This window comes from Salvia miltiorrhiza, chromosome 6, assembly GCF_028751815.1.
Source record: "Salvia miltiorrhiza cultivar Shanhuang (shh) chromosome 6, IMPLAD_Smil_shh, whole genome shotgun sequence".
Classification (NCBI taxonomy): Eukaryota; Viridiplantae; Streptophyta; class Magnoliopsida; order Lamiales; family Lamiaceae; genus Salvia; species Salvia miltiorrhiza.
In genome coordinates, this window is record NC_080392.1 from 25,750,019 (window position 1) to 25,816,372 (window position 66,354).

The following is a 66,354-nucleotide window of genomic DNA, read 5'->3' on the forward strand; positions in this document are numbered from 1 at the left end:
AACAGAGCTATGCTCGCAGCTCAGCTCTGGCGACAGTGCTATGCTAAAAATGCCATTCTTAGCCCAAAAATCTCCAAAATTGCATTCTTCCATCTATAAAACCTAAATCTCCTGCAAAGCATAAAACAACACATAAAACGTACCAATTTCCAGAAGATTATCTTAAGATTAAGCTCATACAAACCCCAAAATTTAGCACAATTAAGCATAAATCAACCCCCCCACACTTAGCCTTTTTTGCTTGTCCTCAAGCAAAATCCATATGAATCCTAGGAAGAGATTGATTTCAACAATGCTAATTTCCATCCAAACATTCACAAAGTCAATTCAAAATTTTACAATCAACACACATATCTCGGTCATGCAAGTAACTCAAAGTTTAAGAAGCGACAAAATAGTAATGTAAGCAATTCGATCAGACCCAATTCTCCGCTAGAAGTGAATTCCCTAATGTGATCGCCTTTATAATCGATATCACCAATTTCACACTTTGTGTGCTTAAAGTTTCAACAGTTGAGCCATAGTTCGTGAAATAAAAACCATTTGAATGTAATCCAAAGTCTTTTCACGTGGTTTCCCATGCTCATAGTTAGACTAGAGGAGCAGAGACTCAGAGCTGTCACGTTTCAGAACAGGCCAGATGTTTCAGAGCTGGCAAAATTAGAGCTGATTTCCAGCATTTTTCACAGATAAGATACGATCGTAGGCAATCACAATGACAACACTCCTTCTAGCATCTACCGGACAAATCACGTTTTACTTACTTACAATCGTGTTGCAACAAAACTTATAATTCTTTGCATAATCAAGAGACACATCTGCTCTGTCGAGCGTCTCTGCTCTGCTCTGCTCTGCAGCGCGGGCTTCCAGCTCTGGCACGGGATTTTAGCTCTGGCGCGGGCCTTCAGCTCTGGCTAGCTCTGGCGACAGAGCTATGATCGCAGCTCAGCTCTGGCGACAGAGCTATGCTCGCAGCTGGCGACAGAGCTATGCTAAAAATGATATTCTTAGCCCAAAAATCTCCAAAATTGCATTCTTCCATCTATAAAACCTAAATCTCCTGCAAAGCATAAAACAACACATAAATCGCACCAATTTCCAGAAGATTATCTTAAGATTAAGCTCATACAAACCCCAAAATTTAGCACAATTAAGCATAAATCACGCGACTTTTGCACGCAAGTGCAAACCATCCCATTGCTGAATCTAACGGAGGACCAATTGAAGCTCAAGTGTTTCCCGTATGCTCTTAAGAATAGGGCGAGGACGTGGATGCTAATTCTGCCGCCCAACTCCATCACCACTTGGGGAGAAGCTTGTGAGAAGTTCATGCTAAAGTATTATTCGAGCCACAAGACACAGGAGCTCAGAACGCAAATGATGGACTTCCCCCAAGGATCGGACGAGCCTTTACATGAAGCTTGGGAAAGATTTCAAGAACTCCTCCGCCATTGCCCGCAACATCAATTTACCAATGTCATGTTGATGCAATTTTTCTACGATGGGTTAGTACAAACGGCCCAATTCATGGTGGACAGCACTGCAGGATGGAACATAGCTCGGAAGATTGCAACAGAGTTAAAGGAGATATTCAAGACCTTAGCCGAGAGCTCCCAGCAGAAATCAGTCCGTGGAAAGAGACTTGTGGCCAACGCTGTGATGCACCAGTATGAGCTGCAGAAGCAAATAGCCGATATTATGAGAGATGTGCAGCAGATGAAGATGGGAAGAATGGAGCCACCTCGGCCCCAAGAGCCTTATGTCGAGAGTTGTGGGATATGCGGCGAGTTCGGACATGGAGTAAGTGAATGCCACCAGATGGGTGAGTTCACACCCGAGGGACAGGCCGAGGTGTATGCTGCACAGGGGTACCAGGGATGACCGCCTTATGAGCAATGCCATCTATACAATTAAGGGCAGCAGAGCTTGGGTTGGAGTAACTCAGCTCCTGGCTAAGGGGCAGGATTAAATAAAAATAGCCAATTCCGCCAACCCACGCAGCAGATGGGCTATCAAAGTAAACAACCGTTTTACCCACCACAACCGCAATATCCTCCTCAGCAGTACCGGCAGCAATACCCGCAGCAGTACTCTATGCCGCAAGGAAACTTTCAGCCGCAACACTTCCAGAATGCGCAGCAGATGCCACCGTCGAAACCGTCGCTGGAGGAGACTTTGCAGTCTTTCGTGGAGGTCAGCAAGCAGAACATGGAGGTGACCAAGCAGAATATGGAATCTCAGTCCGCAACCATAAAAAGACTTGAGACCACCGTGGGGCAACTGTCGGGCACTTTGAACCTGTTGCAGCAGCAGCAGCAGCTCGAAAAACTTTATGGCCAGCCCTTGCAGACTCACCAAGCTCAAGCTATCATTGTTCTCCGCAGTGGTAAGATGGTGGATAATAAAGTGAATGTACCAGAGCAGACTACGGTACCAGAGCAGACATGGATGCTAGAGCTGATAAAGGCACCAGAGAAGACGATACCAGAGCAGATGTGGATGCCAGAGACTAGGGTGCCAGAGCAGATGAAGGTACCAGAGCAGACCAGAGTACCAGAGCAGACATGGACACCAGAGCAGACCAGGGTACTAGAGCAGATGAAGGTACCAGAGCAGACCAGGGTACCAGAGTAGACAAGAACGCCAGAGCTGATCAGACCGCCAGCTCTGACAATGCCATCAGCGCTGCTAAGGTCGCCAGCTCTGCCCAGATCACCAGCTCTACCAAGATCGCCAGCTCTGTCAAGATCGCTAGCTCTGACGAGTTTAGCCTTGCCAAATTCAGCTCTGCAGAATCCAGCTAGGCCAAATCCAGCTCTGCAGAATTCAGCCTTGCAGAACCCAGTCCTGAAAAGGTCAGTCCTGCAGAATCCAGTTCTACAAAATCCAGTGCTGCCGAGCTTAGCTCTGGCGAGCCCCTGCGAAGAAGAGAAGGCAGAGCAGCGGCAGCCGCAAAAATAAGGAGACAAGGAGAAGGAGGTGAAACTTCACAAGTCTACTACACCTTATCGACCACCGATCCCTTTTCCGAGCACATTGAGGAACGAAAAGCTGGATAAACAGTTTGCCGACTTCTACAACATTCTTGCTAAGGTCAATGTGAACTTGCCTCTTCTTGATGTGATCAGAAATGTCCCTGCTTATGTAAAGTTATTCAAGGAGTTGGCATCCAACAAAAGAAAGTTCGGCGACAATGAGAAGGTTCTGGTCTCAGAAATTGCAAAGTCTATCATACAGCAGCCTTTGCCACCAAAGCAGCGCCATCCAGGTAGTTTTGTTATTAATATTGCTTTGGGAAATGGTAAGGAAGCTACGGGTATGCTAGATCTTGGTGCGGGAATTAACTTGATGCCTTACTCTATTGTTCAACAATTAGAGTTAGGTAATTTGAAAGCTACCCGAATGTGTTTGCAACTTGCCGATAGGTCTGTTAGATATCCTCGTGGGATAGTAGAGGATGTGTTGGTGAGTATTGGGGGATTGATTATTCCCGTTGATTTTGTAGTGTTGGAGGTTGGGGAGGTTCACGAGAGTGGCAGAGATTACACTCTGTTGTTAGGAAGACCCTTTATGGCAACCACTAACACATTGATTGATGTTAAGGAATGAAATATTAAGATGACTGTGTTAGGGGATTCCGTGTCTTTCTCTGTGTATGGTAGTCGTGCAATGCCTTCTGCAAATTTTATTAACGAATGCTCATTTATAGATCCTATTGATGGCTTGGTCGAGACGGTATTTATGCAGGAGCAGGAGTGTGTGGAAATTTTTGCAGGATCAGCCTATATAGAGGAGTTAGCTCGAGAAGCCGACGTGATGGAATGGGGTACGCTGCCTCTAGATGAACCTGTGGGGTCCAAGAGACCCAAGTTAGAGCTGAAGGAACCCTCTGAAAATATCAAGCACGTGTTCTTAGAAGAGAAAAAGGAGAAGCCGATGTTCAGATCGGTAGAGCTATCTCGGGAGCAAGAAGGTGTGTTGCTAAAGGATGTGTTTGACCCTGGTGCAGTCGAGCTGTACATTGAGAATGCTATGGAGAATATCAGAGTAGACGGTCATAGCATGAAATCCTACTATGGGCACTTGAGTACTCCGATGGTGGTAGAGTCTCAAGCTCTGCACGATCCTGACTGATGATCAGAGCTGAAGTCGGGCTGGCGACTTTAAAACTAGCGCTTGGTGGGAGGCAACCCACTGTTGGTTTTGTTTTAGTTTTTATTTTTCTTGTTCTTTGCTTTCCGTTTTTTGTGTTTTCCTTGTCTTTGGTTGCTTGTGCGGTTGCTTTGATTCTGTGTGTTGATGTTTTTGTTTCCAGTGCTGCAATTCTACTCTGACTTTGCCGCCAGCGCTGAAGAATGCCAGTGCTAAAAAGTCTAGTTCCAGACCTGCAATTCCACTCTGAAAAGGACCAGCGCTGACATTTCTACCCTGCCAAAGACCGCAAACTCTTTTTTTCGCCGCCTCTCACAATCTTATGCTTTTCATCACCTATGATCAGGGACGTCTTCTAACTCTCTTTATTTTGTGCCCTGAGGACATGGCTTTCTTTAAGTGTGGGGAGGTGTCTTGTTTTGTTGCATGCTTTCAATTGGGCGATTGGTCCCTTTATGCGATTGATCCATAAGCTCAAAACCGACTTGCTGAATGAGGAGATTGCTCTTATCAATTTCAAGAAGGAAATGATTGATCCAGACGAAGGTCTTCCCAAAATCAAGAAGGATCACAATGACTTGTGTAACCTCTTTCTTGAAACAGAGATCAAAACGAAGACGCAACTTCATGAGTTTAAAACTCGGGTTGACAAATTGGAACTCGAATTTTTGCAGACGTTCATGCCTTCAACTGAAGTCAGACTGCTTGTTGCAGAAACAATGCACCCTGTCCTGACTCGCCTTGCAGCAGTTGAACAGCAACTTCAACGTCCTCAAGAGTCCCCTCACTCTGCCCTTCTTCAGAAGATGTTTAATGATCTTCAAGAGTTGAAAAGCCGACTCCCTCCCGATGATGCCAAAAAGGGGGAAGAGGATATGAAGAAGCAGCGCGACCGAAGGGAAGAGGATTGGATTCCTCCATCCTTGAAGAAGGACTTTGACTTTGCCAAGGCTGATGATCTGATCTCAAAGTTTGCTCCTACTACTGCCTCAGTTGATCTAAACAGAAAAAGTGCCAGAGAAAGCTCCTCAAACAAGCCAACGATCAAGAAGATGAAACTCGATTTCGCATCAAGCCTGCTGGAAGGTCAAAAGCTCCAGCACTACTTCAGTAAAGGACTGATGGTATCATACTTGGACAAGTTTGAACGTCAAGACAAATGGATACCATCTGAGTTAAATGACTGGTGGGAGAAGACAAATGAATGCTACACCAAGTGGATGGTTTTTGCCAACATCCAAGGTGATGGAGACTACCAGAATGATGCCTGGAAATATTTCCTGTTGCAGCAGCCAGAACGAGATTTAGTCTTGAAAATACAAGATGCCCAAAGAAAGCTCGGAACGAGCATTCCTGATCCTATGAAGAAGATTGTGGCTCCACCAAGGATCAAGAATGGAGTCAACAGAGACAAAATCAAGACAGAGTTCAGAGCCATCTGCAAGATCTGGAATATGAATCCAGACTCCCCTGCAGCCAAAGAAATCAAGGAAGCAGTCTTCAAGTTGTATAATCAGAAACCTTGAGTCTTTTGGTTGTCTTCTGCCTTTCAGTGTTGTTCTTTTCTGTTCCTAATTGTAATTTAGACTGATGACTTATCAGTCCTTTATTAATGAAAATAACTTATTTTTTATCTCAACCTGAAGACAATGACTCTTTGTACAGGCTCTGATTATGTTTTTCTGTCTTATCCTGTTCTGTTTTAGAATTGTTTCGTTCTTAACTCTAAGTACAATTTTTTAGGTTCTATTGTTAAGGGGGAACTGTTTTCACCCTAGTTTTAGAACTTGTGTTGTGAGTTCAGTTTTTTTGTTGTCTAGAACTGCTGTATGGTTTTGGCATCATCAAAAAGGGGGAAATTGTTGGGAACCTTGTGGAATATCCTAATCCTTGTTTTGATGATACCAAAATTCATAGGTCTTAATTGTAATAGACTAGAACAGTTTTGAACTTAAGTGTTAGAGTTCGTTTCTAGTTTAGTATGCGGTTCGGAAGACTGAAGACTGAAGGACGAATGACTGAAGACTGAAGACTGAAGATACCAACTGAAGTATCAGTTGAAGAATCAGTTTGGAACTGATTACTTAATGCGTGCCACAGACTGATACTAAAGTCAAGTATCAGTTGAACATTCTTCCTCGGACTGATCTTTCAACGTTCAAAGGAAGCCACGTACTCACAAGAGTACAGCCGCATTAAATGCAGAGATCTCAGGATCTTATCTCTGCAGAGGTCATTTCTATTTGGTGGTTACTTTATCAGAGACGTCACATCTCCTGTCCCTCAAGAGAGCCGTTTCCACCAGACAAGTAACCTCAAAGATTGAAGCCTCAGCCCAAATTCGAATTGCTCTCCAACGGAAGAAATCTTGAGGACGTTCTACGCCAACGGATATATTTAAGAGTTCTCCTACAAATAGCACTCGAGGATCACTTCAACCTTCACCGATTCAACGACATAAGCTGAAGCTCTGCCGAAATTGCGACTCAGCCTAAAGCTTAACCTTCCCAAAGCTTGAATCGAAGAAGAGAATTCCAAAGCCAAAATCAGTCACTGCTGATTACATACATTCTCTTAGACCTTAGGCCAAGGTCAGACTTGCTACAAAGAACTTGTTCTTTGCAGTATAGTTGGCACTCGTTCAAACCTCCTTTCCAAAAGAAAGATTTGAGTGTTTTGAGTGATTCGGAGTTCAGAAGGGTTTTCTGACTCTGAGAGTCTTAGCGCGGGTTGATCTAAGCAAGAGAAATCCGACACGAGTGAAGTGTGGGTACTGAAGAAGGGTTTTCTTCAGTGGTACGGTTGTATGCACCCGGCAAGCACACGGTTTGGTTTGCAGTGCACCTGTTAAGCACTTGCGAAGTGGATTGTTGGTCTGATCAACCGACCGTGGATGTAGGAAAGGGTTTTTTCGAACCACGTAAAAGTCTCTGTGTTGTTTACAGCTTTCAGTTTTACATTCCTACTTGTGTTGTTTCAATTTATAAACTGAATACTGATTAACGGCAAAGAGAAACCTAAGACCAACAACGTGCTCAACCGAGGCTATTGCGAAACTAAGTTTAATTTCCGCTGCGTATGATATCAGTCTGACTGTTCTATCTTTTGATAGTCAGGAAAAGTGTTATCATCTCTATTTTAGCAAACTCGACTGAAGCCCATAAGTGCATCAGTTAAGTTCCAGTAACTTAACTGATAACTCCTTACTGAAGAGCTTTCAGTATCAGTCGTCAACCCTGTTTGGTCAAAACTGTTTTCAGTCAACAGGTGTCTTTGTTTGCGTGTAAAGTTTCGTTTAGATCTCTATCTTGAGATCCCTCTGATTGAGGAATTTTCAAAAATAGCCCATAGGTGTATTCCCCACCCCCCATACACCTATTCAAGACCCCCGGGACCTAACATACTGTTTTGTTGCTTCGTAAACTTTAAGTTACTTGCATGATCAAGAGATGTGTGTTGATTGAAAATTTTTGAATTGACGTTGTTGAATGTTTGGATGGAAATAAGCATCGTTGAAACGCTCTCTTTCTAGGATATTCATACTGATTTTGCTTGAGGACAAGCAAAAGGCTAAATGTAGGGGGGGTTGATTTATGCCTAATTGTTCGTATTTTGGGGGTTTGCATGTGCGTATTTTAAGTTAAATATTCTGGAAATTGGTGCGTTTATGGTTTGTTTTATGCTTTGCAGGAGATTCTGATTTTATAGATGGAAGAGTGTGATGTTGGAGATGTTTGGTCAAAATTGCGTACTTAGGCGCAAAATTAGTGTTCAGAGCTAAAAGTCCGCGCCAGAGCAGAGCGAAAAAGCCCGCGCCAGAGCGAAAAAGTCCGTGCCAGAGCAGAGCCGACTTACATAGTCAGAGCTGGCCATCTCAAGAGCTGAACTTCACTATAACAGCTGAAATCTCCAGAGCAGAACAAACTTGTCAGAGCATAGCTAAACTCGACAGAGCTGACTACGCGCCAGAGTAAACACATTCCAGAGCTGGGAAGATTCGACAGAGCTGAACTATCCAGAGCTGACTTCCAGCTCTGGCATACCTTTCCAGAGCCGCTTATGTTTCCAGAGTTGGCAATTTCTCGCCAGAGCTACCGCGTTACTTGCAGAGCACGCTGCCAGCTGGACTTGCCTTTGAATGCACGATCATTATCTTAAAGATTCCAGTTTTGCAAAGGCCGATTTAGATGGTAATTAGGGTTGAAACAAAGTCTATAAATAGGGTCTAAATATTCATGTAACAATCAATCTTTTGCCCTAATCTTTCGTTCCACTTTGGAGAATCATCCTTCCGCAAGGCAACCAAAGACTTAGGCTTTCCACGTTTTCATTGTTCTTCAAGTTTTCGAGTTTTTAGTTCTAGTTTACTTTAAGTTTAGTTTTGTTTAGCTTTCTTTTCGAATTTGTGATCAAGTGATAGTGGTTGCACCTTTGAGAAGTTTATGGTATTTCGTATTTACGTTTATTTACTTGCTTTGTTTAAATTATGCTTTGCTTTCAATTATGCAATTTCAATTTTGCACTTTCAATTATGCAATTTCAATTATGCGTTTTCATTATGTTTATGCTTTCCTTTAAATTCTGCACTTTAGTTTCATGCTTAGTAGATTAGAAGCTTTAATTTACAAGTCTTTAAATTATTAGTTAGTATTTAAATTCTTAAGTTGCTTTTACTTTAATTGTTTAATCTTGCCTAGGGTTTAATAGTTTATTTTGCCTAGTTAATTCTAAGTTCCGTTTTTAATTAAGTTTTTAATTAGAAGTTTAATTTCACGTTAAGTTTACTTTAAAAGTCTTAGTTTAATAATCCAAGTTTACTACTTTCTCGTGACATAATTAAAAGCCCTTAAAGATCTTTCTTGAGAGACGACATTGGGTTAACTTACCACTGCTAGGATGTCCTTGTTCAATTGCAAGCCAATCTAGAGGTGTTTCTAGTTGAGTCAATTCGCGTCTGCATTACATGACCGCCCTAAACATGCCTAAAAAGGTGTAAACCGTAATGATGTGCTGACGTGGGTACGCAGATGAAGAATTTGAAAAACTATTATGTTAGAAGTGAAATATCTTTCAGTTACCAACAATGTGACTGCAAGCAACCGAGAGTAAATACAAGGAAATGACTGATAACAGTTTGTCTATGAAATAGGACTACTTACTAGTCAACTGAATGTAGTAATCAGTCGATACCACAAGTGAGGCAAAGATGAGTTCATCTGGTTCCCCTTTGACTGATGATGGGGAGACTCAACTGATGATTGTGCAATCGGGTTGAGAGTTCATCCTTCATTTGTGAGTTTGTTCGAGTGTTGGATCAAAGGTTTTCAGACTAATTAAGAGGCTTCATTCGATTGTAGCTTTAATCAAGTATTAGTCCATTTGGATAGAGCTTTATCATTGAACATCCCCTAAAGTATGAACGTCTTTTCTTTCAGGGATGAAAAGTGATCATGAAATCTTTTAGGAAGAATTTCTTTAATAAGGGTGAGGATTTTCCTTAGATGACTGCTTCTGCCATCGATATGTGTCGATGTCCTTCTTGACTTCAGATGATTTCTTATGAATTAATTCTCTAGTGGAATGAATTAATACTTATTAATTAATTATGATCTGGGCTGATCATAGAAATTAATTCATTAGAGGCCCATCTTTATTCCTTGTATTTGGTCCCTGGACTGGCCCAAAGTCTCCTGTGCCCTAGTAGGAGAATTTTCGCCCATCACAGTTATTGGTGCCCTAGGACTGTATTTTGTATTTAAATACAATTGTCTGCTCTCAGAAAGACACACACGATATTTAGGGTTTCGAGAGAGCAGCAGAGGGGCGCCAACTTTGAGAAGGCCGATTTCTCCTTGGGAACTTTCACAGCTCGTTGTCCATCCAACGGTAAAAGTTGAGCGGGATACAGTTCAGAAGATCAGAACTGGAGTCTTTCAACTCAGTCATCGACAGCCTCAGCATACAATTCTCAAGTAAGTGTTTCTAACTCCAATGTGCAGCACTTAAATTCATAGGAGCATGTTAGGGATTAATCGTTGTATGGTGAATTAAGATCTCCGAGAAACGATCATATTGGGGCTATAATCCTTCATATACTTCCTTTGTCCCATTATTTATGACACATAGCTTTTCGACTCGGAGATTAAGAAAAATAAAATTAGGGGATTAATAGTGTGTTTAAGAATTTGTTGATCACCAATTTGTTCAGCTCGAATCATGCAAAATCCAAAAATAAAATATATGTGCCCATTGAGAATTCAACTCCAATTCATCGAAATAATTATGAAAAATCCATAAACAAAAGTTAATATAAAATAGACCTGCCAATCGAGAATTCAGCTCGAATCACTAAAATAATTATGCAAAATCAGAAACAAAAATTGAAACAAAAGAGATCTACCAATAAAAAATTCTGCTCTAATTCATAGAAATAATTATGCAAAATCTAGAAATAAAAATTGAAACCAAAGATGTTGACGAAGCTGTCGTTTGAGCTTTGTGCAAATAAATAATCCGGTGCCCACAACTAGACTAGCTAGTGGTAAGTCCAGAGTCGAATCCACAGGGAACTGAGCAATAACTTCTCCTGTAAGGGTGTCACTAAAAGGGTTTTGTTTTCTGCAGCGTTCTGACCAAAACGTGGTTATGGGCAGAACGGGTATCCAACCTAAACTGAAATAACAAAGTAGATAAATCAAATAACAAAATAATTCTGACTTGGGTTCGAATCACTAAACATGAATTAACACTCGATCATCGGTGCAAAGATTAATCACTATATTCGCATACCAGTGGTTATAGGCATAAGAATTGTTGTGCCCCTATTGTCACTTGTCACGCACACAACAAACCCTTGCCCAATCTATCCTTTCAGTTTATGATCCCTTAGAAGGGTCAGCTAATGGAAATCAACTACCCCGGACAACATCCATGCTCTCTGCGATGGCCTATCGCTAGTTGTGTTTTGCCCAGAATGCTTTAAGAATTAGATAGACCCACTTGACTCTTACACCGATATTTCACAGCAGTCACGGCTCCAACACCAGTTGCACTATTTTGGAGGTCGATGGCAACTCGCCTTATGCCCAAATTATTACTTGTGGTCAGAACTTCCTAGTTAACTAGTGATCAATTAATTAACCAAGTTGTTACAACCTTTTTGGAATCAAACCTAGTGTATCGGGAATATGCTCATATAGTTATTATGCCCAAATTAGACCTCTCGAGTTTATTCATTCATGCTTAGATCATCTTTCCCAAATCAGAATATAAACTTAGTCAACCATAACGTAAATAACAAAAGCAAAAGATATAAAGGAAAGCATAACTGGAATTGAAATTACTTAAATGAAAATCAAAGTACCTACGGCCGAAAGTGCCGTGCAAATCATAAACATAAAAGTACGAGATTACGCCCACAGCCTGGGCTAGCTTCAACTCTCAAACAATGCACAACAGAACGGAATTTCAGCACCCTTGGCTTGTGAAGCTCGTCGGGTATTTATAGGAGTCATTAGGGTACGAAGGCCTAGCCCATTAGGTGTGGCCGGATCCATGCAAGCATGGAGATGCTTATCCTTTTTCAGACCTAATCTTCATGAAGATATGTTTCCTTTTGGATAAGGCATTGGTTTGGCCTTATCGGTCTCTTTTGGATAGCTGCCGCCTTTCTCGAACTCCTACTTGTAATCCTTCCTTGCCCGTCTGTTGTGCCTCCGTCTTCTCTTGCCTTCCTTCCTTCTCTTGCCTGCCAGCTCTCGTGCGGTACTTATGGGCATAAGGGATGATTTTGCTTCCAAAATCCCTTTGCTTCCGGCACATACCTCTTTCACGAGAGGTGACAGCACTTTCGACCCCTGGAGTGCTCGGAGGATTCTTCTGCTCGGCTAATTCCGCTGCTCAGATGATTACTCTGGCAAAGCCGACTTCGCTGCTCTGGCAACTTTGATTCCGCTGGCAGCTTTGATTTCTCTGGCAAAGCCGACTTCGCTGCTCTGGCACTTTGAATCATCTGGCCCTTTGAATCCGCTGGCAGCTTGATTCCTTTGGCCCTTTGAATCCGCTGGCAGCTTGATTCCTCTGGCCCTTTGAATCCGCTGGCAACTTCGATTTCTCTGTCCCTTTGAATCCTCTGGCACTCTGCTTCTCTGGCATTTTGGCCTCTTTCCCACAAGCTGGTCCTGCCATTGAACTACGCCCTCCCAGGCGACCAAACGACACAAACACAAGGAAAAAGACTCGATCTAGACTTAAAACAAGCATAAAAACAGAGCACAAACCTGGGCTCATCAGATGTCTGCCCAGTTATTGAAGATAATCGAAACAAAAATAGAAATAAAATCAAAACAGAAATCAAAACCCAAATTTTGAAGACAAGATCTGCCGAGATCTAGTCTCCAAAAAACAAAAATAAAAATAAAAAGATCTACACATCCCATATCCAAAAACAAAAAATAAAACTCCAGAGGAGACGACAGATCGACGGAAGACCACGCCGCTGAACGGCGTAAAGGCGGCGAGGGTGGGAGAAGGAGAAAGCGGAACGGCGGAGAAAGCGGAAGGTGGAGACGGCCCTACGGTGGAGGTGGTGGAGGAAGAAGTGAGGCCAAAGATGACAAAGGAGTCGAGTGAGGCTGAAGATGTCAAAAACCGCTCCTGGTTTAGTTGGTTAGAGAGGGTGTGAAGCTGAAGATGTCGCCAACGGAGGAAGCGCGGTGGAAGAATGAGTAGTAACAGCCACTAGGAATTTTGCAGAGAGAAGGGAGGCGGCGGGTAGGGGAGAGAGAGAAAGAAGTGAATGAGTTTTAATTAGGCTTAGTGATGAGGAGGAAAATACGTGCATGCCTAAGATTATGCCACGTGTCTTTGAGAGAAGGGAGAGTCAGAAGATAATATCTGGATGCCACGTGGATAACAGTTCTGGATGTACAAGACTCCGATGAGAAACATAGGAGAGTATCATCAACTTTGTTAAGCGGGCTCTGCTCTGTAGTGAAGCCTCATCAGACGTGTTAAGCGGGCTTTGCTCTGTAATACAGTACTGAACAAGAGGACAAAGCCTGACAAAAGTTGACGATGACTACACCCTACGCACATCCATCCGCCTACTTGTACGTCAAGAGCGCATGTATTTGTGGAAATGACCAAAATACCCTCACTGTAATTCTATAAATAGTACTTCATTTCTTTGTATCCATTTACGTGATTTTTATCTAAGAAAAATACACTATTCTCTCTCGATGTTTCCATGGAACCACAGGTGAACCATTATCATCATACACCACTCAAATAGTCATTTAATTATGAACTCATCAGTTAGGAAATAAATTAGACTTATATATGAATTTTAATTAAATTCTTAATTAACTCCTACTTTTAACCGAAAATAGAAACATGCCATTTAACTTGAGACAACCCAGGTTCCTCCCTTGATATGTTTGAGGTAGCAAGAGTCTCTGATCCTGCTAAGTCTGTGTCAAGCAGGGATAAAGTTGTTAAGGCCACAGGGTCCACCCTCGTTATTAAGGGGAAACCCCCTCAATGTTTTAACAGGGTTGGATGTTGCCGGGTCAGTTGATGGAGGGCCAAGCGAGGCTGCTGCAGGTGAGACCAAGAATGCTGAAAGGGCCAAGGAATCCCAAGCCGATCCAACAGGTGTGTTTGAAAAAGATAGCGTTGCTCTATCAACAGAAGGGGCCAATGGGTGTGCTTGAAGAAGATAACGTTGTTGTTGATGATCCTGCAGCTCCTGAATGTGATAAACATGTTTGAATTCGAACTTATTTGTTTTTTGTTCAGTACTTTATGTGATTTTCAGACTTTTTCCTGATGTAAAGGGTTTGCACTTTATGTGACCTTCAGACATTTTACTCCTTATCTACCTCGGTTGTTTGAATTGTCCTAGATCCGTCTTTAAGTTTGCGCTTTGAGTATCGCGTTTCATCTAGCTAGTTTCTGGGATGGTCTAGCCCATGATATGAAGTTGGGGCAAGGGGATGTAGTTGTCGGATTTTGGAGGTGGCGGCTGCTGGGCGTCGTGATTTGGGGCGACCTTCGCCACGAAAGAGAGAGAGAGAGAGAGAGAGAGAGAGAGGAGGAAGGAGTGGAGAGGTGGCGATGGGCGATTGGACTCAGATCAGAAGAAGTGGCGCACCGTCATAGCCGATTTAGGTAGTGAAAATTATTAGGGATTGAAAGATAATTTTAAGAGATGGAATTGATTTAACGTGTTTGGAGTTGAGATATAATATCACCTAATTGTGCATGCACAGATCATCAAAATTGAGACAACAAACATCATATAAAACTTTATGACGATGATCAGAAGAATACACTATTAGGAATCTTTCTTCGATCACTATTTAGTAGTCATAACTAATGAAAACATGTTGCTGAATTTATCTGACGAGGCCCTATCACCGAGAAATTGAAGGAACAAAATTGATGAACACGGGAATTCAAAGAAAGAATCACGAAACTTACTCATGCCTTAGCTCAGAATTTCCCACATAATAGAACAAAACACGTCAATGTCTTAACTCGAGTTCAATTTTCCGCAGACGGCACCAGTTGCTATCCAAAAAATTAACAAGTTTAATGGAAAGCGAAAAGAATGAAAAAATGATTTGAAACTTTGGGATTTTGTATTAACTTTGTGTGTGTGTAGTATGTAGCTCGTAGATTGTAACGTTTACAATGAGACTTTATATGTATTTATAGACTAAAAACATTGAGAATCCTAGTAGGAATAGGACTTTGTCCCTGATAGAGTAGAACTAAAACTCCTCAAACTCATCCATGCCTTTCAAATCGAACATTTATCTTGTAGGGCGTGAGTTCTCCTTAAGATAACTGTGAATCTCGCCAAATCAGGGTTGTGGTTGAGTTCGCAGCGTTGTTATTTGAATTCTATTGGATTGCTTTAACTCATCGGTTTTCAAGGGGTGTATATTTTTGTCCTCATCATGTAGTATTCCCTCTATTTTAATTCAACATGTCACATTTTCTTACTTAGAGTTCTCATTTTAATAGGTCAATTTTTAAAATAAAAAATTAATACATAACAAACACTCCCATATAACTTATTATTTATAATAGGGAAAAGGTGCAGATTGGCCCCCGAAGTAGTAGCCCCTATAGCGTATAACTCCTCTTACTCGCTGTGTGTGCAACTAAACCCCTGAACTCCGAGAAAAGTGTGCAAATTCCCCCCTCTGACCTAACGCCGTTAAGTGTCCGTTAACGTTTAGGTTTAATTGCACCCTCTACTTCAGGGGTGGATCTGCACCTTAATTTTTTTTTTTTTATAATTTCAGCAACCCACCTCCGGTATCAACTTAACCGCCCCCGTACTCATCGATTCTGACTTGCACCTTGTCAGCTCGCACGCGCCCAATCTCTTGGTTGTCGACTGCCCACCGCTTATATGCAGCAACGCCACCAGCTTCTTCACCGCCCCGCACAACAGCATCTCCTCCAACACCTTAACCTTTTAGGCTTATCTTATGATATTAATTGTGTATATATTTATCTATATAACATATATTTAAATTTTATTTATTTATTTTTGAATAATTATTAAAACTCTAGATAATAATTATGATTTTATTTTTGGTTAATTTAATATTTGTAAATTTATTTTTAAAGAGAAAAAAGAATGGTTCCGGGTCAGCGCTCGAGACCCTGTGAATCTAATGGATCTGGACATGCATATCGTTTTCTTGGACCTAATGGATTTGGACCGGATCCTGACCTAAATAAAAAAATACGAATATGGATTTGGACCAAGCAGGATTCGATACAGGTCCACATCTGATGCTGCTGCATGTCGGCGGTAAGCAGTCGACGATCAAGAGATTGAGCGCGTGCGAGCTGACAAAGTGTAAGTTGCAGCCGATGAGTACGGGGGGCGGTTAAGTTGATGCCGGAGGTGGGTTAATGAAATTATATAAAAAAAAATTAAGGTGCAGATCCACCCCTGAAGTAGAGGGTGCAATTAAACCCAAACGTTAACGGACATTTAATGGCGTTAGGTCAGAGGGGGGAATTTGCACCCTTTTCTCGAAGTTCAGGGGTTTAGTTGCATACACAGTGAGTAAGAGGGGTTATACGCTATAGGGGCTACTACTTCGGGGTCAATCTGCACCTTTTCCCTATATATTAAATGGGGTTAAGTACCAAATACCCCCCCAACGTTGGGGCCCATATCGCGTATAGGACCCTATAGTCAGGGTAGGCGCTGTTTACTACCTCAACGTGGCTAAACCTAAGCAAATCCCCCCTCAAATACCAAATACCCCCCTGCATTAAGTCACCGTTGGGGGAGTATTTGGTACTTAATACCTGACTATAGGGTCCTATACGCGATAGGGGCCCCAACGTTGGGGGGGGGGGTATTTGGTACTTAACCCTACTAAATACCATTATGTTTCACACATAAAGATGCCGAGAATCCCTTCCAAATTTTCAAATGACTAAATGTCATTGTGTTTCACTTAAAAAATACTATATGCATTATTCCCCCTACCTTTTGACAAATATACCCTAAAAATTACTTTTATTTTATTATATTATAAATCACTCGTTTTTAACATTCGTGTTCATCTCTTTTGGCCTATAGAATTATGGGAGGGAATGAGTATAAGTAGGGATGTCAATCCGTACTTTCAAGTTTCGGGCAAAATCATCAAGCTAGTCAAGCTCGAAAAATGTATAGAAAAATTAACTAATATATTTATCTTGACAATTTTATATTTATAACAAACAAATACACACATTAATATGCGATATTTCAAAATTGACTTAGATAATACTCCCTCCGTCCACGAAATGAGTACCCATATTTCCTTTTTCGTCCGTCCACGAAATGAGTACTCATTTCCCTTTTTGGTAAGTGTACCCCACACATCTCTTTAATTAATACACTAAAAAAGTAAGACCCTTAAACTATTCACACTACACTCCATACATTTCTTAAAACCCGTGCCGTCCACAAATGGGTACTCATTTCGTGGACGGAGGGAGTAACTAGTATGCAAATGCACACATTTTACTTAAATGATTTTCATTTTCAAATTTTATATCTAAATATTTTATGTTAAGCATTAGATTAAAAACATCAAAGAAGTGAAAAGATGAGTATGACTTTTGAATATTAAATCAATACACATTTGACAAATCTTTGGGAGAAGAAATCTTATTATATTAACTTTCAAAAGTAAAATAATGAAATTGGAAAATAAAATAACGAGAAAAATTTCATCTAACCAAACAAACACATTACTTTCGATTCAATGTTATAGTGTCAGGTTATTTTCGGGTCAATCTTATTGAATTGTTGGGCTATTTAAGGGTTAAGTACCACGTTCCTCCCCCCCACCCCAACATTGACACCTCTATCGCCTTTAACATCCTAACGTCGGGGTTAGCACTGTTTACTATCTCAACGTATCAAAACTGAAGCAAATTGTCCCTTGCGTTTTAACGGTTGGCCAAGCTGCAGCTCTAACGGGGTTAAGCATCGTTAAAACGTGGGGGCGATTTGCTTTAGTTTTGACACGCTGAAATAGTAAACAGCGTCAACCCTAATATTAGGGTGTTAAAGACGATAGGGGTGTCAATGTTGGGGGAAAGTGGTACTTAACCTGCTATTTAGCGGGTGGAAAAATAAGAAGATCTCCTTTGCTGGCAGAATTACCCTCATTCGTTCGGTACTTCTTTCAATCCCTATTTATCATCTGGCTTTTGCTAAAATTCCGAAGAAAGTTCTTACTGAAATTCGATCTCTGATGTGTAAGTTTCTGTGGGGGGTGACGTTGACGTAAAAAAAATCTGTTGGATTAAGTGGGAGGAGCTGTGTCGAGAGCGCAATGAGGGGGGGTGTGGAATTAGAAATCTGGAGCGGTTTAATGCGGCGCTGTTGGCAAAATGGCTGTGGAGATTTCTCTCCGAGAGTGAGGCCCTGTGGGCACGAGTGGTCCGGGCGTGTCACGGGAATATTGAATGGGATGACGGTGGGTTTCGAATGGCCGGGAGACAGAGAGCAGGATGGTGGAGCAACGTTCTGAAGACTAGTTGGGGACCGGAAGGAGCCTAGTTTTCAGACAACCTGGACCAGCAGGTTGGAAACGGAGTCTCGATCTCCTTTTGGAAGCATAGATGGGTCGGGGGAGCGAGACTTTCAGATCGTTTCCTGAGATTATACCGACTCATCACAAATCAGGAAGGGACGATTTCAAGTTTGGGGGATTGGTCGGAGGATGAGTGGGTCTGGAACTTTGGATGGAGTCGTGAATTATTGGATAGGGAAAATGAACAGGTACAGCAGCTTATCTCTTTCATTAACCAAGTGACCCTCACAGATGGGAGGGAGGATCGCTGGAGGTGGAAAGCTTCTAACGGAGGAATTTTTACAGTTAAAACAGCGTACAGGACACTATATATTCAGCGTGATTTTGCACAGCCCGTCGTGAACCAAGCAGAGCTCGATATCATTTGGAGTGCACCGACTCCACCCAAAGTCATCACAACGGCTTGGAGAGTGCTGAAAGGTAAGATGCCAACGTGCGGCAATCTTTTGAAAAGAAACATTGCCATTCCCCCTTTGGAGTCTTTGTGTGTCTTCTGTAAGACGGAGGTCGAGACAACTGATCATTTCTTCTTCAAATGTGAAAGCTCTTCCGTGATTTGGACTGATGTTGTTCTCTGGCTCGGCAAGCATACTGCACTTCATTGCAAGGTGAGAGATCACTTCAATGCTTTCATTAATTTGGGAGACAAAAAAGAAATCTGTGCGCTGCTTGGTGTGTGGGCTGGCGTGATATGGGTCCTTTGGAAGACCATAAATGAGTGTAAATTCCAACAAGGAGAATGGAACAAGAATCGTGCCGTTGCCGACCTCAAATCGCGAGTGTGGAGCTGGATGAATGTGCATAATATCTCGAAGTACCCTAGTGATTTTAGGAGATGGTTTATTGCTGCTAATTTCAACACCTAGCCTTCTCGCTGTGCTGTTTTTCTTGTGTTCTTCTGTCTGCTGTAACTCTCTCGGTACTTCTGGTACCGATTCCCTTAATAAATTCTCTTTTTGCCTGCTCAAAAAAAGAAAACCTGCTATTTAATTATTAGCTATTCGGACTAAAAATTTTCGAGCAAAAAAGTTTCAATCCTAATTCTCTCGACAAGTTTCAGGCGGATGACATCCCTAAATACAAGTTTAAATGTTATTTGGGCTTCTCTAGTTTCGTATTTGATTTGAATTGGGCCTCGTGATAGTTACTTGTTTTAGATGACATATGCTTGCTGCAAAATGCGATCCGGAAATGTATAAATTAGTGTTTCGTAATATCTTGTTGAAATAATGATTACGAGCTTTTCATCCACCTTTTGCTTACTTCTTTTGAATGCCTCATTTGGCCAAAGAAATATTATGACTTTTCTAGTCCACAGAGAATGTAACAACCCGCTCTTTTATATTTATTTAAGTCCAGTATTGCGTGTTTATTAAATCTTTTTTTTAGTAAATGAAACGCTTTAGGAATTCCAACTATGATTCTGAATTACGTAATTTGGAAACAGAGTCGCTACACTAGCAGTATGCATTTATTTATCTTCGCGTGTTTAAAATCGCGACGTTAATCTTTGAATCAATGAATAATTATTATTCAAGGTTATAACCAACTTAGCAAAGTTGTGTTATTTATTAATCAAGATGGAGGTTATTTATAATTATTCATATTGTTCCTTAAGTCGTGAATTATTTCCGACTTTGTAGCTAATTAAATCTACGGATTTAATTTAATGATGATCGAATTAAATCTATGGATTTAATTTAGCAATCTACAGTTTTAATTTAGATTTTTACAAGACAATATAGATATCAGATACAAGAATTATTCGATTAATCTGTATCTGAATACAAGTGCTCGACATTAGAAAAACTCGATACCAAAGTTCTAATACAGAACGACCAACACTGAAGGATTTTAGTTAAATCACTTCACAACTTTTAATCCCTTACCATTACAAACCTTACAACCCTACATGTATACTACAACTCTATTCTACCACCTGCAACAAAAGAAATAATATAAGGAGAGAGGGGAGAATAAGATCAGCTGCGTCCCCTCCCTTTTTTTCTGCAGCAACTGTAGCGACAGTAAACACTTCACCCCTGCCACAACACCCAAGTTTAAGAAAATGGGAAAAAGGAAAAGGGTGTGGAGACATGTGCTGCAGCAGCTGCACACTCCCCTATTTTCCCCTTCTCTTGAGCCTGCTGCACTTCTCACACTCCAACAATACAGCCTTCTAGTTTAAACTCCACACTTCACTCCTCAAACCACCACTTTCTCCATTCAACACTTAGCAGCAACGGCAGGAATCTGCACTCCTTCTCTGCCAAGCATTCTCAAGGTAAGCTTGACTTCAATGCTCTACCTTCTTCCATGATTCCACCTGCATTAATGCAAGGACCAATTACATTATTTTCAGAACACCTGCTGCCTTGTATCTCAACTGCAACCTTCAACCATAGCAAACATTCAAGGTATTTTTTTTTTAGTTCACTATTCTCAGATATGCATTTCACTTCCCTCATTTCATATAAAGGAAATTCGAAACATAGGATGAATTTATTACAGAGAAACATAGCAAAACACATATGCGTACATGATTAGCATTCAACAGAAATAGTTTAATTCATACATTGATACCTTTATACTGCCTTTGTACTTAGAACCAAGTCATGAGAATTTCCATCAGCAACAAAACGAATTGAAATACAATAGTAGAGAGATAGAACAATAACTTAGCTTTTAGAAAGGCATCGAACGCGGCCCTGCACAGTCGAGCCGCAACAACGGCAACTTCCTCGGCCTCATCGGAGCCCGAGAACGACAGCAGCGACTCGCGGGGCTACTGCCCTATCCAGTCGGACCGAGAGACGTCAAGTGGCGGCGACTCGCGAGGCTACCAGAGGGACGCGAGGACGATGGTGCTGCTCACCGGTCTCGCTGCGACGACGGCAGATTTGTGACAGCAGAAGGCGACTCCATGAACAGCAGCAGTCGGCGGTTTCAGGCGAGAAGCTCGCCTTGGTGCTCCACGAACAGCAGCAGTCGGCGGAGCTCTGCAACAGGAGAAGCAGCAGCCGCGACTCCGGGCGAGCAGCAGCAGTTCCAGACGGCTGACTCGGCGGCTTTAGGCGACGCGGCGCTCGCCGGAATCCAGTTGCAGCGGCGTGGATTCTTCGGCTGAATACTGATCGGGAGAGAAGAGAGGCGAGGGGTGTTCCCGGTGACTGGTGTGTGTGCGAGACGTGTGAGGAGGAGCCTCGCCGGCGGATGTTCGAGGAAGAGGGAGGGCGATGGTTTGTTGCGAGAATAGAAAGAGAGAGATGTTGCAGCGTTTATTTTCTTGATTTTGGGGAGAAAAAAATCGAACGAGAGAGAGAGAAGAGTGAGCAGCATGAGTTTTCTTGTGAGAAGAGAGAGAGAGATTACTGAAAGTGTGTGTGTGTTTGGATGGATCGGTGAGAGAGAGAGAGATATACTTAAATGTGTGTGTGCGTGTGTTTTGTTAAAAAGTGTGTGTGCATGTGTTTTGTTTTGAGAAGAGAGAGAGAGATTAAAAAAAAAGTGTGTGTGCGTGTGTTTTGTTGTGAGAAGAGAGAGAGATAAAAAAATGTGTGTGCATGTGATTTGCTTTATAAAAAGGATAAAGGAACCATGATAGTGGAGATAAAAGGGAGAGAAAGAGAAGAATTGTCGGTAAAGAGAGAGATGGAGAGGCGTGAGAGATGATAGAGAGAGAACCGAGAGTGAGGATTTTGGGCCGGGTTTGGGCCGAATTTTTGGGCCGGGTTTGGACCGAATTTTTGGGCTTTCTCAATTGGGCCTAGTTCATTTAATTGATGTTGGACTTAATGTTATTTATGCATTGGGCTTTGAATTTATTCATTTGGGCTCAAATTAAATTCCTATTGGGCCTTGATTATTTATTTAGGCCTTCATAATTATTCTATTAAGTTTAATTAGAGAAAAATTTGAGACTTACTAATTATTAATTAGTAAGTGAATTAGATTATTTTAAGATGAGTAGATTATTAAAGATTAATAATCCGACCTCATAAGACGAGCTTTAATTCCTTAAATAGGATTAGCATCTCATAATTTAATTAAAGGAATATGAGTCATGCATAATCATTTCACGCATCCTCATTTATTGAGATTTTTCGAGAATTAGAATCTTATTTTATTTTCTCGGATTAAAGGTCAAGCACCAGAGTTAGAGCTAAACCGTGAGTCTGCTATTCAGGTGGGCTTTCTTACGTATAAACTAAAACCATATAGTAGAATTGTTAAAGACTTTATGCTTATGAATTTGAATGATATTGTCAATGCCTAAATGCTTTATGTTTTGTTATTAATTGCCTATCTGATGTTAATCGAATTCGGATTCTGGATGGGACCGCAAATCCCTTCGGAATTAGTGTACACCCTTGTGATCGTGAGTCATCTAGCGGGTTGGCCGATCATAGTGTCCGCAGAGGGAGGCCTCCCTCTCGGCACGAGTTACTGATATGGTGATTAATGATATTAAAATGCCTGCGCGGGTTATTGATGAAAGAAATGATATTATGTTTGGTAAATACGAGTCTTTAAAGGAAAACCCTCGTATCTTACTACTGTTGAAAGGCTTGACAATAAAATATTATGCATGTATGTAAATTTCGGCAAGTGTCCACTAAGTACTCTTGTACTTAGCCCTGTATGTATTTATAAATGTGCAGGTTGAGCTGTGATCGAGGATGTAGTGTGCAAGCGGAGCTTTTGTCGATCTAGGATGATTACCTCAGAGTAGAGTATATGTCTTCATACATATACTCAAAATTTTTATTCCGCTGCGAACACTGATTATGTTAAGATGTTATGTCATTTGTCAAACAATATGTATTATTTAATAATGTACTAAAACCATTGAGTACCCCGTTTTGGGATAATATTATGTACGGTCCCCTTGTGGCCTTCGTTGATATCTAGATATTTCGATTGATTTCCTTATACAAGTCGAGTCATCAAGAAACCGAATATGCCCCTTTCTAACTCCCGCTCCTAAATCCCCTCCCTTAGTCGCGGTTTCCCCGAATTTGCTATCCTTAGCAAGTGCGGTCGCGACAGAGAAATAACCTTGTAGTTTTATATAGTTGCACAAAATCAATTAAGGCAATTTTGGCGCATAAATTATTATTTTTACCGCCCATAAACCAATTCTATTTGGGCGCGTTATTTTCTTTGCGCAAAAATCTTCTTCATGTAAGCGTATATCAGCCGAATCAGATACATACAAGAATTTTAATATTGATTAAATTTCAAAAGTAATCAAAACCACAATTATTGTACGATTTATGACATTCATATGACAATTTCAGCTTTTCATAACAAACAATTAAACAAAGGAAATGAATATAGGACGTAGAAAATATCAAAAGCCGGCCAGTATATTTGGTAGACATATTTATATTGGATAGTTTTAAAAAAGAATAATTACATATAAATACATTAATTTTGGCCAAAATCTATTTTTGACGCATACATAGAAAAGTTCAATAAAATACACGAATAAAATACACGAACTTAATTAATTGTTCAATTTTAACTTCAACTTTAATTTTTTCAAGTTATAAAATGACGTGGCATCTACGTGACTCATCGAAAATGACGTAACGTCTACGTGGCATTTACATGACATTTATACGGCGTCTTTGTAGCTCATTAGAGTAAAAATTGGACAATTAATAAAGTTCGTCTATTTTATTAAACTTTTTTAAATACACATCAAAAATAAATTTTAATCAAAATTAGTGTATTTACATACAATAAACCCTTTTAAAAATGCCCCAATAAGTTTTTGGTTTCTGATGACGGAATTTTTGTCCTTTTTGGTGATTATTGGTTATTTACGAAAAAATAGATGGGAATTTTTTTATGACCAAAATAAGTAGGTCCCCCACCACTTCATTATATAATACTTGTGTCAATAGTAGAAAATAGTTATTTAACTTAATAAAATATAAATTGTAGTAAAAAGTTTAAAAACATATAAGTTCTAGTCAATTTTATGACAAAATAGATAATATATATATATATACATATATATATATCCTTTTCTTTATTGAAAATACAAATATTTTAAAAATTATGTAACGTGAATTTGAATTTGAGACTTTTAACTTCAACATTAATCACTTTATTATTACATAAAAAAAACCTATCAGTTATAATTTGTGTCAATAAATAAAATTGCCATTGATTAGTAAAAGATAGAAGTTTATAAAAGGGGTTATTGCCGGAAAATACATGTAGTTTGTCAATTTTCTCGTTTATAACATGACTTTATAATTTGACCAGAAAATACATCAATTTTCAGTTTAATGACAATTATAACATGACTTTATAGCCTGACAATAAAATACACAAAGTTTCAATTTATTCTCAATTATAACATGACCTTGTAATTAATTTAGTATAATAATATCAAAGTTTAATACATTAAGTATTTTTAATTTTCTTTTCATCTCACAATATACTATATATATATATATACATATATATTTGATAAATATACATCTATATGTAAATAATATATAATATTATTTACTTTTTAACATAGTTTCTATTATATATGTACCTAAATTATTTATTGGTCCTAATATTTTATAATTTCATAATTTAAATAAATAAATACTTATTATATATGTAATATATTAATAGAATATTAAAATCAAATTTATATATATATATATATATATATATATATATATATATAGGAAGAGGTTCTAATAAAAACCTCTGTTAAAATGAGAACTAGGAACCTAATCTTGATCTTTTAAATATTAGATCTAATGGTTAGGATTTAGTCAACAAAAGAAACTGTGCATCTATTATATTTTACTGTGCACTTAAAAAATATGCAATTTATGCAATTGAAACCAACAATGCAAAATACTCAAGTAAATCGAAATTGTGCATCTATGCAATCGAAATTGTGCATCTGTAGTTTAATCTCACCCCTCTATTTTATTTAAATCAATGGCTTTAAATTGGTTCCTAGTTTTCATCTTAAGAGGGGTTTTTATATTAACCCTACCCTATATATATATATATATATGTGTGTGTGTGTGTGTGTGTGTGTGTGTGTATCTATATGTAATTTTAAACCATCAATATAATATTTTGATATAAATAAATATATATATATATATATATAATATGAAATATAACTTAATTTTTATAAAAATTAAAATCAATTAATTAACAATATTTTATACATAACAATTTAATATTAATACATCAATGATGAAAAATAATCTAAATAAAATCATGTTATAATTGAGAATAAATTGAAACTTGGTGAATTTTCTTGTCAGACTATAAAGTCATGTTATAATTGCGATTAAAATGAAAATTGATGTATTTTCTGGTCAAATTATAAAGTTATGTTATAAACTAGAAAATTGACAAACTACATGTATGTTCTCGCAATAATCCTTTTATAAAAATATAAACTATAAACTCTAGTTTATTAGAGGGAGAAAAATCTAGTTATTTTGTTTTTTTTGCCTCTAATCCTTTTTGTCATGAAATTAAGAGTTAAACATGTTTGAAGAGGCTGTTTGCGATTAGATCGGAACCAAGCGCTTTCTACGAGGACACGCCTAGTTCTCTTGCCAAAAACATCGGAAACAAATTATCCAAAATAAATAATTTGCACAACTATATCATTTGCTATAAAGAATCTGCAAAAAAAAATCAAACAACCAGGAAACACAAATATGAATAATGCATCAGCAAACAAGGTATTATTTTTAACTTATTTTCGTTTCTTTCTTTTCTGTTTCATGACCTAGCCCATTTTTAATGGAAAATGTATTATTTTTTCCTTGAAAATTTTTCTCATACAATTCAATTTGCAGGAATCTGAAGATGGTGGGGGACATATGCAAATGAAGAAGGTGGAGACAGTGGATTTTCATACATCGGCAGGGCAAGGGCAAGAGCCGGTTAGACGTGTGCAGGTCGTGCACGAGTTGCAGCCCCAATCGGCTCTCGGCCCAAAGACAAGCGGCAGCATTCTCGCGAATGCTGCCGCTTCTGTTGTGTCCACCCTCGAGTCCGCCAAGGATGCTATCCAGAGAAAATAGATACATTTGGGATCCGTTCTCTTTAATGGAAAAGAGTGGAAAATATATATATTTTTATAATTTTTTCACCATTTTCACATGTTTTGTAAGGGGTGGATAATTTTTCACATGAAGAATGGAATTTTTTTTCGAGTAAGATAATATTATTATGAGGTATTTTGATGTGATAACATTTTTTCATGTTTTTCCACCTCAGGGGAATATGGGATTAAAAAAGGTATCACACTAAGATGTGATATATTTTTTTCATCTTTAATTAGTTACGACTCCTTATGATAAATTTGTAACCTATCAAAGAAAACGCACCCTTATGCAAAATTTATTGTGCAGTGTTTGTCTGGTTTCATGAATCATTTTACATTTGCAGATTATTGATGATGTTCTGCATCTTCACTCATTTATCACTTTTGATTGCAAATGCCAATGATTATTGCAAAGAAAGATAATGTATAACGATTTGTTTAATTTATTTCTTGGCTCCTTCAGAGTCGGCCTATATTTAACATTAATGCTACATACATGCAAATATGCAATCGGAATCCCTTGGAAGTTCAAATATTCTTTTTTTTTTTCACATCTCGTACCATCTAATGCGAAAAAAATACTTAAATTATTTACATATTTATATAATACTTAATAGATATTATTTATTTTTTTTGCTTTCAAAATGGGTATATACCATTTTGCCTCTTAAATTAATTATTTTGTTTGTGAGTTGTGATATTGATTTATCTTTTGTTAAACGATCAGATCAAGTTTCAATGTCGGAACAATAATTCTAGTAATATTTTACCAATTTCTATTCCTCTTGGTTGCACATTTTTTTATCTTTTTGAAAAGTTTGAAAATATATTATAAAAATTATGAGTATAAAGGGTATTATTCGAACCCTAACATCGAAAACTTTACTAAAGATTCACCCAAAATAAGACGCCAAATAAGCATACGGATTAAAGCACCAACCGTGAATTGAGTATACAAAAGAAAAGAAAAAGAAGATCGAATCTTGATTTCTTTCACAATTTTATCTACATTCAGTGAAACTCAATTTTTTTTTACATTTACCGGTTCCTATCACACTGTTAACGTGGACAAGTATAAACATTTGTTTTCATAGTATTAATTAGATGAGTACTGCTATTTGGACAAAATTTGTCCGGTCAAAAAAAGATTAATTTTTTTAAAAAATTCATTTGTTTAAAAAATTTGATTCAAATTTAAAAAAGATTTAGTTAGTTTAATTTTATTGTTTTCTCCATATTGTAATTTTTTAACATTTTTTTTGTAGTTTTTGTACTTTGAAAATAATAAAAATTAAAAAGATTATTGAAAAATTACAAAAAAAACTACAATGTGGATAAAATAATAAAATTAACTAAATTCTTTTTAATTTTGAAACAAAAAATTTAAATATAATTATATTGTAACTAGAGTGTGGAGTTAAATGGTGCAGATACGGCCATTATTATATTGGGGTGGTATTTTCACAAGTTACATAGCTTTATTTGTCGTCGATGACCTTGACACGAAACAGAAGCCTACGTTCAATGGCTTTTCATCTACAATTCTCTCATTAATTACCATCTTTATCTATAAAAATAAATGCTAAATTTATGTTTTGGTTATATCAGTTGTTATATCATTTATGGCCTCAGATAAATTTTCAGCTTGGATTTCAGTTTCATTTTTAATGCTATATATATATATATATATATATATATATATATATATATATATATATATACACGTACCATGCAAACGCTTACTTTGAATTTTCTGCCGGTTCAGAATTTTCATGAAATTAATTAATTTCTGACCAAATCAGAACAATATATTTTCTAGATCAACATGGTCGTTTTAGGTTTTTTTTCTTAGTTTCCACTTTGAAATTTGGTCAGAGTGATAATTAATTACTTTTTTTGCAGGTAATTATTTAACACAAAGTAATTGCGGATTAAAGACTGGTCATTTTCAAGGATTTAATTAAAATGTCCCATGGTTTGATTGTGTACGAGAATATTATTTATCTCCAAATGTGCTGTGAATTATTGGATTACTTACCGTTATTAGTTCTACGAATTGAATTAATAATTGAGAGCAGATGCAAACGGTAACATAAATACTGAATCTTTCGATTGATGAATTATTAATGCAATGGTGAAAGACGGAAATTAGAAAAATGTGACAACTGCAACATATAAAATCAAGCACTGTATAAATCTCAATAAATTATTGACATCTCTTGAGCGAAACCAGCTGTCGAAGTTTGAAACATGTTTGATTCAATCTAATATACTAAATGGGAAATTCAGAAAAATGAATTATCTGGGGTCAGGAATTCATAAATTCTCTCAGTCTCTCTCCTTCATGTTATTGAAGAGAAGGGAAGGGCGTTTTAATCAGACCTGCATCAAATACAATAACGTCATTCATCAACAGCAGGTGGTTGGATTTTGGCCCATCCTTAAATTTCTTGTTCAAAATTCTACTTTGACTGTATTTAGATGTTAATTTGGAGAAAGAAATATCTGATCAATTCATTAAGCATCTTTGTTAGATCGCAGCGGAGCCAGAAATTTATATTGGTGTTGGGTTCCGAAAGGTGTTACTGAATTGATGTATGGGGGAGAATACATCAGTAGGCTATTTTTGAAAACTTTTTTTGTAAACTGAAGTTAGTATCTAAACTGATACTGAAGTGAATTGACTAAAGTGATCAGTGTAAAACAAGATCAGTTAAAATGCGGGCGTAGACTGATACTGATAGTGTTTCAGTATTTTAACTACAGTACAAAGAACTCGTCGATGCACTAATAATTCACTTAGGATTTCAGTCTAATTAGTTTTAAGTAATTAGAGAAGTGATAGAAATCTTACTGACTATCTGAAGATTAATCAGTTAGACTGATAACACTTGGAGAGAAAATGATTTTAAGGAATAGCCTTTAAGTGAATCACTTTGTCAGTTTTAGGGTTTCTCTTTTCACTTTATCAGTTTCAGTATAGATATGAGTTTGTGCACTAATAGATAAATGTAAATACTGAAAGCAATAAGAACACAAAGAGTTTTACGTGGTTCGGAAAACAATTTCCTACATCCACAGTCAGTAGTTGATAACACTGACAAAACATTGGTGTAGTGCCCCAAAATATTTTTTTTAACTACAATTTTTTTTTTAATTCTTTAATTATTTTTACTATTTAAATTTTAAGTCTTATAAGTCGCGCCTAGATATTGCATGAGCATTTAATCATTTCAAGCATTATTATTATTATTATTATTATTATTATTATTATTATTATTATTATTATTATTATTATTATTATTATTATTATTATTATTATTTTGTTATAAGTTACTACATATTTTAAGCCCAAACAATTATATTTTTATTTCAGCCCAATTCTTTCTTGGAGCCCATTGCTTGAGCCCAAAGTAATTTCTTCTCTAGAATTTTCAGCACCAATTGGAAACCCTAATTCACCTTTCCTTCTTGATAATATTAAAATTTTGGAAAGATTGTTCTTGATTGATTCTTTTACCAAAATTAAACCCTAGCTCCTAGTATAAATAGCACCCTTTTTCATTCTCTTCCTCACACCTATAAACCACCGAATTCTTTCTGCTGGAGAGGTAAATAACTCACCCTCTCATTTCCCTTATTTTTTCTCTGTATTTTTCTCTTTATCAATCCAATCTCGAAAGAAAAGACAACCTTTTTTCTTATTTTTAAGTCTTGTCTTTAGAAGAAAACTTTATGATGGTAGTGAGTCTTCAATTTTCAAATGTCAGAGTATTATAATTGTTCTATCACTACGTGTATCCTGTTTCCAATTCCCATGAATATACTTAATTATAATCTATACATATGTAGATATGTAGGTGTGCAGATACATGCTTTAATGATGATCTAATAATTAGTCATTATTTTATTTATACAAGCAAACATATATACATATTTAAATGATGTCATACGTGTATATATATATTTATATGTTTGGATAGTGTTCCTTCTAATGTTTAATATTTATATATTAAGTAGAAATCATTTTCGTATATCTGTTTAAAGTTATGATACATAATAGATTTTTATTGTAATATATAATATACTTGTGTTAAGCATGTATACCTTAATTCCTTTAATTTCTTATGCGCATGATTTAATAATTTTAACTTTATGTTTGACATGATTAGTAGTTATGTGCCTTTTATTTATGCAATATATATATACTCGTATATTTTAAATATTAGTAAATTTAAATAGAAAAGAACTTTGTTATATACATACATATACTAGAATTATACGTGTGTATATATGTATATGTTTGTTTAAAGAATATGATTTCATCAGAATACATAATTATATATTTATAAATTCTAATTCTTTTTTTAAGAAAATTGTTGGCAGAATAAGTTTACATGTTTTCTTTCTTTCTTTCTATATATATATATTCATGATCATGTGCATTCATTAGTCAAACATATTTTAATTATGAATTATAATTCATTTTAGGAACGGCGCGCAAGACTTGATTATTTAATTGCGAGTTTTTGCACAAGAAAGGTTAAGGTGGGGTTATAACGTTGCATTTAACATTTATCCTTATTATACGTTTTACTCAATTTATATGTGTGAGAAGCAGGCAGAGCCTCCGGGCTATGAGACAGAAAGTTATAGCCTACGGGTTATATGAGACAGAAAGTTATAGCCTACGGGCTATATGAGACAGAAAGTTATATAGCCTTCGGGCTAAGAGACAGAAAGTTATTGCTTTCGGGCAATATGAAAGAGCAGACAGTTTTCATTGCACTTATATTTTGTTGTGATTCTTATAATATGGATAAATGCACCCCCACTGAGTTTATTGTACTCACCCCAAAACAACATCTTTTTCAGGAGATGACTCGGGCGATGAGAGGCGGGGTGAGTGATGGTCAAGATAAAAGAAGAAATAATATTTTATTTTCAATTAGAATAAAGACTCAGTTTATGATGTTTAATCACATTTCTCTGTTGGATTTGAGTTTTAGTTATTTAAATATTGAAATCTTATTTTTTTTAATCAAAGTACTTCTTTTTATTTAATAAGAAAATTGGGGCGTCACAATTGGGCTTATGCTTGTGGGTGCACAGCAAACCTTAAATCTAAAACACTCGTTTCAGAGTAAATGCACTAGGTTGGACTTATCTCCTTCTTAGCTCGCAGTTGCTAAGACAACACTCGTCTAGCTTGCGGAGGCTAAGATTCTCTGAGTTTAGACAACCGTCTCGAACTCTCTCTATATCAAACGCTCTTCTCACTCAGGTTGAAAAGGGTTCAAATCTCCAACTTAAGATTACAGAGAACATGTTCACAAGTAATCAAAATCTAGGCTAAAGATGAGGAATATTTGCCTAGAAGCTCTAAGAGAATATATGTATATCAGGTAGACTAATATTTAGCAATGGGAATTCTCTTCTTCGATGCAAGTGTTTTGGCTAAGTATAAGCTGAGTCTTGAGTTTGGCAGAACTCCAACATATGTTCTTGAATCGGTGATGTTGAAGGTTGATCATTGAGCTCTATTTATAGGTGGATGTTGGGGAATAGATCTGTTGGAGGGGCATCCTTCAACTCTATTTGCCGTTTGACTTGTCATTTCAAATAGGCTCAGGTCTTCGTCCTATATCTCCTTTAAGCCGAAATAGGTATGGTCTTTCTGAAATAGGAGATAGTGTTACAAGGTAAAGTGGTGGACGTCGTTTTCCACCAAATAATTCCTGCAGAATTATCAAAACAAATTAGTATGATGATAAGCAGGGTCGATCCCACAGAAAGCAGGTAAAATCATTCAATTCCCCAAAAATCTATAAATTTTGGTGATGCCACCACGCCTTAATTTTGAGAAAAATAATTATACTAAGAAAGCAAATTAAATCAAATAAATAACTCTTGAAATAAATCAATAAAAAGGTAACTCGGCTCGAATAAATCCACACTAATTCAAAGCTCTGATCATCGACGCAAAGATTAATTAATCTCTATGAACCAACCAGTTATAGGATACCGTGAAACGCAACGGACGTATCCCAATTCCTACTTACTGTTTCGATAAACAGTTGGAGACGCCAGACCTGCTTATTTCCCTTATTAAAATATAACCTAGCTGGAGACGCCAAACCTAGATTTAATATTCTAATAGCATTAAGATGAAGGAACCCAGTTTATATCAATTATCCTAGATACGCTAGTAATAATTAATATACCAATTAATTCCTACTACGAACATTGTAGTTTTATCACTAATCAGCCCTATTCCAACAATTACGGATCGGAGGTGCTAATTGACTGTACTCCAATTAAACCTAAATTGGCCAGACTTAAATAAAATCGGAATTATCTTTAAACTAGGAATTAATCGAAATCCATAGGAACCAATTTTATGCTCAATTAGGTCTCACAGATTAATAAATTAGTGCTTCATTATTCTCGCCGAATTAAAGAAATTAGCTACTGATGATTAAACTAGAAACAAATAAATAAATAAAAGCAAACATAAAATAATCAAACACAAAAAGTAATGAAATAAATTGCAAGAAAAATAAAGTCACCACTTGAATTAAACAATAAAACTTGTCTGCCCTTGATTCCAACTCCAGCCGCAAAGATGAATTCAAAACAAGAAATTAAATCACTACTAAAAATGGAAATAGGGATAACGGTTCATACATAACAGTTTTGGTCAAAAACCGTTATTTATGAGCGCACTTTTAGTAATACATAACGGTTTTCCAAGATTCCGTTATATATGTACTGTTATCCATATGTATTTATAACAGTTTCAAATTAAGTGTTACGTATTAACGATATCTATTAGTAATATATATAACGGTATTAGAGAACCGTTAACCCATTCGTTATGTATGAACATCTATTCAACAACGGGTTTGTTAGCGTTAAGAATATCGTTATATATGAGCATGATTTATAACGGTAGTTCCAACCGTTATTCCTTACTGTTATCTATGAGGTTTTTTTTTTTTTTTATTTAAACTAAATTATTATACTAAAAAATATATTGAGCAACTCCCGAGTAATACTCGTATGTTTTCGCTCCAAATCTCACACTCCAGCAAATCGCTCCAAATCCCCAATTCGACTCCAGCAAATCGGTCTTCCCTTCACCAAATCACCACTCCAGCAAATCAACAAATCAATTAAGTGTGAAATTGCACCAAATCTCAAACCTTCGTCGCCGCCCCAGCCTTGTACGACCGCCGCTCCAGCCCCCTCCGGCCGCCGCCGCTCTCCCCGCCCCATCTCCTTCGATCGACAGCCCGCCGCCCTCACCTAGCCTTTCGTCGCCGCCCCAGCCTTCTACGGCCGCTGCTCCAGCCCCCTCCGGCCGCCGCCGCTCTCCCCGCCCCATCTCCTTCGATCGACAGCCGGCCGCCCTCACCTAGCCTTTCATCGCCGCCCCAGCCTTCTACGGCCGCCGCTCCAGCCCCCTCCGGCCGCCGCCGCTCTCCCCGCCCCGTCTCCTTCGATCGACAGCCCACCGCCCTCACCTAACCTTTCCCGGACTACTCCGCAGCAGCAGCAGCAGTTTCCAACGCCCAAGTTCCCAACTAAAGGTAATGCTGAAAAATACTTGAATATTTTGTGAATTTGGGGGTTTAGGGTTCTTCTTCCCTACATGTAGCCCTAAGGTTTAGGGTTCAATGTTTCTTAGTGTCTGAATTTGTTAATTTCTGTTAATTTCGATGAGAATGATGCCTATCAAAGAGATTTGATGATCCCTTATGATTGTGAAGGGATGATTCGAGATGTTGTTCTGGAAATTCTAGTTCTGCATCTTGCTTTAATTATTTAAGTAATAGGATTGCAGTCTCATTATGCTATTAAATGCTGATTATTTCTGTACAATATGGTCCTCTTTTAGGAATAAGAATACTGCAGGATGTTCTGATTTTCTAGACCTGATGTTGCATCTATATTGCTCTTATGATAGAGCTTCAACACTTAAGGAACAGTCTCCCAGATTCAGTTTCTGTTCAGCGAATTGAGGAGAGATTAAACTCTCTAGGGAACTGCATTTCTTGCAATGATCACGTTGCTCTTTCATATCCTGACCTTGCCAATGCTACATTAGTTCGAGAACCATCATTAATTGAAAGAGAAAATAAGAATCTGTAACAGCACAAGATAGTAAGCCTCGTCTTACCACTGCTACATTAGTTCTTTTTCTGAAAAGAAAAATAAAATTATTCGCTGTTTATGTTTCTTGATGCATCTATTGCCTTATTTTGCTTCTTCATTGATCTGTTTTTGCTTCATTAGAGGTGTAATGAGTTATAGACTGTATATCTATTCTTATTGTTATGTTTTTTTTTTTTTTTTCAGGGTGCTGAACTTGCTGCATAGGAAGGAAAGAGTGCAGCAGCATTGGCAGCTTGTACGACGTTCGTTGAAGATCTAACTGAGCTGCGTTTTCCAGCTCCTAGGATTCTTGCATTTAAGGTAACAGGGGACTTGTAACCTTCAGCTATGAATTGCTTATGAGTTGGGTTGTCTGTTTTGAGGATATGTTTTCATTTGTGTTTGTGGTGTATATTTTTGGTATGAGATGTGAAGATTAAGTGTATGAATCTTTTTTTTTTTTTTTTTTTTTTTTTTTTTTTTTTTGGTATGAATCGTTGTTTGTTCTAGTATATATATACTTTGAGAGAGAGAGAGAGAGAGAGAGAGAGAGATTAGATATTGTTATTATGGTATTTTGAGGATCTCTGGTTCTTCTGTTGCGTTTCCCTTCATGCTTGGCTTCAGACTAGGTTAATGTGATTCCTATTTTGTGCACATGTCATGTATAAGGCATCCATGAAAACTGGGGGCTGTGAACTTCTGATGCGCCCTCTAGAAGCCATGATACGGATGGAAAAATATCTGCTGATTTTAGCACTCTGGTAACTTAGTAGATGTAAACATTGGCCTCTGGGAATTGATCTTAAGTATTTTGCTTTGGTAACTATCTGTTTGGAGGAATAGTGGAAAAAGATGCTCTCTTCAATAGTACCCCAAGAGTATTGTTGAATTTAGTTTGCTGCTGATTTTCATAGTAACTAGTGGTTTATCTAGTGAGTTTGAGTTCATTTAATAGTATACCTGGTTGTTGCATATCATTTTTCCTTCCTTGTCTTCCCTATATTTTGCTATTGTATTGTTTTTGGCTGCTTTATTATCTATCTCCGTCTGTTTAGATAAGATTAAAATGTAATTTCTTAGAGAGTTCCTTGTTTTGACTCCTCACTGAAGATTAGATGACCTCTTTAGAGAAATAGAATGTAAAGCACTTTTAGGAGAAGAATTCTGTTGAGATTTAACTTGTATTTGTTACTTATCCTGATGTAGTTTCTCATTTGGGTAATTTAGTAGTCCGCTTGTCTATTGCCAATTGGGTTCTAGACAGCCCCCACTGTGATTTTTTGGTTTCTGTATTGTTTGTTTCTTTGTTTTTATTTTCCTGGATCATGTTTTTCTATCAGAAGCAGAATGCCTCCAGAATCAATCTCTTTTTCCTCTTATTTTGTTTAGTAAACTCCTGTGACTTAAAGCATTTCAGGCTTGTTATATATTTTTCTTTAAAATATTATTATATATTTCATCTTTTATATTGTTTCTTTCTCATCTTGTCAGTCAAGCTCTCGGATGCCTTCTCTTACAACTCCTGTTGGTCCTGGAAATAATTCCAAGGCTCCCCCAAAAAAGCCTCTGGTTGGCCAGAAGAAGCCAATGGAAGCTCCTGGTTCTTCACCTCCATCAAGGTGTCTGGATCCCTTGTTGATCAAAGCATCGAGCATCTCAACGATTTGACTGCAGTGAGCGGAGTTAATCTCAGGGTAACCCTCCTTCAACCTCAACATGATCATACTTGAAACACAATTATGTTTATATTTGTCCCTCTCCTTTTGCTTGTAGTCCTTGGACATTAAATCGGTGGCTAGCATCTAGGAATGGAATCGGATAGGAATAGAATGAGTTTGGGAATTGAGTGATGAAAGGAAAATAATGAAATAATTCATATGGTTGGTGTCTATAAAGAATGCTGTATGAATGAAATTTTAACTTTTTTCTTTTGAGTTGAATGGATTGTAATTTCTTAATTGATTTCATTACCACAACTGATTTTTAGTGATTAAACGTAGATGTTGGATAAAATTTATCTTATATAATCAAATATGCTTTGCTACTTGCATTGAATACATAAAAAGGAGAAGGAGGAACAACTATTTTCTGGATCCAAGGAAGACAGCCGCGTTTCAGAGGCATCTCGACGGGTTGTTCAAGAAGAAGAAGAGAAATTGATATTGCATAAGATCCCACTTCAGAAAATGATGGTGGAGATAAGTTAGTATTTCCTAAGTGGCCATACTTTGCTTATTTTCGTGAGATTCATTCTCATTTTTTGCATCATTTAGGTTAATTAATTTGTGATCTGTATGATTCGTGAGATTCATTCTTATTCACATATATAACTTAAGTAACAAATTACTGAAACTGGGCTTTTGAGATTAAGTTTAGATTCAAACATTTGTGAAGTTAATCTTCATTTAGCATCATTTTTAGTTTCTTTACATGGCACATAGTATTATGTTTTACTGATTTTGTTTCATGGTCAGGTGACAATAACAGTTAGCAGGAAGATAGGAAGCTAGATGTGGCATTTTGGTTGGTGTTTTGTATGTCTTTTGAATCTGGAAAAAATGTAAGAATTTGGTGAAGCAAGTGTTGAACACCATTTTTTTGTTAATATTGTTTGGATGTAAATTACATGACTACTTTAGGTACTTTGAAGCTACAATGTATGGAAGTTTAAGTTATGTTATATAATATGTTTTGGATTGTATTATTTGAGAATATTGTATATTTGTATGAATTATAATTAGGAAATTACAAAAAACAGGCAAAAAAATAAAAAAAAATTCTGAAAATATGGTTAATTTTATAACTGAGAATACATAACGGTTCTCATTGCCGTTACTAATATGTATAAACACTGTTATCTATAATCTAATTACACAACGAATAATATAAATTTATAACGGTAAAACACTGTTACAATTGATACCAAAGATAACGAAAATAACCGTTATGTGAAGTACAAAAAAGCGTTGTATATAATCCCAATACAGTCTCTACGAAATATATTTTATAACGGAAAAATAAATTTCGTAACGATAAAAAAGCGTTATGTTTTCTACCATTAAACAACGGTGGATAACCGTTATGTAAAACATAAATCACCGTTATTTATATCACTAATACATATCGGAAAACAAACTTTTTATAACGGAAAATATTCGTTATGTATGAGTATTATACACAACGGTTTTGCGTGTGTTATGGATATCCGATAAACCGTTATGTATTCATAGTATACATAACGGTATATTACCGTTATGTATAAGCACCCTCATACATAACACCACTATATACAACGGTAATTTTGGTACATACATAACGGAAATTTACCGTTACGTATGAGCGTTTTTTTTAGTAGTGAATGTAAAATTAAACAAGTGAATTCTAATGCTAAAAGAAACGTGAAGAATGAAATTGCATGGGAATCAAAATTATATCCAAGAAAGTCAACTCCTATTACTCTAATATATGCGGCTGAGTCTAATAATAATAAAACAAGAAGATGACCCAATTAAAAATCCTCCAATATATATATATATATATATATATATATATATATATATATGCGGCTTTTCTAAAAAACTAAGGGAATTAATCCCTAACAATGCCGCCTAATCCAAAAACATGGGCTTCGGCTCTTTTTCCTATCTTAAGCCCAAATTAAATTAAAAGAAGAGTTTTGAGCTTAATAAAAATTGTAACAATTGTTTCCAAGCTCAATCTCTAAACATCTTCAAAATCCACGCTAATCTTCATCAAAAGCTTGCTTTCCACCAACTCCTTCCATCTACAAGATCCATCTCCAGTTCATCTAATTCCTGCGCCAAAACATTGCAAACCATGCAAAATCACATAAAATCATGGCAAAACACACACTAAACTAAGTAGCTAAAATACACACATCAAATCCCCTCACACTTAGATCATACTTGTCCTCAAGTATGTCATAAAAGAAGAATTCAACGGTGAAAATCAGCAACTAGAGACAACTTCCTTCCTTAACACGACACTAAAGACTCTAAAAGCAAAGAACGAAACAACGGACACAACAACCAAACAAAAAGAAAACAGAAAAGGCGAAGACACTAACAACTCAACAGAAAACGACAGCCAAGTAATCATCAAAACACTAGTAACATGACATACTGCCAAATCAAACCATGTAACTCACAATCGATTCTCAACTCTCAAATCAAGAAAAGGAAATATCAAACAAGTGTTTACATTGTCTATCTAGTCCAAATCAAGCAACAACAAATTCCTCTCAAGATTCACTCTTCTCTCAAATATTTATTTTGGAAATTCACACTCAAGAAGGAAAATCCACTTAGTCGTGATATGTCGTGGTCACATAGTAACTCAAAAGGTCTTTTCTCATTGGTTGTAATGGGGCTAAGGACCATTCATGATGTAGGCAAGATCCTAGGGGTCCTAAGCTGAAACATTGAAGATCAAAGTGTGCATATCTAATCCAAATCATCATCCACAATTCAAGTTTATAGAGAAAGAAAGCAACCAAACTTCGGGGAAAAACTCCAAAAATGATACTACATGCTCACTCAAACTGGTGCAACACCTTTTTTTCTTTTCTTTTTTCGATTTTTCTTTTCTTTTCTTTTCTTTTTTTTTTTTGGCAGCACCCTTCTTTTTTATATCCTCAATCAACATGCAATCATCATCTACAAGATATCCCCACAAATCGTCTCCCAAAACTGCTCCCATCCCAAGAACTCAACTGATCAATGCCACTGTTTGGCCCAACGGATCACAGATCCTTATCACTTTACACAAAATAGCAGTTTGGGCAAACGGCACATAAGAACACAGCTTAACTTCCTCTAATAATTAATGGAACGAAGTTCAGAATTAGACATGCATCACTGGGCCAAAGAGATAGTCCAAAACAGGTCTTGGCTTAATTATTTAGTGACTAATTAGAACAAAAAAAGGTCAAGACTTCAAAAATGGCTCACTAGGGGTTAATGTTCAGGTAGGAATTCAAAAGCATGCCAAATGGCTACTCTAGTGCCTTTTATCATGCAACACCAATGACTCACAACATATCACAGCTTCATGAATAACAAACCACTCAAAAAGAAACATAGTAGAGAGTGCTCTACTCTAATAAGCTCAATTCTCACTTATATGTGGCTTTTTACTCATTGTTGCTCTTATTTGTCATCCAAAATGTCATCCAATAAAAATACAAAATTTTCAATCACCAAATCCCAATTCTCAAGTATCAAATCTCAAGTTCATCACACAACTCAACCGGGCAGCATGCTTAATACTTCAACAATCACAAGGCTCACAACACACAAAACGACAACATAAAAACGGACTCAACATAACACAAACTCAAAGATGCTCCCCTCACACTTAGATTTTGCTTGCCCTCAAGCAAACAAAACAAAGCATAAGCAAAGGAACAAACGAGACACACAACTAAAAGAAAAAACAAAGACATAAAAAGACACAAACACACGAACTAAAACAAGAAAAGGAAGGAAGTCACCGTGTGCGCTGCCGCCGTAGCTTCTGCCGAATCGTGGCGCTCAAATTCGTGAGGCTTTCCTGTAGTGCAGCCAGTTCCCGTCGATCTTTTTTTTTCATTTTTTTTTAAATAAAACATAACAAAAATTAAAATTAAGGAAGGGAAACTAAGAAACTGAAAGAAAACTTAACGAAATAAAAATAAAGAAAGAGAAATGTAAAACGGGAAAAATAAAAGGGAAAGAAAATCGGGTTGCCTCCCGATAAGCGTCATTATTTAAGTCTTTGGCTAGACTTTATGATGCGATCAGAGTCCCATCTGAGGTGGCAATGGAATTTCTTCCACCGTCGTCATGTGTGATGCATCGCAGTACAGCTACAACTTGCTATAGTTGACTAGAAACATTTTTGGCGTAGCCAAACTCTTAATCTCCACTATCCCATTTGGGCAAACAGACTGCATCACGAAAGGGCCTATCCACTTTGTCTTCTGCTTCTCAAGCATGAATTGGACCTAACCAACTTCAAATGTCTTCCAGAGCCGATTCTTGTGAAACCATATTGCTGTTAGATCCTCATACCACATGTTGGCATTATAAACTTCCAGATGAAGCTCATCCTCACACTTATCTTTTAAGTCGGGTGGTTCCACATCAAAATGCAGACTTCTGTCGCGTGGCTTCTGTTTGGGCAAACAGTCCGTATGTCCAGAACCTGCGAGTTTCGGGTCAGCATGAAGAAATTTGTCCTGTTTGGGCAAACACAACATATTTCCAAAATCTGCCAATTTCAGGTGGGCATGAAGAGACTTGATAGATTCTTTGACTTCTTCATTGTTCATCCCACGAGCATCAAGACCAGTTGGCCTTTTGATCAAGGTCGGTTCTAACTTGTCCTGCACAGATTTAGTCTCAAGATGTTCTTGGACAAAAGGGTCAGTAACATTAGTGGCAAAAATAGTTTTAACAACAAGAGGATTTTTCATGGTATCATCAATATTGAAAGTGAACTTCTCTCCATGATAATCCAAACAAATAGTACCACTATAAACATCAATGAGTGCCCTAGTGGTCCTTAAGAAAGGACGGCCTAACAGAACACTAGCTGACTCTTTTGATTGCATACCACTCATCTTCACCACATAAAAGTCAGCAGGATAAACAAAATCATGCAACTTTACAAAAACATTCTCTAGAAGACCCTCAGGATGAACATATGACCCATCAGCTAACTGAATCACAACTCTAGTATCTACCAACTTCACACCATTTAAACTATTATAAACAGCTAAAGGCATGACATTAATAGAAGCTCCTAGATCATACATAGCATGCTCAATCTTAGTATCACCGATGTAACATGGCAGAGAAAACATACCTGGATCCTTGCATTTGAGCGGCAACTCTTTTCGTATCACTGCTGACACGTTCTCGCCCATCACAACTTTTTCAGATTTCCTAGACTTTCCAGCGATGAAGTCCTTCAAAAACTTGCTCAGATGAGGGAGTTTGAGTGCTTGGAGGAATGGAAGATTAATCTCCAACTTCTTGAATATCTTCATGAAGTCATTGATCTCTTTCTTAGGCTTCTTCCTTGCTAACCTTCTAGGAAAGGGAACAGGTATCTCGATCTTGTGATCATGCAGGCTCGAAGGTTTATGAACCTTGGTCTGCTCACCCTCAACCAACTCGTGTTCTGCCTCTTTTCCTTTCTGCACAGATGTGGAGTCACCGTTCTGTTTGGCCAAACAGGACGTATCTGTATTCTGGGCAGCAGAATCGATTTCCTCTCCAGAATTTTCGGATTCAGCTCCAGAAGCCTTGCTCGAACACCCCTTTAAATTCTGGATTGTGACCTCACTCAACTCCTTTCCACTCCTCAAAGTAATCATACTAACGTTCTCCATCGGATTCAATTGGACTTGTGATGGTAAAGCACCTTGATTGCCATTGAGTTGATTCACGGTCGTTGCGAGTTGAGATATTTGCCTCGCCAACCCTTCCATCTGCACCTTATGCTCGGCATGAGATTGTTGGATCTGCTGCACATTGCCTTGCAAAAATTGCTGATTACCAATCAATTCCGCCATCATCTCCTCAAGAGACTTGCCTTGCTTTTCCGGAATAGGTTGTTGAACTTGTGGTGCTTGGTACCGCGTCCTTTGATGTGGAGGGCGGTAGTTCTGCTGCTGCATCGATTGTGGTTGCTTCTGATCGGGATCCCTCCATCGAAAGTTGGGATGATTTCTCTATGGTGCATTGTGGTTGGTCGAGTAGGGGTCCCGTTTGGGCAAATGGGGCAGTGGCGCGTCGCAGCTGTAAAAATTGTGAGAAGAATTCGCTTGTGCTTGATATTCTTCCTTACCCCTAGTGCATTGCAAACTCGTCTGGCCAAAACTTCCACATGCTCCACATGGTTTTTCGGTCGGTTGTCCACCACTTGCCACTTTCTCTACCACAGTATTGAGCAATCTTTCCATTCTACCCATCCTCTCTTCAAACTTATCCTCAAAGTCCGACGAACTTGCTTGAGCAGCTTTCTTGAGCAGTTGGATGCGTTGTTCCTCATACTCTCTTGTGGCCTCTACTAAGTGTTGAATCAACTTCTTAGCTTCGCTCACAGTATTTTGAGAAAATGCTCCTCCACTTGATGAATTCACCAGATTTTTGGTATCTACCGTCATCCCATGGTAGAAGTATTGCAGCAGATCTCCCTCAAAAAATTTATGGTTTGGACAACTATCCACCAATCTCCTGAATCTAGTCCAATATATGCTCAGCGACTCATCGTACTCCTGCTTGACTCCACTAATTTCCTTTTTCAGTGAATTCGTCTTGGTGGGAGGGAAAAAATATTCCAGGAATAGTTTCTTCATCTCCGCCCATGTAGTGATAGAATAAGGTGAAAGACTCGCGAACCAAGAGTTCGCCTCTGCTGTCATAGTGAAGGGGAAAGTTGCCAATCTAAAGTGCTCCTCAGTAACTCCAGTGGGGCGTTTCTGGACCTTGCAAATTTTAATGAATTCGCTCAAGAAATTGTAAGGATCTTCTCCCTTCTTGCCATAGTACTTCGGGAGAACATTAAGCAATCCAAGCTTAATCTCAATACCGGTAGCAGCTGCCGGCATCTGAATTGGGGTGGGCGGGTCATCGGCCTAGTGGCTGGAGAGGTCGCACAGCCTAGGATCGTTGACGGCCATGTCGTCTCTGGTGCCTTCGTCAGAACTCGAATAAACTACCTCCTCACAATCGGTTTCTGCCTCTGATTCTGGTTCTGTTTGGACAAACAGAGCCTCGTTGTGAATCCAGCAGTTCCAGAAGCTTCTGTGCCTTAGCCTTCTTTTTCAATTTCTTTGCAATTTTCTCGATCTCACAATCGTAGAGGAGGTACGGCTTAGAAGACCTGCTTATAAACCAAAAAGAAAAACAAAAAGAAAAATAGATCAAAAGGGAAAAGAATTCAATTAACACCGCTCCCCGGCAACGGCGCCAATTTGGTGGACGTCGTTTTCCACCAAATAATTCCTGCAGAATTATCAAAACAAATTAGTATGATGATAAGTAGGGTTGATCCCACAGAGAGCAGGTAAAATCATTCAATTCCCCAAAAATCTATAAATTTTGGTGATGCCACCACGCCTTAATTTTGAGAAAATTAATTATACTAAGAAAGCAAATTAAATCAAATAAATAACTCTTGAAATAAATCAATAAAAAGGTAACTCGGCTCGAATAAATCCACACTAATTCAAAGCTCTGATCATCGACGCAAAAGATTAATTAATCTCTATGAACCAACCAGTTATAGGATACCGTGAAACGCAACGGACGTACCCCAATTCCTACTTACTGTGTCGATAAACAGCTGGAGACGCCAGACCTGCTTATTTCCCTTATTAAAATATATACTAGCTGGAGACGCCAGACCTAGATTTAATATTCTAATAGCATTAAGATGAAGGAGCCCAGTTTATATCAATTATCCTAGATACGCTAGTAATAACTAATATACCAATTAATTCCTACTACGAACATGATAGTTTCATCAGTAATCAGCCCTATTCCAACAATTACGGATTGGAGGTGCTAATTGACTGTAATCCAATTAAACCTAAGTTGGCCAGACTTAAATAAAATCGGAATTGTCTTTAAACCCTAGGAATTAATCGAAATCCATAGGAACCAATTTTATGCTCAATTAGGTCTCACAGATTAATAAATTAGTGCTTCATTATTCTCGCCGAATTAAAGAAATTAGCTACTCATGATTAAACTAGAAACAAATAAATAAATAAAAGCAAACATAAAATAATCAAACACAAAAAGTAATGAAATAAATTGCAAGAAAAATAAAGTCACCACTTGAATTAAACAATAAAACTCGTCTGCCCTTGATTCCAACTCCAGCCGCAAAGATGAATTCAAAACAAGAAATTAAATGTAAAATTAAACAAGTGAATTCTAATGCTAAAAGAAACGTGAAGAATGAAATTGAATGGGAATCAAAATTATATCCAAGAATGTCAATTCCTATTACTCTAAAATATGCGGCTGAGTCTAATAATAATAAAACAGGAAGATGACCAAATTAAAAATCCTCCAAAATATATATATATATATATATATATATATATATATATATGCGGCTTTTCTAAAAAACTAAGGGAATTAATCCCTAACAATGCCGCCTAATCCAAAAACATGGGCTTCGGCCCTTTTTCCTATCTTAAGCCCAAATTAAATTAAAACAAGAGTTTTGAGCTTAATAAAAATTATAACAATTGTTTGCAAGCCCAATCTCTAAACATCTTCAAAATCCACGCTAATCTTCATCAAAAGCTTGCTTTCCACCAACTCCTTCCATCTACAAGATCCATCTCCAGCTCATCTAATTCCTGCGCCAAAACATTGCAAACCATGCAAAATCACATAAAACCATGGCAAAACACACACTAAACTAAGTAGCTAAAATACACACTGGTGAAGCATGGTTAAATGGAGATGGATTTTATCGGAGAATTATTAGGGAATCGTGAATTGTGCCTAGTTTTGATCGGAGAAGACGAAAGAGAGTAATCGGAATTTTTGAGCACGAGAGTAAAATTGCTGCTTGATAATAAAAGATAACGTAACTGTACAATGTGTGCATGCACGAGTTTTTATAGCGGAGTACAAGCTAAGGGTAAGAAAGTAATTTCGCTCCCCGGACATGCTCCTCGCATGGATGAGGGCAAAATAGTAAATTCCTATCTAAGACAATGCACTACGCGTGGTCAGGGACAAAAAGGTAGATTCACTGGTGATGTGGACGATTCCTCTGGCGCGAGCCTTCCCTCTGGCAAGGACCTTTCCTCTGGTAAGTATTACTCCTCTGGCGAATATGATTCTTCTGGCGAGTATGATTCCTCTGGCGAGTATGATTCCTCTATCGAATATGATTCCTCTGATGAAAGCCATCTCGCTGCTCCCCGTGATTCCCCTGGTAAAGTCATTCCTCTGTTCCGCATATATTACTCTTCATCACACACATTATAAAGTAACACAGAAAAGGAAACTCTGCAGGGTGAAGAACGATTCACCATATCCTTGCATTAAATGCACTGTCCTTTGCATTAAATGTGGTGTGTACTGGAAGTATTCAAGTTGGCCTTCATTAACACTGAGTGTGTTATTCATTACTCCAGTTTGAGTTTGTATCTGCACCATCAATCCGAGGTTTCCATTCGAAGCATTACTTCAGTTGCATTGAATGCTTTGACTGATCAGGTGTACTTGAGTATTTTCCTAACACTTATACTTCAGTGCAGATCCTGCATTTCATTCAGGTGGACTCTAGTTTTCAATATGGTGTACAGTGTAGCTTCAGTCCTTCATTCTTTAGTCTTCAAGACTTCAGTTTTTCGGTCTTCAGTCTTTGGTCTTCAGTTCTTTGGTCTTTAGTCTTTGCCTCTTCAGTCTATACTAGAAAAATGAACTCCAACCGTTGAGTTCAAAAAGAATTCTAGTCTAGTAAAATTAAAGGGTTTTGGGATCATCAAAACTAAGGGTAGGACATTTCTTCTTATTTCCCAACAATTGGGAGGAGCTGATTAATTTATACGTACGGAGTTTAGGAGTGGTAGCCCATATTATTCTTTTTTTTGTACATTTTAAAAAAAATTACTTAAAAATAAGTACAATAATATTTGACAGCATGTTCGATAGTCTTCATTGAATGAAAGCTTGAAGGCTTAAACTGTCCTGCTAATTCATCATCTTACTCATCAAATTGATATCTTGTAAACATAAGAAGCATGCTCCCTAACATTTGAGCTGCAATCTACAAGATAAAGTTTTGGCATATCATTCTCAGTTTCAGGGGTTTTGGGATCTTAATCAAAACATTATTTTCAAACAATCTCCCATTTTCTAACGATGTTAAAACCACTAACACTACAGAAAAGAAAATACTAAGTCTATATTGTATCATAGTGAAAGATAAATTATCTTCATGGTTATAAGCACATATATAGAGTCAGAGCAATAGTGTATATTAAGAGCAGACCCAAACTCACAAAGGTTTAATAGCAATGCCAAATATCAGAATATGTAAACTTCGAATTCATAAACATGATGATACAATAAGCATAACTAGATATAACAAGGAAAACAAAAGTCTAAAAACTTATCAGTTTAAGTCGTGTATGAGTGTCTGAGCATCTGGTGAACTGGAGGTTGTGCCTTGGATCAGTCTGTGCTGAATAGCTTGGTCACCACGGTCAGTTAGCCTTGGAGCTCTCTGTTTGTGTTTAGCCCTATTTTGTAATGAATTTGTGGGTGTTTACGTCTTATATTGACTTTTATTTTGGTCTCTTTCACTCAAGAGTTGATTAATTTGAGCTTTTGTGCTAATTTTGTTGTCTTAGGATTTTATGCTCAAATTGATTGATTTGTGGATAAAAATAAAGTCAGAATTTAGTTGAATAGTCTGAAGAAGAATCGAAGTTCGTTTCGATACGAGTCCGTAGGCAAAAACGGATCTAAACTCCGACTTGAAACGAGGGAGAACGAGCCAAAACAAAAACGCTGCGCATTGCAGTGGACGACGGCCGCCGTCCCCATTCTGCGAAGGGAGTCCATGGCGCCGCCGTCCGGACGGCCATGGCCGTCTGCGCAAGCTGGCAGTTACGTTTTTTAGGGTTTAAAACCCATTTTTTTAGGGTTTTGGCCCCCATTCTCGACCCCTCCAGCCCCCAACTCCATTTTTACTGTATTTTCTTAGAGTTTTGATAGGGAGAAACACATTAGAAACTCTCGGATTACGCTAGATCGTCGTTTCCTTTAATCAATTGTAAGTTCTATCTATTGATTTATCGAATTTTACAAGATTTCTTGGTTGCTCTTTTCCTAGATAATTGAATACATTTTGATAATGATATTTAGCATTGATTTATGCTTTGTTAATCTTATTGTCTAGTTAGTATAGTTAGATTGTTGGTGGATTTGTTAGAGTAATACTCCGTCGAAATTGTGTTGCTTTTCGTTTACATGTTCCTTAGGATAAATCATGATTAGTGTTTGCCATAGATTTGCATGCTTGTTTATTTTCCTTGCCTAGATAATTATTGCTTTATGATTTTGTATTTAATTATTGCTTTCTAGATTGTTAGATTAGAACCCTAGTTCTTTTTGTTGTCTTATTGCTTTTTTTTTGCCTGCTTCCTATCTTTCGCCTAGATATATTTATATGCTTTATTTTAATACGCATTAGTTAATCAGAGAGAGAGTGTCAGACCCAACCTTCTGCTTAGAGTGTTTAGGTTTATTTCCTGTTTTCTGTGCGTAGCATGATCAGAGCCATGTTTAGCCTTCCTTGAGAGACGACTTGGGTTAGCTTATTACACTAGGACGACCTCGTACGATTGCGAGTCAATCCCTTAGGTGTTTTGGGTTGAGTCAAATTTTGGCGCCGTTGTCGGGGAAGGCTTTAGGCGTTTGGTTGTGCTACTTTATTTTTCGTGTTTATTTTATTTTTATTTTTGCTCGGTTATTTTCTTTCTCCGACCGGTGCGTTTGATCTGTTTTGTTGAGTGTTGTGTTGCTAGGGAGTTAAAGTCTGAACTAGAATCTGGCATTCAACTTGACAACACTCACCGTGCACGTGAGGTGCTTGAAGCCTAGAAGAGGGTACTGAGTCTCTTTTGTCTAGCGTTGGAGTTGAGAAGATGGCAGGAAGAAAATTGCAGTACATGGGGGATTTTACCCGGCCTGTCATAGAGGCCACGAACTCAGCTATTGTGCTCTCCACTGCAGTCAGGAATTACAACCTGAAGCCCAATGATTCAAGTCTGCTCTCCCTCTTTTATGGGCTGCCGAATGAAGATGCCATGCAGTTTATCCGGGACTTCTGCACCCAAGTGCAAACTTTTCCACTGTTGGAGATCACAGAAGATCAGCTGAAGCTTAAATGTTTCCAGTATGCACTTAAGGATCGGGCAAGGACTTGGCTTCTCTCCTTACCGCCTAGTTCTATCACTACTTGGGGAGAGGCCTGTGAGAAGTTTATGTTGAAGTTCTACCCAAATCACAAGACACAAGAGATTAGAACTCAAATCATGAACTTTGTTCAAGGAACCAACAAGCCACTTCATGAGGCTTGGGAGAGATTCCAGGAGCTCCTCCGCCAGTGCCCGCAGCATCAGTTAACCCCAGTGATGTTGATGCAACTCTTTTATGACGGGTTGCTGCAGACTTCTCAATTTATGGTGGATAACACAGCAGGAGGTAACATTGCGAGGAAGACTCCCGATGAGCTAAAGGAGATTTTCAAGACCCTAGCCGAGAGCTCGCAGCAGAAGCCGGTTCGAGGAAGGAAAATTGAAGCTAGTGCAGTGGCACCTAACTATGAGCTGCAGAAGCAGGTTGCTGAGATCATGAGGGAGATGCAGCAGTTAAAAATGAGTAAGGTGGAACCACCTCCAGCCCGTGAGCCCATTGTTGAGAGTTGTGGCATTTGTGGTGATTATGGCCATGGAGACAACGAGTGCCATAGGATGGGCGAGCGTACTTATGAAAGAGGAGTAGAAGTCTTTGCTGCACAAGGGTATGTGAGTAGGCAACTCCAGGGTCACATGCAAGGACACGTGCAGAGTTCTCAATACTGTCAATTCCAGCAGCCTATGGGTTATCAGAACCAGCAGCAATTCTACCCACCTCAGCAGCATCAACATCCAGGCCCCTTATTTGAGGATCAGATGCAAGCTTTCATGCAAGCTAGCAAACAGGCGATGGAGGCTCATAGTGCTACCATCAAGCGCCTCGAGACTACAGTTGAGCAACTAACGGGGGCCTTGAATCAGTTGCAGCAACAACAACCAACTGGGAAGTTTCCAAATCAAGACGAACATCCGCATCAAGCTCATGCCGTGGCGGTAGTCAAGGAAAATGCCCCAATAACCATGGGGAAATGGAGAAGCAAAACCGTGGAAGCAATCAAGGCTATCCAACTCCCCAGTGAGCCACTGCCACCTGTCACTGTTGCACCAGACCAACCACCACCCAAGCAAGGAGATCCAGGTAGCTTTGTTTTTTATATTAGCTTAGGTGGGGTTGACAAGGTTTTGAGAATGCTCGATTTGGGCGCGACAGTCAATTTGATGCTGCTTGATATTTTTGAGAAATTGGGTAATAAAGAGCTTAAATGCACGAATATGAAAATAGAGCTAGCTGACGACTCCATTAGTAGCCCACGGGGCCTTGTTGAGGATGTTGAGGTTGTTGTGAGGGGGATTAGTGTTTTGGCTGATTTTGTTGTCCTTGATGTGGGAAAAATGGATTAGAGGCGAGAATGGGCATCTCGTGCTGCTTGGCTGACCTTTTATGGCTACCACCCATACTCGCATCGATGTGAGTACGGGAATTGTGAGTATGGCAGGGGCAGGTAGAGCTGTAACATTCTCAGCTTTTGATAAAAAAACCTACTACCCCAACTTCCTTAATTCAAAATTGCTCTTATGTTGAAACATTTGATGCTTTGGATGAGGATTGTATTGTGTAGGAATTCCTTAATAAGCTACAGGAAGAGGACGGGATCGTGGAAGAATTTCTTGCTAACTTGCAAGATGAAAGTGAGATTGAGCAAGAATTCCTGGATAAGCTGCAAGAGGAAGATGATAAAGAGCAAGGCCTTCTGTGTGCCTTGCTACTGGAAGAGAAGCTTGATGAGGTTGTGTCACTCGATCTCCTTGGATGTGTGGATAGAAAACCATCTCATGATATGAGCATGGAGCGCTCATTTGGAGGACCCGCAGCTGCAATTCAAGAAGACGTGTTTACAAGGGCGTTGAGGCAGCTAGAGCTTCAATCGGATTTTGTTAAAGGGTTCTCTTAGTCGGGCTGGCGACTTAAAAACTAGCGCTGCATGGGAGGCAACCCATGTTTTCTTGCTTTTTCTTGTTTTCGTTTTTCTTTCGTTTTGTTTGGGTTTGTGTTTCTGGTTTTTCTGTTGTTGGGTGCAAGTTGGTGCGTTGGAGATTGTTTGTTCTATGGATGAGAGATAGGCAGACACCGTGGGAAACTAGGGGCTCGCCACTTGGATCGATATTCAGGGAAGTTTTTCTCTTTCACCCCTCTTTTTGCGAGTACTGAGGACAGTGCTAGATTTTAAGTGTAGGGGGGTGTTTGTTGATCCTGTGGGTGCCTTTTTGTTTTGATTTTGGGCTTTCTTGTGCGGGGCAAATGGTCTCCTTTATCTTGATTGTTGTTTGGCTTCAAGTAATAATGCACACTTTGATGATTTGTTCACAAGTAAATTTCATGCTTTATGTTGGCTTGGTTGCTATCTTTATCTCTCAGGCTATGCATATTCCTCTCTTGATGTAAGTTGTTTAATGTTTTGGATGCAACACCCTTATGAGCTATTCTTGACGTGATTTGTCAGGTAGATGCTAGAGGGAGTGTTTTCATTGTGATAGCCTATGATCTTATCCCTTGAGTTTGAATGTTGGTTTGTTGTGAAGTTTTCTATAGCTCTGGGTCTCTGCTCCTCTGACGGTAGTGTTATGAGCATGGAAAACCACGTGAGAACATTTTGGATTACCTCCAAAAGTGTTGATCTCACAAAAGTTGGCCCATCTATTGAGAATGAAATAACATCACCTTGAAAAGAAAGATGTATAAAATTAGATTTGGTTTGATTGTTTATCATCTTCAAGGAAAATGGGATTTGATTATAAAGGCAATCACATTAGGGAATTCACCTCTAGCGGAGAATTGGGTCTGATCGGATTGAATTGTATCATGTGGTTGTTGCTTCTTAAAATCTTAACAATGAACATCTCGTGAGGATTGTGAATGACTAAGAGACTTAGATTGGTTGGAGATGTGAATGGTGAGGAAGTTTTCTTGTGAACTATCTTTTGGTGTCGTGACTTTGCTTGAGGACAAGCAAAGGATCAAGTGTGGGGGGGTTGTTTAGCCCTATTTTGTGATGAATTTGTGGTTGTTTACGTCTTATATTGACTTTATTTTGGTCTCTTTCACTCAAGAGTTGATTAATTTGAGCTTTTGTGCTAATTTTGTTGTCTCAGGATTTTATGCTCAAATTGATTGATTTGTGGACAAAAATAAAGTCAAAATTTAGTTGAATGGTCTGAAGAAGAATCGAAGTTCGTTTCGATACGAGTCCGTAGGCGAAAACGGATCTAAAATCCAACTTGAAACGAGGGAGAACGAGCTAAAACCAAAACGCTGCGCATTGTAGTGGACGGCGGCCGCCGTCCCCATTCTGCGAAGGGAGTCCACGGCGCCGCCGTCCCACGGTGGCCGCCGTCCGGACGGCCATGGCCGTCTGCGCAAGCTGGCAGTTACGTTTTTTAGTGTTTAAAACCCATTTTTTTAGGGTTTTGGCCCCCATTCTCGACCCTTCCAGCCTCCAACTCCATTTTTACTGTATTTTCTTAGAGTTTCGATAGGGAGAAACACATTAGAAACTCTCGGATTACTCTAGATCGTCGTTTCCTTTAATCAATTGTAAGCTCTATCTATTGATTTATCGAATTTTACAAGATTTCTTAGTTGCTCTTTTCCTAGATGATTGAATACATTTTGATAATGATATTTAGCATTGATTTATGCTTTGTTAATCTTATTGCCTAGTTAGTATAGTTAGATTGTTGGTTGATTTGTTAGAGTAATACTCCGTTGAAATTATGTTGGTTTTCGTTTACATGTTCCTTAGGATAAATCATGATTAGTGTTTGCCATAGATTTGCATGCTTGTTTATTTCCCTTGCTTAGATAATTATTGCTTTATGATTTTGTATTTAATTATTGCTTTCTAGATTGTTAGATTAGAACCCTAGTTCTTTTTGTTGTCTTATTGCCTTTTTTTTGCCTGCTTCCTATCTTTCGCCTAGATATATTTATATGCTTTATTTTAATACGCATTAGTTAATCAGAGAGAGAGTGTCAGACCCAAACTTCTGCTTAGAGTGTTTAGGTTTATTTTCTGTTTTCTGTGCGTAGCTAGGGCTGAGCAAAACCAAACCGGAACCGCCAAACCGAACCGAACCGAACCAAACCGGGCGGTTTGGTTCGGTTTTTTTAGTTAAAACGGTGCGGTTTGGTTTGAAAATTTTCAAACCGCCAGATTTCGGTTCGGGTTCGGTTTGGAAAAAACGGTGCGGTTGATAAACCGAACCGAACCGAAATTTTTAACATATTATTATAATATATTATATATTTTATAAATAATTAATATTAATAATATTAGAATTTTCAAACCCTATTCTCAATCTCATTTCTAAATTCTAATCCAGCCCTAGCAGTAGCCGCCTCTGACCTTTCCCCCCATTGCAATTCAAGTTTCAATTTCTAGGGCTCCCTCCTCCCATTTCCCGTCGGGCCGCCGCAGCGCCACCGCCACCCCACCCCATTCTGGCAGAAGCCGACTGCCATCCCCACCAACAATCGCCGACCCAAGATACCTGCCGGCGCCGCCTCTTCGTCCAGTAGAGTTCCCCGCCGCTACGCCCGCCCAGGTCCCAGCACTCGCGAGACTCACGACGTCGCCCAGCCATCCCGCGACGCCGTCGCCTAGGCCTGACCGAGCCTCGCCGCCCCACGCCGTCGCCCAAGCCTGCCTCGCCGTCGCTTAGGCCCGACCGAGCCTTACCGCCCCACGCCGTGGCCCAAGCCTGCCTCGTCGTCGGCCCATCGTTACCAGGTTTAAGGGCTGCCAAAATATTGGAACGGTTTTAGGCCAAACCGAACCGAACCAAACCGAAAATTTATGGTTCGGTTTGGTTCGGTTTTTTCAAGTAAAACGGTTTGGTTCGGTTTGAAATTTTAGTTGGTGGTTTGGGTTCGGGTTGGTCGAAACGGTTCGGTTTCAACCCAACCCGCCCGAATGCTCACCCCTATGCGTAGCATGATCAGAGTCCTGTTTAGCCTTCCTTGAGAGACGACTTGGGTTAGCTTATTACACTAGGACGACCTCGTACGATTGCGAGTCAATCCCTTAGGTGTTTTGGGTTGAGTCAGTTTGATCAACAGATAACGCTTCCAAGTTGAAACGGATATCCAAGCCAAATCTATTTTGTTGACTTGGAATCAGTTTTCCATCTTCTTGGTTGAACTGATGTTCTCAAACTGAAATGATATCAGCGCTTTCAGGTACCAAAAGTTGATTTCCTATCAATGACAAATCCAACAAAATCTGAATCAGTGTACCCTATCAACTTGAAGTCGTCGTCGGCTGGATACTAAAGACCTACATTGGGTGTGCCTTTGATATATGCTTTGTAGCATCCATGTGAGCTTCTTTAGGGTCTGACTGATATCTCGCACAAACTCAGACTGCAATAGCTATATCTGGTCTGCTTGCAGTTAGATACAGCAGTGATCCAATGATCTCTCTGTACTTTGTTGAAGAAATTGATTTTCCAACTTTCTCTGGATCAAGTTTCCAGTTTGTGTTCATGGAAATCTTCACGGTCTTCATGTGTTGAAAACCAAACTTGTTGATCAGTTCCTTAGCATACTTTGACTGATTGATCAGTATGTCTTTCTTGGTTTGCTTTACTTGTAATCCCATAAAGAAATTCATTTCTCCCATCATTGACATCTGGAATTTATTCGTCATAATCTCAGCAAACTTCATGCACATTCTTTTGGATTTGGATCCGAAGATGATATCATCAACATAAATCTGAACAAGTAGGATATATTCTCCTTCTTTCAGTGTGAACAAAGTTCTGTCCACTGATCCCTTGAATCCTTGTTCGGTCAGATAGTCTCAGAGAGTGTCATACCACGCTATTGGTGCTTGCTTCAATTCATAGAGCGCCTTCTTGTCTGGTCCAGCAACCTCAAATCCTAGAGGTTGTTCAACGTAAACTTCATCAGTGAGCACTCCATTGAGAAATGCACACTTCACGTCCATTTGGTGTACTTTGAATTTCATGTATGCTGCATAGGCAAGAAAAAGTTTGACTACTTTCAGTCGAGCAGCTGGGGCAAAGGTTTCGTTGTAGTCGATCCATTCTTCTTGACTGTATCCTTTGGCCACAAGCCTTGCTTTGTTTCTGACCACATTTCCTTTCGCGTCCTTCTTATTCTTGAAGATCCATTTCAGTCCTATAACTTTTGCATCATTTGGACGATCACAAGCTCTCAAACTGAATTCCTATTAAATTCATTTAGCTCTTCTTGCATAGCTATTATCCATTGAGTGGATTTCAACGCTTCTTCAACATCTTTAGGTTCAAATTCAGACAAGAAGCAACTGAAATTCTCATCTTCATTGATGCAGTTCTGGTTGATGTTGTAGACGAGGTTGCACATTGATCTTCGAGTCTTCACACCTTCTGAAGCTTTTCCAATTATGTTATCCTTTAAATGTAACGCAAACCATTTTCTGTACTTCTTGATTTCTTCTGGTGAAGTGGAGGTTCTTCAGTCAGGATGGTTCGAGTTTTTTTAGTTGACTGTGGTTCTGTGAAAGCAACAGCTCATCTTCGAGCAGGGGTGCATTGAACTGAAGTCGAGTTTGGTTCCACGCGTTCTTCAGTTGCAGCTTCTTTAGAAACTTCAATTGGACCTTTCGGATTTTGAGAAATCTTCTTACACTGAAGCTCTTCGGTATCTTCATCCTTTCCTGGTCCCTATACTAACACTTCAGTTGGTTCATTGCTTTTCTTTTCAGTGTTGAAAACTACTTTGTACTCAGCATTTTCTTCAGTTTCCTGAACTCATCAAAAGACTCGTCAAAAATAACATGAGGTGTTTCTTCCACACCAAATCTTTGAGAGTTAAACACTCGATAGGCTTTGCTGGAATCTTCAATACCAGCATATCCAAGAAAAATCCTTGGGTCAGCCTTGCTATCAAAAGTGTTTAGCTTGGTTTTATCATTGTTATGGATAAAACACCTAGAACCAAAAGCATGAAAGTAAGAAATCATTGGTTTCCTGTTCTTCCATAGCTCATATGGGGTTTTTCCATGTCTTTGAGTGAGGAAGGAGCGATTTTGAGTGTAGCAGGCATTATTGATGGCTTCAGCCCAGAACTTCAATGGAAGTTTTGATTCAGCGAGCATCGTCCTTGCTGCTTCCTTCAAAGATTTGTTTCTTCTTTCAACTACTCCATTTTACTGTGGAGTTCTTGCAGCAGAACTCCGATGATTGATCCCTCTTTCTTCGCAGTAATCTAAAATCACTGAATTAAGGAATTCAGTCCCTCTGTCTAATCTGATACTAATAATGTTCATGTCTTTTTTCAACACTTAGTCTCTTCATCATCTTTGGTAGTTCCTTTAGTGTCTCGCTTTTTCTGTAGAGAAAGACAACCCAAGTATATCGTGAAAAATCATCTACTACTACAAGGGTGTATTTTCTACCGTTATAGCTTCTGGGAGACACTGGACCAAATAGATCCATGTGAAGCAATTGGAGAATTCTTTCAGAGGAGTGGCCTAATTTCGACTTGAATGAGGCTCTTGTCTGCTTTCCTCTTTACCACGCTCCACATTCTTATGTCTTCTAGAACACAATAGAAGGTAAACCTTCTACCAGTTGATGCTTTGCAAGCTTGTTGATCGTTTTGAAGTTGAGGTGGTTAAGTCTTCTGTGCCATAACCAGTTGAGCTCAGAGCTGCTCTTGCTGATGAGGCATGTCTCAGGTGGGCAATCTTTCCATGATACGACGTAGAGATTTGCTTGCCTGATTCCTCTCAGTAACACTTTCTTCTTGCTGTCACAGTGAATTCATCATTCTTGATCTTCACGGCGAATCCGCTGTCACAAAATTGACTCACAGACAACAAATTGTGTTTAAATCCAGAAACGTAGCTAACATTGCTGATATTGGCGTTTCCCATGTTGAGTACACCATAGCCTTTTGTTTCTCCTTAGGAGTTGTCTCTGAATGCAACTTTTGATCCAGCTTTCTCAACATATTGAGTTAGGTACTCCTTTGTAGCCCGTCATGTAGGGTTGTAAATGAATCGAATATTTTTGCTCGATTCGAGATTCGATTCGAAATTGCCCTATTCGTATTCGAAATTATTCGATTCGTATTCGATAATAAATATTCGATTTGATTCGATTAATATTCAAATACATATATGAAATTATGATATTCGATTCGATATTCGTAGATATTTGATTCGATATATATATATATATATATATATATATATATATAATATTTTAATTATAATTTTATAATACCCAACTTTTAATTTTAGCACTCCTTTAAAAAAAATCTAATTCTATATATATAATATTAATATTTTAATTAAAATTTTTATAATATTTAACTTCTAATTTTAACCCTCCTTTATTTTTATTTTTTTAATTCTAAGTTTCTAACCCTAATTCTAACTAAGAGAGGCGTCGTTCCCTCACTCATTTTTTTCAAATCTTATAGGACTTCTCTTCTCCAGAATCTCCACACCGCGGTGCGTTTGCACTGGTCCATTTTCTCCGTCGCGAGTCCGCGACGTCGCCTGTCGCCCAGCTTCTCCGCCGCAGCGTCGCTCTCTCCGGCTCTCCCCCAACACCGTGCCTTCTCTCCACCATCGGTGCTGCTATGCTGCTGTCGCGCGCGCAGGTGCTGCTCTGTGCTGGCTGCTACTGTTTTGTGCGTGCCGGTGCGCTCGGTGCTGCTGTTGTTGCTCGCGCCGGGATGTGCCGTGCGCGAGCCGGTGGGCGCAGAAGACTGGTCAGATCTGAAGCTCTGGATGCTGCTACTGTGCGGTACAGCTCTTGGTCAGATCTGAAGCTCTGGTTCCTGCTGCCGTCGAGGAGAGACGTCCTCAGCTCGGGGTCCCCCTTAAATCGATCAGACTAGCAAGAGTACTCTTCACCCAATCAATCAACGTCGCCCCACCCTGCCGACCGCCACTCCACCACCCAATCGACCGTCGCGCCGCCTGCATCTGCTGCTCGTCGCCGCGCCGCCTGCATCGCCCCCACACAGCCAGCCTTCTCTTCTACTTTGTAAATGCTAAATGATGAAATTTTGGAAAATTAGAGTATCATCAAAATTGGTTTTAAGTGTTGACCTCTCCTGCTTCGTAAATGCTATATGATTAAATTTTGAAAAATTAGAATAGCATACAAATTGGTTTAGATATCAGGAGCTTTCATTTTATTGATAGTTTTGTTTCTTCTACTTTTTGAAATGTTGAAATACAGAATCGCTTGATATTCTTGCAGGAATATCACAATTGTGTTCCATTGTAGTGTTATATTGAGGATTCTCGTAGTGGAATTATCACTTGAACATTTATTTAATTTTTTTTTTCATTCAGAATTTCGAATCGAATATTTTCGAATCAAATAATATAGAATACAAGTCGAATACTCGAATCGAATATTCGAATCGAGTATTCGATTCGAAAAATTTAGGTACATTTAAAAGATGAATCGAATACTCGAATCGAATCGAATCGAATAATTCGAATATAGCAACGAATCGAATACCGAATCAAGTTTAATTTCGACATCGAATCGAATCACGAATCGAATATTAGTACCATTTAACGAATACGAATCAAATATGTTGATATTCGCTTCGATTCGATTCGATTACAACCCTACCGTCATGTGCTTCGAACAACCACTGTCCACGAACCAAGTTTTGATTGTAGCTTTGGCTTCTTCCTTTTTTTTGTTTCCTTATTTTGCCCTGCAAAGAAGAAGTATTTTAGGTACCCAATTAATGTTTGGGTCTTTGAACGATAGTTGTTGTTCCCTTGGGAACCCAGATCTGCTTCAGCACTGGTCGTGCAACTGCTCCTCTGCGGTTGACTGGTCGTTTGGCTATAGTATAAGGTACTTCAGTTGGCACATGAGTTCTTCTTGGTTGAGTCTTCTTCATCTTTGGAACCTCCTTCTTGTGGTAGTTAGGTCTTGTGTAGACTGGAGGTCTCCTTTGATTGGAAGTGTATCTTTCTTGAGATACTTGAGTTAATCTTGACTGATGGTGTCTTGACTGAAAGTGTGGAGCATTGAATTGATTTTGTTTGAACCGAGACTAATAAGGTCCAGTCATGTGATGTCTTGATTGATGTTGAGTTCGACTGGACTTGTCATTGTCCTGTCTCCACAGTTGTTGCTCTTTCCTGAACTGAACTGGTTTCAGTTTTTGGTAGCTCTTGTTCTTCACATTGTATTGATGAGGAAGGTACTGATTCTTGGCTCCATTGCGTTGATGTTGCTTCAGTTCAGAAGTTCCTTCTCCACACTTTGATTGAAAACGACTTTCCAGTCTTTGCAGGAGGATGAACTGATTAGGTGCCTCATTTGCTCGTCTGTAGATTTGTGGAGGAGGGACATTCTTGTTCACCATCATGTTCCTCTTCTAAGCTTCTTCTTTATCATAATCCTTGGATTTTTCTGGTGTGTCATCGTCGGATTATTTAGTTATATCCTGGATCATGATTGATTTTCCTTTATCAGCAGATGTTATCTTTCTTCCAATGTTTTCCACTAAATCTTGTGATGGAAAGTTGTCCATCAGTGGAGATTCTTTCATGCACTGCTTAACTGTTTGCTCCAATTTGTAGTTGAGCCTCTTGATTTCATGAGAGACCTTATCATATTCCACTGTTGATTTCTGAAGCTCAATCTTCAGTTGGTTGTTCTCCTTAATCAGTTCATCAAGACGACTCTCGTCTGGATAGTAGACCATGATTGTCTCTTTTCTTGGCAGATCTTCACTGATCCCCTTTTCCATTTTCTGATTTTGTAGCATGAGTTTCTCGAATAATGATCTCAGCAGTTGATGATCAAACATAAGCTGATCATACTCATCAATTTCATAGGTAGAGGTGTCTCTTGATTCCGAGATGTCATCTGTACACATAAGGGAGTTATCAGTATTAAGATTTCTAGATTGAGAATTTACCTCAGGCTCATTCATTCCGTAGTCGTAGCTGTTGCCTGAGTTATCAGCCACGCTTTCGACGTCTTTGGCCATGAGGCTTGCCTTTCGTCGTCTGAGCTAGTGGAGTTGTTGGTCGATGTTCGCTATTTTATTTGACACGCCGCAAGTGTACGGGTGCAATTGTGTACAGTAGCAAGCAAGGTCGTATTCCACAGAGACTGAATTAACCAATTCCTATCCTAAATTATTCTGCTCTATCTGGACAAACGAAATTAAGAGTTTTGTTTTTAAAACTAAATAAATAAATAACAAGAAACAAAATAAATCAAGCTGTGAAACAGAAAAACAGATAAGAGAAGATTTCCCAATGCAAAGGTTTCAACAGATTCTCCTAACTAACATGTTCAGTTCAAGTAATGAGATAATTCCTAAGGCAATATCTAAGCTAGTTCATACTCACTCCCGTGGCATACAAACCGTTGATTACATGCAAGACTATCATCCCCTGGATCACACTTCTAACATGTAACTCCTAAAAGTTCCTAGGATTAACGCCCTCACAATTATCAATTCCCTTTAGAATTAAAATAAATGTGTTATATGTTCTTAGTTCAGGTAATAATCATCATCTCCCGATCTCAAATTAAAACCTATGATTATACTAAATTGGTGATCAAGCAATAAAGCAAATAATTATAACAAGAACATAAAAAAGAATAACAATCTCAATTAATTGAATCAAACAGTTAGAAATTCAAATCATGTCTACTCCCTAAACCCTGGGAAAAAGGGCTTTTTGCCACACATAGACATATGACTAAAAATCAATATCTCAATAAAACTGTATAACATTCAACAATGAAACCGTAGTAAAGTTGAGAATCTTCAATCTTGCCCTTGCTCCGTTCTCCGTCTCTCACAGCTCTCAGGAAAAGTAAAAATATAATGAAAGGTTGATAAAAGTTCTTTTCAATATGTTTCTGGGGAGTATTTATATGTCATAGGTCTCAAAATATAGGTCAAAACCGTGTAGGATCGAAAAATAATTGAAATAATAGAAAATTCGCTCAAAATTTGTGCTGTCACGCGGCCCGAGGCGCGCCCGCGCGCCCGCCGAATTCTCGACGAGGTCATGACAGCTTTGCGCAACAATTTTGTTTTGGGTCGTTCTCCCTTGTCCGAACTCCGATTTATGATCCGTTTACACTCACGAACTTCTATCGAGACGATCTACAACTTGTATTTCAGCCATTTCTTTCAAATTATGCTTAATTATTTCTGAAAATTCGTTTAAACAAAAAGCAAGTGACAAGTTCTTGACCATAAACCAATATAAGCTCAAATAAACCATCAAACACACAAAATCCTCATAACTAAACATCAAAATGACACACCAAGAGGTAAAAATGCATGTTTATCAACCCCCAAACTTGAACTATTGTCCGTCCTCAGACAAACAAAGATGAACCAAAAATAAATCAAAAAGAGCGCAGAGAAAAGTGGATAACATTGTGGCTTCAGATTTGTCAATAAAAATACCAACATGCATTTGTATCTCCTATCATCAAGATATTACACTCATGACAAACTTCAAATTATGGTCTCAATGACTTGCAATCCTCGCCAAAAAGATTTAGAATATAAGAACTCTCAACTCTCAAGTGTATCAATTAACATGGACGTGTATACGCTCAATTCAAGGAAAACAAGTACTCAACCATAAACTTGTCAATTGTCTCACCTCTCCACCACTTAATGTGTGCTCCTATAACCAAGATCAAAAAGGTCTTTATTGATGGTTGTAATGTAAGCTCTTTGGCAAGGTAAGATATATTTGGCTAAGTGACTAAAAGATACAGCTTAATGTAGCACAATCACCGACCTTATAGCATTCTTACTCAACACAATCTTCCACCTCCCATAAAACCAAAATTTTCAATACAAAATCCATCACAACTCATCAATTATTCCTCATGACATTATGACTTTCTAAAGCATCCTATGTATTTTTTTTTCTTTTTCTTTTTTTCAATTCTTTTCCCTTTTCTTTTTCTTTTCTTTTCTTTCTTTTTTTTTTTTTTTCAAACAAGTCAGGGTACTAGGATTTTCAATTTAAAACCACAAAACATAACTCATGATTATTCATCTCCACAATCCAATTATCTCCTATCAAATAATCTCCAAGCTCCCACCCATGGCTACGACAAAGATATGGAAAAATAAGGCTCAAAGGGGTGAACTAGGATCATATAAAGATATAGGACAAATATGGGATAAATAGGCTAGCAAAGATGGCCTTCTATCATCTCAAAGTTATTAAGCACACTAATGTGACCTCGAGGGAGAAACCAAGACAAGTTCTAGTAAGAAACATGCATGTTCGAACAATCACTCAAGAATCAGAAATAAGACTGTAAAATGGTGACAGTCAAGACTCAAATCTCACAGCTTATTTCATTGATTGCAACATCAAAAGAGACCATGCTTATCATTCATCAATCATGCTCAATCACAACAATATCAACACAAATGCATGCAATTTCACAAGTTTTAAACAGAAATCATCATGAACCAGTTATCCAACAAATCTCTACACTACTCACATCATCATCAAGGTAACATCACAAATAAACCACCAAAGCAAGACTAAGAAAACTCAACGACAAAACAAACAAGAACAACCAAAGCAAACAGTGCACCCACAAAGACACATCCCCCCAAACTTATTCACCACCAAGAAGAATAAGTTTGAAAATGATTTGTGGGGCACGAAAACAAACAAACAAACAAAAGAAAAGGAATAGACTAACCAAAAATTGGATTGCCTCCCAATAAGCGCTATTTTTAACGTCGTTAGCTCGACAGAATAGCAACCTTTTCAAGGTGGCTGGTGCAAGCAGTGCTGCGACCAGCTGCTCCCTGCTCCATGCTTTTCATCCAAAACTCCTCCTTTAAACTTCCGATCACCTGGGTCCTGCCAAGAAAAATGATCCGTATCAAATGTATTAAATACATCAACACGTACCTTGCCTGGATCTTTAACTTTCTTGGGCACTTCATCTTTGTGGATGTGGCATGGTTTATAGACATAGAATATTTGGCTTTCATCATGAACTCGCAGCGTGAGCTCTCCTTTCTCCACATCAATTAAAGCTCTTCCCGTTGTCAGGAACGGGTGCCCTAAAATCAGCGGGATTTTGTTGTCATCCTCAATGTCTAAAACCACAAAATCTGCAGGGAAAATAAAATCTCCCACCTTCACGAGCACATTCTCCACAATTCCACGAGGATAGGTGACCGACCTGTCCGCCATCTGCACCCTCATAGATGTCGGCTTCATCTCTCCAATCGCCAGCTGCTGAAAAACAGATAGAGGCATGAGATTTATGCTCGCCCCCAGGTCGCAGAGTGACCTTCCGAAATGCTGGCCTCCAATAATGCCGGAAAGTGTGAAGCTGCCCGGATCTTTGACCTTCGCCGGCACCTTCCTCTGCAGAATCCCGCTGCATTCTTCATTGAGATTCACCGTCTCAAACTCTCCCAGCCTCTTCTTCCTCGAGATAATGTCCTTCAGGAATCTAGCATACTGCGGCATCTCCTGCAGTGCTTCCATCAATGGAATATTAATATGCACTTTCCTGAAGATCTCTAAGAACTTGGAGAACTGCTCTTGCACCCTCTCTTTCTTATGGCGCTGAGGGAAAGGTATGGTCACAGTTGCTGGCGAAGTAGCTTTTTGCTTTTCATCCTTTTTTCTGCTAGAAACCTCAACAGTGACCTCCTCAGCTTTTTCCTCAATCAGCCGTGCACTCTCATACTTTGCCGTCATGGCCCCTTCCTACGTAGTCCCGCTCGGTAGATCAACCATCTTAAAATGACGCTGGGAAAACGACACCCACCCAGGAGGATGCAGATGAGGTAGAAGTCGTCGGCCTTCCTCATGGACTCTCCACGATAGCTCTCCTCTCTCCATCTCACGAGATCCATGGCTACCTTCATAGGTGGCTTCATTTTTCAATCCAATGGCCATGCACTGCTCTTTTGGATTCACCTTGGCATTGTTTATGAGATTACCCGGCTATTGGAGTTTGTTAACGGCGGTGGCTATTTGACCCATTTGGGTCTCGAACATCTTCATTTGAGTCCCCACAGCAGCGTCATTGGACTCCAGCTTTTCCATCCTCTCGTCGGATTTGGACATGAACTTCATCAGCAACTCCTCTATATTCGGCTTCTTTTCTTTATTTATCATTCCATTGGTTACCGAGAAGCCTGGTGGAGGTTGAATTGCATTGTTGGGATTCCCATAAGCCAAATTTGGGTGTGGACGCCCTCCATGATGAAACTACTGTCCACTATTGTATCCGCCCTGTGGCCCATGCTGAAAGTTCCCATAGTTTCTGCCATTGATGTAGTTGGCATTTTCTACGCCTGTCGAGATCTCTACAGCCGGCTCAGGATTTCCAATAGTCAAAGCTGTAATTTTTTAATTCAGCTCTGCCAGCTGAGTAGCAATCAACGCCATAGGGTCCGAGTTGGAGGTAGCAGCAACTTTCTTCAAGTGAACTCTCTCGGATGGCCATTGATAGCTCGTGGTGGCCATGCTCTCAATGATCTCCATTGCTTCAGAACTCCCCTTCTTAAGCAAGGAACCCCCTGCAGCTGTATCCATGAACATCCTGGTGCGCTCCCCACAAGCGTTATAGAACATAACAACTTGTGTGCCTTAATCAAATCCATGGTTTGGGCATTTTCTGAGCTTTTCCTAGTATCTCTCCCATGTCTCTGCTAGTGTCTCTCCATCGAACTGTTGGAATTGGAGAATATCCATCTTTAGCTTCAATGTGAGCCCGGGAGGATGGAATTTCCGCAGGAAAAGATCTGCCAAATCCCCCCATACTGGATTAGCTCCCAACTGTAGAGTTTGATACCACGACTTTGCCTTATCCCTGAGTGAGATTGGGAAAAGGCGGAGTCGTATAATGTCATCAGGGACCCCATTCATCTTAACAGTGCTGCACAGCTCCAGGAATTGCGCCAGATGTGCATTAGGGTCCTCCACAACTTTACCTCCATACTAGTTTTGCTGCACCATCGTGATCAAACCAGTCTTGAGCTCAAAATTATTTGCGTTGACTCTTGGAGGCTCATGAAACTGATACTGCGGAGTGAACGCCTCATTGATCGGTGGCTGCTTCTGATTTTCCAAAGCTTTCTGAGCATCCATCAGACTCTGCAGCTGTTCTTTCATGGCACGAACTTCTTCTGCGGTGGCCATAGTGTTCAGTGTGGCTTTAGTTTTCTGGCTGTTGTTAAGGCGAAGCGTAGCTGCAATTTCTGGATCAAAATCTTCAAGAGGAAGATTCTGAGATCGTGTGTTCATTCACTACCTGGAAAGCTCCAAACACAAGAATTAGAACCACAGGAAAAACAAAGAACAAAATTTAAATAAACTGAAATAAAAAATCCAGAGTAGTATCAAACAATTAACAGATAGTACTGATAAAAATCAGTCACCGGCAACGGCGCCAAAAACTTGTTCGCTATTTTATTTGACACGCCGCAAGTGTACGAGTGCAATTGTGTACAGTAGCAAGCAAGGTCGTATTCCACATAGACTGAATTAACCAATTCCTATCCTAAATTATTCTACTCTATCTGGATAAACGAAATTAAGAGTTTTGTTTTTAAAACTAAATAAATAAATGTTAGGTTCGGAGGGTCTCGAATAGGTGTATGGGGGGGAATACACCTATGGGCTATTTTTGACGAATTCCTCTAAAAACAGAGGGATCTCTAGAGTGAGATCAAAACGAAACTTTACACGCAAACTTTGACACATGTTGACTGAAAAGAGTTTTGACCAAACAGGGTTGATGACTGATACTGAAAACTCTTCAGTAATGAGTTATCAGTTAAGTCACTGGAACTTAACTGATGCACGTAAGGGCTTCAGTCGAGTTTGCTAAAACAGAGATGATATAAATCTTCCTGACTATCAGAAGATAGATCAGTCAAACTAATATCATACGCAGCGGAAATAAACTTGTTTCGTAATAGCCTCGGTTGAGCACGTTGTTAGTCTTAGGTTTCTCTTTGCGGTTATTCAGTATTCAGTTTATCAACAGTAAGAACACAGATAAGAATGGAAAGACTGAAAGCTGTAAATAACACAAAGAGTTTTACGTGGTTCGGAAAACCTTTTCCTACATCCACGGTCGGTTGATCAGACCAATAATTCACTCCGCAAGTGCTTAACTAGTGTACTGCAAACCGAACCGTGTGCTTACCGGGTGCACACAACCGTTTCACTGAAGAGACCTTACTTCAGTACCCACACTTCACTCGCGTCGGATTTCTCACTCCTAACACGACCTTGCACTAGGATCTCACAGAGTCAGAGTACCTTCCTGAACTCCTATTCACTCAAACACTCGGCTTCTTTCTTGCGAATGGAGGTTTGAAAAACTTGTCAACTATACTTCAAAGAACAAGTTCTTTGGAGCAAGTTTTGACCTGGGCTTCTAGGTAAACAGATATATGCCTAAGGTCTAAGAGAATGTGTGTAATCAGTAGTGACTGATTTTGGCTTTGGAATTCTCTTCTTCGATTCAAGCTTTGGGGAGATTAAGTTTTGGGCTGAGTAGCAATTTCGGCAGAGCTTCAGCTTAGGTCGTTGAATCGGTGAAGATTGAAGTTGATCCTCGAGCGCTATTTATTGGAGAGGTCTTGAATAGATCCGTTGGCGGAGACTGTCTTCAAGATTTCTTCCGTTGGAGAGCAATTCGAATTTGGGCCGAGGCTTCAATCTTCGAGGTTCCTTGTTTGGTGGAAACAACTCTCTTGAGGGACAGGAGATGTGACGTCTCTGATAAAGTAGCCACCAAATAGGAATGACCTCTGCAGAGAGGGATGATCCTGAGATCTCTGCATTTAATGCGGTTGTACGTGTACGCAC

The 66,354-nt window shown here is 38.8% G+C and overlaps 2 protein-coding genes and 2 long non-coding RNA genes across 6 annotated transcripts; 3 read left to right on the forward strand and 1 right to left on the reverse strand.

Moving 5' to 3' along the window:
• The first annotated feature begins 2,004 nt into the window (after positions 1-2,004).
• On the forward strand, positions 2,005-2,634 carry LOC130990683 (RNA polymerase II degradation factor 1-like). Its single transcript, XM_057914907.1, has one exon. The coding sequence runs from the start codon at positions 2,005-2,007 to the stop codon at positions 2,632-2,634; it is 630 nt and encodes a 209-aa protein (XP_057770890.1).
• Positions 2,635-25,801: 23,167 nt separating this feature from the next.
• LOC130990954 (uncharacterized) lies at positions 25,802-26,494 on the forward strand. The gene is made up of 2 exons (XM_057915171.1): positions 25,802-26,008; positions 26,126-26,494. The coding sequence occupies exons 1-2, from the start codon at positions 25,985-25,987 to the stop codon at positions 26,351-26,353; spliced, it is 252 nt and encodes an 83-aa protein (XP_057771154.1). The 5' UTR covers positions 25,802-25,984; the 3' UTR covers positions 26,354-26,494.
• A 6,921-nt stretch (positions 26,495-33,415) lies between these two features.
• On the forward strand, positions 33,416-37,240 carry LOC130990955 (uncharacterized). 3 transcript variants are annotated; one of them, XR_009090993.1, is made up of 6 exons: positions 33,416-33,694; positions 33,798-33,968; positions 34,738-34,854; positions 36,028-36,230; positions 36,603-36,738; positions 37,011-37,240. It is a non-coding gene; the product is annotated as an uncharacterized LOC130990955 (long non-coding RNA). The 3 variants fall into 3 exon arrangements; XR_009090992.1 differs by having other exon boundaries at positions 33,416-33,968; XR_009090994.1 differs by lacking the exons at positions 33,416-33,694; positions 33,798-33,968 and adding an exon at positions 34,272-34,542.
• A 19,663-nt stretch (positions 37,241-56,903) lies between these two features.
• LOC130990958 (uncharacterized) lies at positions 56,904-57,818 on the reverse strand. Its single transcript, XR_009090995.1, has 2 exons — positions 57,373-57,818; positions 56,904-57,299 (listed from the first exon to the last, which is right to left on the reverse strand). It is a non-coding gene; the product is annotated as an uncharacterized LOC130990958 (long non-coding RNA).
• Between the last annotated feature and the right edge of the window lie 8,536 nt (positions 57,819-66,354).

What these genes read in the sequence shown, in the direction of transcription:
- LOC130990683 (XM_057914907.1), top strand. Translation starts at nt 2,005, where the DNA reads ATGGGCTATCAAAGTAAACAACCGTTTTACCCACCACAACCGCAATAT.
- LOC130990954 (XM_057915171.1), top strand. Translation starts at nt 25,985, where the DNA reads ATGAATAATGCATCAGCAAACAAG. An exon ending in ATAATGCATCAGCAAACAAG is followed by an intron (nt 26,009 to 26,125) that starts GTATTATTTTTA and finishes TTCAATTTGCAG; the next exon opens with GAATCTGAAGATGGTGGGGG.